This window comes from Camelus dromedarius, chromosome X (assembly GCF_036321535.1).
Source record: "Camelus dromedarius isolate mCamDro1 chromosome X, mCamDro1.pat, whole genome shotgun sequence".
In the NCBI taxonomy this organism is placed as follows: domain Eukaryota; kingdom Metazoa; phylum Chordata; class Mammalia; order Artiodactyla; family Camelidae; genus Camelus; species Camelus dromedarius.
The window spans coordinates 12,972,724-13,044,812 of NC_087472.1; the positions used below are offsets into that span (position 1 = coordinate 12,972,724).

General features: G+C 43.2%; 1 protein-coding gene across 2 annotated transcripts; it reads right to left on the reverse strand.

The window, feature by feature from the left end:
- Positions 1-44,484: 44,484 nt before the first annotated feature.
- Positions 44,485-55,516, reverse strand: ZIC3 (Zic family member 3). Of its 2 annotated transcripts, none has more exons than XM_031445186.2 (3): positions 53,980-55,516; positions 52,686-52,849; positions 44,485-44,634 (listed from the first exon to the last, which is right to left on the reverse strand). In XM_031445186.2, exons 1-3 carry the CDS (start codon positions 55,025-55,027, stop codon positions 44,485-44,487), a joined length of 1,362 nt encoding a protein of 453 aa, XP_031301046.2. In that variant the 5' UTR covers positions 55,028-55,516. The 2 variants fall into 2 exon arrangements, with proteins under 2 accessions (XP_031301046.2, XP_010991759.3); XM_010993457.3 differs by lacking the exon at positions 44,485-44,634 and adding an exon at positions 50,905-51,863.
- Between the last annotated feature and the right edge of the window lie 16,573 nt (positions 55,517-72,089).

Here is a 72,089-nt window from a genome sequence, read left to right on the forward strand (position 1 = left end):
CTCTGAACTCCCTTAGCTCTTCGGTTGTGCCTCTCGTATGGCACTTTCCCCTTCTTTCTAGCTGGTGTTCTGTAGCGAGGCAGGCTGGTGTAACAGCGAATACTGAGCTCGGCAATCAGATGTTGCCTTAAATCCCAACTCCTCCATTTAAGCCACTGGGTAAGGTTGAATAAGTTATTTAACCTCCCTTGGCCTCAGTGTCTTCACCTTGAAAATGGGATTTACAATAACTATCTTACAGAACTGTTGGAAGGAGTCAATTGGAAAGATACTGTAAAATGCCTAGCACAGGACCTGGTGCATATTAGGTCTTCAATTTGGAGCATCAGTCATTATTCTTATGAACATGCCTTACCTCCTAGACTAGAGGTGAGTGCCTTACAGACCTTATTTGAATGTATTTTATGTCTGTGTCCCCAGAATATTGAGCACATGGCCTTGCATATAAGAGACTTTCAAAAATAGCTGTATTTTGTTTAAAGAATGAACAAATTATTATAGCTCTAGTATGATAATCTGTGATCAAAAGAATTACTAACAAAGTGCTTTAAGGATTCAAGGAAGGACAGCAACACATTTATTGAGGGCAGGAGAGAAAAAGAGGGGTCAAGAAAAGCTTTAAGGAAGAGATAGACGTTGGTAAGTAGAAGTGACATGGAAAAACCATTCGTTTCTAAAGGAGTTTGAATCCACATCTATCTGGCTTCAGTGCCTCACTCTTTCCAAGCTGATTCCAGACCGTAACTGACATTATGGTCCCTCCTAGAGCATAAGTGGAAAGTCATGGTGTAGTATAAAGCTAAGAAACCCAAGTGTTAGTCAGCCAAAGATTTACGTTGTATTCTTAGGCCTGGCACTTCATCTCTCTAAGCCTCGGGTTCCTCATCTATAAAATGGGAACTTAAAAACAAAGATATCTATTTCACAGAGTTGTTGAGAGTCACATGCTCAACAAATGGCAGCCGCAGTGTCTTCCCACTGCTGCCAATGAATCTGCTCACATACTCTTCAAATTTGGCAAAAACAAGCCCGACGTACAGATATGCTCAGCTGGCCAGGCATCCCAGTTGCCTGGACTATTAGATTTTGTGTAAAGCTTTGTATATCACTTTTTACTCCTAGTTTTAATAAGCACTATAAGAGCTGGGACATCCCAACTCTTTTTAGCATGATTGAAACTTCATACAGCATATGACAGTTTTGGAAAAATGGGATTGCTAGATAATTTTGTAAGACTTTAGGAGCCTTAAGAAACTTTGGGGAACATTGCCTCCAAAGGGAAAGAAAATGAACGAAAATCTGGCTGAAACATTGATGTGGCACGCTGATAGGAGTAGTTCTGAAGAAGAAAGTGAGAATGTTGCTATTACAAAGACAACAAGGAGCCAGGCACAGAAGGCGATGACACAGGGGCACCAATGGGGAGCTTTGCCTGCACAATTTTATATCCAACATTTTTGGTTTAAATAAAGCTATAGACTGTATCAGACAAAAAGGAGGGAACTTCCAGAACCATGATGATATATTAAATTCCATCCCAGGCTCAATAAACTATGACTTATAAGGCTTGTAAAATCTTTACAGGGCTCCTGACAGCTCCACATGTGCTGATGGCCAGAAGAATGGAACTTTTGCAAAACATCTGCTAAATCATGCATCTTGGCTAGAATTTCTCTGTCTGCCCATGATGACAAAATACAGAGGGAGTGGAGTGCATTGAGGTCTGAGGGAGTGGATGTGGGTGTTTTTGCACAATATAGGGGCTGCTTATTTAAAGTGGCATTTCGTCATAGCTTCCATCTGTAAGATGCATTTCTGACCATATTGGATGAAAGCTGCTCTCTCCTAATTTTAACCATGCCTGAGCAACAAGACTTTGTTCGTCACATATTGAATTACATTGAGGGTCCACTAGAAGACACAAAGCTCCTAGTAACTTCTGACAAACATGAGCTTGAATAGATTATGCTCAGCAGGCTAAAAGAGTTTCCTAATAATTTTAACTGGAGTTCATGTACAGATGGAAAAAAACGGACTTTCATAGACAAGCAAATGGTTTTCCATTGTCCAGGAAAGTTGCAAATCAAGTGATTGGAACTTTTTCGTATCATGCTGAGTTTTGCTTCAGGAACTCAAGTGCTTGAGGAGTGAGAACATGGAGAAACAGGCTGATAAAGGCGGCTTTCATCTTTCACCTTCTCAGTGTTGCTTGGGATTTTGAAGGTTTTAAATAGTGTATTGCTCAGATGATGGGAATCTGGGGAAGGAAACAAAGGGAACTGGAGTAGTGTTCTTCTTCCTCTTCATTCGCCTCTCAGCTTTTACTCGCTGCTTCTCTTGCTGTCCTCAAAGGACTGTACAGTGTCGGGGAACACCTGGAACTGAAGTCAAGAGCCTTTGCAACTCGGATCTCTAGCCAAACCCTTGGGCTTGAAACCAACCAGGTAAAGATGGTGCCACCTTTCCAGTGTCTACTGAATTTGGTTAGTTGCTTATTTTTGAAAAATACTGGGACAGGAGATGGTTTTTACTATGTCTGATTACAACTACATGAGACAACCTTCACCAACCTCTATCTCAGGTAGTTGCATTTCAGTGAGAAACAACCAAATCCTAACAGCCACTGGCCGTTTATTGAGCATCTGCCATTTGCCGGGTACCATGCTCGGTGTGAGCACACAGGTACAGCAGTAAAGAAGATAGGTAGGTGTGTGTCCTCATGGAGTTCAGTAGAGCAGATTGGCAGGTGACCAGGCGAGGGCAAGGCAGAGGGATAACTACTGCGGCAGAGAGCACAGAGGTGAAGCTAATACAGTCTGTGCCCATAGGAAACTCGGGGTCTAGTGGGAGGACGCAATAGCAAAGAAGTAATTCCAACACTCAGGGATAGTCTATGGGAGAAGGGAGCTCAGGGACTATGGGACTGCAGAAGAAGGAACTCATTCCTTTGCCTGGGAAAGATGGGAAGGGGCTTCACATAAGAGGTGCCATTAAACTAGGTCCTGAAGGATGCGATGGCTGAGGACTTACGTGGTCTAGGGCTCTAGTACACTAGCGGTCACAATTTTCTACCTTCCAGTGACTATGACCTTTGAGTCAAGACTGATGTAATCCTCACACAGTGAGCAATAAAGAGTTAAACCTCACTTCTGCCAGTCCTTTTAAGGTTCTTGAAATCCCAGGGGAGGAAGAACTCGAATCCTGCCTCATGGTAGTAGGAATGCTTTAAAGGGAGGAAACTAGGAAACATCAAAGACAGGGTGTGTTTCTGGGTGAGTGGAAAGAGCCCTGGGTTTGAGTCCTGGTTCCACCACTAACTAACTAACTGACTGGCTGACTAACTAAATAAATAACTCTTTGATCTTCAAGGAAATTTTAAATTTTCTCTCATACTCAGTTTCTTTATCTATAAAATGGTAGTCAGCACGTCTGCCTTCAGGATGGTTATGAGGATCAAGTGCAGTGATGAAAGGACGGGCCTTTGTAAACCAGAAAGCCTGATGCAAATGTCAGCTATTGTTTCCTGGAAGGGGAGTGATGGCAGAGCTTGGGGGAGCAGTCGGGGTTTATTCCTGGTGTCCTCTGCCAGGAAGCCAGTCCTTTCCCGATGAAACAAGCAGGCTTCCTGAGGGAGATGCACAGCGCTTGCCATCAGCCCTGTGGAGACTAAGAGGGAAAACAGTGACCTGTTTGGCCAGGCCTCCCGGGGTGGGAAGGTAGCGGTGACTTCATGATCTAAGGCATGCAGTGTGGCCTGCAATTGTGATCTGGAGGAGAACAGATAATACCAGGACATCCACCCAGCCTGGTGAAGATTGAGACCTTGGTAAGTGCAACTCAGAGGAAAAGGAGTTCTTGGATGGGAGAGCTGCAGCAGACAGTAGCTGGGCAGGTAACAAAGAGCACTGTCAAGAGAGGGTGATTTGCAGCAACATGGATGGAGCTAGAGATTATCATAGTAAGTGAAGTAAGTCAGACAGAGAAAGACAAATATCACATGGTATCACTTATATGTGGAACCAAAAAAAATTCTATTTACAAACCAAAAAACGGACTCACAAACACAGAAAACAAACTACGGTTACCAAAGGGGAAAGGGTGGAGAGGGTTAATTAGGGGTTGGAGATTGACAGACTCACATTACTATATATAAAATAGATAAACAAGGACCTACTCTATAGCACAGGGAACTACATTCGATTTCTTGTAAAAAATGTAATGGAAAAGAATCTGAAAAAGAAATGTATTTGTGTAGTATATGTATATGTGTAACTGAATCACTCTGCTGTACACCTGAAGCTAACATAGTAAATCAACTACATTTCAATAAAATTTTTTTTAAAAAAAAGAGAGAGGGTGAGGGGAGCAAAGTCCCTCCAAGTGGAGGCAGCAGAGCAGAGTGGTTAAAAGCACAGGCTTTGGAGCAAGGCACCCTAGACCTCAAGTACCGTCATGCAATCTTACATAAAATGGCAAACTGTTTTGCTGGTTCACTAGTTTACAATGATACATTCCCTTCCTGAACAAGGCTTCCCTAAAGGTAGAATCTACTCTCCTGCCCCATTGACTTTGGACTTGGCCACGTAACCTGCTTTGGCAAATGGCACATGAGTGGACATGACATATGTTACGTATAAGCACAAGCAGACTTTTAATGGGTTTGTATAATTTGGCTCAGCCCCTCGTGCTCCTATCCTGTGAGAACAGCACATCCCACACAATGGCTCCTCTTTCACTCGGGTTCCAGAATGAGAACTGTGATGCTGAGCACAGCCAAGCTGGAGAGAACCCCTCAGGGCCACAGCTGACCTGCAGCCTCCACATGATGTGAACAGAAAATAAATAGGTGTTTAAGTCAAGGGACCACAAACTACAACCCATGGGTAAAGCATGGCCCGCTACCTGTTTTTGTAGAGCCATGAGCTAAGAATGTTTTTTCACATTTTTAAATGGTTACAAACATATCAGAAGAATATTTCACGACATGTGAAAGTTATATGAAATTCAGATTTCTGTGTCTATCAACAAAGTTTTATTGGAACACAGCCGTGTTTATATGCTGACACAGTGTGTAGGTCTATCTTTGTGCTACAAGGGCAGAGTAGAGTAGCTGTGACAGAGACCATATGGCCCACAGCGCCTTAACTATTTACCATCTGGCCCTTTACAGAAACTTTTTGCCAAACTCTGGTTTAAGCCCCAAGATGCTGGAGTTATTTGTTTATAACCTCATCAAAAGATGACTAGCATATTCATAAAGCACCTAAGTTCACCAAGCCTCAGTTTCCCCATCTGCTAAACAGAAAGGAAAATAGGACCACATTCACTGGGTTTTTAGATAATTAAATCCTGTGGGCACCTAAAGCATTCAGAGTGCAGCCTGGCACATAACAAGCATCCACAATGATCATGAAGGGGCCATCAGATTCCTGCAGCAAGCCCAAGAAGGAGGGAGGACAAAGGAAAGGAAAACTGAAGATAAGGACCAGACAAAATGCAGCAGAACTGAGACACTGGTCTAACTACGTGTGGCTAGATAGTGCCCTGGATAAAGCAGTCACACAAGACTGGCTCAGGTACAACATGGTTATAGTAGATTGGAAAGTTGATATTAACTGCTGGGTAAATCTGTTTCAAAGTCATCTACAAGATTTGGTTTGTTGAGTGAATATCTTTGGGGCATAAGTCACAACTTAAGAAACCCCAAAGGGGCATTGTTAATATCAGAAAATCTCCTCATTGACCATTCTTCTGGTGTCTGGACTGGTATCCAGACAGTAGCTACCTGGGCCCCTTCTACTTGGTAGTTGAGGAGCTAGGTGAATAATACCCTGCAAAACAATGGCCACATTGAGCCACATTCCACACCGACTGAGAGTTGATGGAGCATCTGAATCCTAGCGGTTAGCAAATTGCATATACGGTTTTTCAATATAGTTTTCTTCCTTGACTCCCATGCCTGTCTATATCAATATAGAGTCATCAGCATAAAGCATTTGTGCTCCATGCTTATTCTGCTGCAGTCTTCATTCCCTGGATGCCCAGAAGAAGAAAGAAGCAAAAGGTAAGATTCAATGGGTGGTTTAAAAAGGGGCTTCAGAAGGCATTTCCAGAGGCCATTGGATGCTCAGAAGAGCAAAGAAATTAACATCCTTCAGAAAAGAACAAAAATGCTGATCCCTTCTGCTCTACTCCTTCTGGAGCCCTGGGAGGTTTTCCTAAAATTAAATTAATTCCCTTTCTCTCCAAAAGGAGATTCAGTGGCAAGCTTATGTGACTGAGTCACCTGATTCAACTCTGCATTTTCCCCGATGTAATCTATACTAGGCAGAATATTGAAAAGTATTCCCAGAGTACTTAGAGTTTGAATTAATTACTTACTTTATTTAACTTCTACAGTTCTAAAACTGGTGTCTCATTGGTGATCTTTCGAAGGCTAGATGATGTGGAAATATTTTAGTCATTGGCCAAATATTTTGTTCTTTTCTCCCTTTCCAGATGTAAAATCCATTAGTTGCTAAGGCTGCCTCTGTGTTGCTGTAAAATGGAACCAGAATGCTTTTCTCAGAAATATTAGATACTCCAAAAGTTTCTTTGGAAGCTCACCATTCAGAGCATCTGTAACATAAGGCTGGAAACTCAAAGGTACCTCTCCCTTGATACTTGCTATGAGGAATTTATCAGGCTCTTCTGAATCTGCTAAATCATCCTGACGGCTTGCTGCAGCGTTTTCAAAAACACATGCACCATTTTGTCATGGAGATCACCTTTTTATTTTTTTAAGAGTCCAAACAAGCCAAAAAGCTTCCAAGTAATTTGGGACTAAAGAGAAACACATTTCAGAAAAGCCCCAGAGTAGTCCCTCTGCTGACACCCCAGAACTGGCTTCCCCAGGCTGGGCAGGCAGCTGGACCACTTAGGCTGGTCCCAGACCTCCAACTCCCCTCTGCAGTTCCGTCGTACACTCTGTCCCAGGCTCCCTGATCCTCAATTTCCTTTTCTGTCAGCAGCGGCTTGCTAGAACCCCCAAGACTTTCCAATTTTTTTCCTACTTTTCTCTATGAATAAATCGTGCAAAAATCTGCCACCATTCCTCACTTTTCCTGTCATTTCATCTGAGCTCATCTGTTCTTGTCCATGTGCATTTTCCTTTCATTTCCCTGCAGTGCTCAGGCGAGGCAAAGAGTTCACATTCTCATGGGCCGTGTGACAAGAGCCATTCTCACAGAAGTTCTCCCTCACTGTTCCCACCAGAGAACCAGGGCGCACTTTTGTGCCTTGTATTGTCATCATCTATTCACTTATCTGTGTCCCACTGGACTAGGAGCCCTTTAAGGACAGAGACCACATCTTATTCCTTTCTGTATCCCTAGGGCATCAGACTGCCTGGCACATGACAAATGCTTAATATATATATACTTGTGAAATGAAGGAATGGGTAAATGAACCAGTCAATGAATCAGTCAAGCAGTCAATGAATTCATTTACTCCAAAAGTATAATGAGACATCAGTTATCTAGAATCTATAGGAGAAGTGACTGAGTAGTTGTTACAGCAATTTGTGGGCTCTTCCGGGGCTTCTCCGAGTCTTTTTGTTAAATTCCTGGTTCTCTGTGATCATCTTGTCAGGGAGGGTTGTTATGCAGTGAGTGAGTAACATTACGGGTATGTAACCTATGTATTTACTGAGCAACTTTCAATTCTATTATATACATTGCAGTGTTCTGTGGCTGGAGGAATATTTGGAATGCGTTCTTGCTTGCATTAGGATTATGAAAACATGTCTTTCTACCCTCCTTGTGCTGACTCTGAAAAAGACTCACACTCATCTCTGTCACTAGGAAACCTAATTACATCACTTTCTTGCTCTCTCTCTCTCTCACCCTCTTGTCTTCCCCTGTGCTGTATCAGAGCAGAAGGTGATCGTCATAGTGGTGGTGACCATGTTGGTAGATGGGTGACAAGGAAATGAAGAGTTCTCAGTGGTCTCAATTGATTTCTTGATGGAAATTTAATCATGCTCAAGTTTCTACCCAGATCTCACAATATTTATGTACATTAAAGTGGCCCTTCCTTTTTATAGAAAATCTCTCTCTTATGGATGACCTCAGTCCTAACCTATTGTATTAAATTAGGATTTTACTTAGTGTCAATTCCAAATGTAGATCATTCAAACAATGGATTATCTACAGAGAGTTTGAAACTCTAAACAAGCTTTCTGTTTCCTCCCTCAACCTTCCTCCCACCTCCACCTCAATACACGCACACACAAATACACATCTTACCTGCTTTCTCTTAATTGGTATGGCCTTAAGCAACACAAATCAATTTTACCATTAACCAAATGAAAAAAAGAAAAACTAGATGTCAAATCTGTTGCCCCAAAACTTGTATAATCCAATCAAACATTTGGCTCTGGACTGTTTTGCTTGTATATGAGGTGATGAAAACAAAATGAGTATGTCAGGCACTTTGGGAGTTGTTTTAAATTTCTGAAGCCAATAATGTATCGCTCTGTAAATTACTATTGCAGGACACTAAACAGAGCCCCAGTAGCCTTAATGAAGCAGGGTTTCTCTGAGAGTGCCAGTTTACTCAGAGGAATAGCTTCCCCATAGTTAGCATGCAAGCACTTCTGCAGGTGGGAATATTTTATACTATAGAAGGTCCACTGATGAACTGGCTGGATATTATTGTGAAGCTGTTGAAAAGAAATCAATTTGCCATTTTTGTTAACTATCCGTCTGAATGATTTACGTTCATAACTTGGGCTTGACTCCACACTCAACTGTAACAGTGAGAGCAAAGTATCTGTGCAGCAGGTGAGGTTCAGTATTCAAGAAAGAACATGTATTTAAAGGACAAGAGAGCTGGAAGTGATTAATCAGAGTAGATAATAATATGAACTCCTTCCAGATTTAAATAAGTGGTTCGAACACACCCCCTAATCTATTAGGAAATTATTTACATGTAGTAATTTTAAAATGAATCATCTTTCTCCATGGGAATCCTATCTGTCTGTCAAATCCCAGCTCAAATGCTGACTTTATAAAGCCTTCCTGGATCTCCCAAGAGAACCATCTAGGAAGAAAGAATAGAGCAGACAAATGCCCAACTATGGGAAAGAGTATATCTTGTTCTAGGAACTGAAAGGAGGTCACTATTGCTGGAAAACAGGAAGCAAGGGGGAGAATGGGAGCAAATGGGACTGGCATAATGATGGAGGCATTCTTTATTCTAGGAGTATTAGAAAGTGATTGAAAAAGAGTACATTGGAGGTATAGATAGGGGTGGAATGAAGTGGGCAAAATGATCTTATTTGCTTTCCCAAAAGATCATTCCTTTTAGAGTTTAGAGTACACGTAAGAGGGAGATAAGAGTGGAAACAAATGTACATGTATAACTGAATCACTTTGCTATACATCCGAAATTAACACAACATTGTAAATTAATTACACTTCAATTTTAAAAAACGGTTAACAAAAAAGTAGAAACAAGACTAGTGCATTAGCTTATTGAGGTGTCCAGGTGAAAGATGATGGTAGCTTAGACTGTGTTGTGGCAATGGAGGTGATGAAAAGTAAACAGATTCACTACATTTTAGAGGTAAAGATGTCAGGACTTGTTGATGAACAGGATGCAAGGAGTGAAGTTTGAGAAAGAAGTATGAAGGATCTCTTCCAGGGTATGGTCTGGAGTAGCTATTTGAGTGGGGAGCCCTGCAGATTCAAAATAGCACTTTGGGATACTTTTCAATTAAGAGATGCTTGTAGACTAAAGGGTTATCAAATATCTTCTCTGTGCTGAAGCATCTAGGATTAATTTCAGTCCAGTTATCTTAGCTCACCCTTCTTAGGCAATGTTTAACCAGTGAATTCATCAAGAAATATTGATGGAAGGTCTACTCTGTGATCAGTGCTGCCCATGATCAATGTGGGGGCAAAAGAACCTTGAAAAAGTAAATCAGAGCTTTTCTAATGACCATTTTACTAACTAGCATTTCTATTGGCAATATGCAACTTGAAAAAAACAAGTCACTCTCCAGTTACAAGTGATATTCTGGATCAAGTAACATAGTTCTTGATGAGAAAAAATCTTTTAAAAATAATATATAAATTAGACAAAAACTTCAGTAGATGTAAAACTAAGTTAGATGTGGGGCTGAACATCAGGAATCAGGGAAAAGGTGAAATAACATGTAAAATAAACAAGGTATAGTTATGTTTCAAGCACTAAATTAAGAGTCAGTTACAGTCCTGATCCTGCCATAATTTCACTTTTTGGCCTTAAGCAAAAGTCTCTTTGTTTTCTGGGCCATAGTTTCTCCAATGACAAGATGAGGGGGTTGGATTAAATGATCTCTTAAGATTTTGTTCGACTCCAACACTGTGAGTCTAGATTAGAAAAAGTCTAACTGGGAGTTTCAAGGCTACTAGTTAGGTTACTATATAACAAGCTTTTCCTAAGACAATAAGGAGATGAAATGCGCTAAACATAAAATGATTTCTCAAAATTATATATTGTCAAGGCACAGAAGAGTTAGAAACATGGAAATTAAAAGTTGTAGAGTCAACATGTAATCCAGAAAAAAGAAATGTCTAGCAGAAGAGAATAAAAATTTCTCAGTGTTTCTACACCTTAATCAGAGTTGTCTGTTCTAGGCAGCAATTTTAGTTGTTTAGACAGAAATGTACCAAGAATGAAGAACATGGAGTCTTTAGGACCCCAGAGCTTGATGGAAACATCCTAGAAACCCAATTTTGCTTTCCTTATGCTGTGATTCTCTGCCTTGGAAGGTTCTGAGTGGTGAATGACTTTACTAAGCGGGGTGCCTCTCAGACAACTGGTCTCATTTATCAGCCTAGGGGCCACTCTCATAGTAAACTAATTAACCAACTCTCTGATTTACATTTAGTCCCTTGTGAGTTTTTCTTTTAAGAGTGAATTCATTCACTGGAACCAGAACACCCCTTGGTAAAAAGGACAAAATGTGTTTCTGCGCCCACAAGGACGAAAACCAGTTCCTACAACCAAAGTGGTCTCAAAAGTATGGGAACCATAAAGCCCCAAAGGGGAAGTAAGTACACCGCATGTGTCTGAGTTGTTATCTTCTGGTTGAATGCAGTGTGTTATGGTGTTGATTGCTCTTGTAGCTACATATACTGACCCACTTTGGTTTCTCCAGTTTCCAGGTGCTCATGAACAGCAAACCAAGATCTAGCAAAGGCTGGTCTCAGCCTGTTTTTTTCTCCCCACTTTAGTCTACACATTCCTATGGCACTGAGTTTCCATAACCCTTCAAATTGTGAGAAAAGCACAGTATATAATAGTAAAAATCAACAGGCAATTTTATCCTCTAACTGGAGAAAGCACTTGGCAGACATCATTAATTCATCCTCACCACATTCCTATGAGGTGAGCATCATCGTCATTTTCTAGATGATAAACCAGAGCTTGTCTTACAAGAGTAGGAAAGTCTTAATGCATTAAATTGATCTCAAATAGAGCCTTCTTTCTTACTTAAATATCATACCTCTTATTAGAAAGCACCTAAACTCTCAGAAGCCTTTCCACGTTTACAAGTAGTTTCCATGTTGTAAAGTGATTTCCCCCATTTGTCACATATGCAGAGTGATCATTAAACGATGCAAATAGGAGGAGCACTTTGGTGTGCAGCCTCCGTAAGTTAAAAATTCTAAAAATATTTGGAATGCAACATTGGGAATTATTCTATATTATCAGTAACCTGACTGTGAAAATATAGAAAGGGAATTCAGGAATATAGCTTCAGTATGTCTTTTGGTGAGGGGCTTCAAAATTACATCTTAACATAATGTTTTATTATCAGCAAGGAGTTAGTTCACTCACAGCAAAAAGTGACAAAATGAAAACCAATTAAATAATGTGGGGGAGGGGCTGTCTGGAAACATCTTGTTTAAATTGTGCAGTAAACATGTGGTTTCTAATTCTCTTGGTTACTGTGTTTCCTCTAAAAGGATGGAGAAGCCCTTGTTCTCCAGTTCCCTTGTCCTGTACACGGTTTTTGTTCCATTGCTGGAGTCAGCTGGAGCCTGGATTCCTTTACAGAAAGAAAAAAATAAAAACAAAGAAATGTCAAATTCTTTAGATTGGTTTGCTTTTCCTTTTTTAAAATTTGAATGCAGAAAATTACACACAAAGGAAAATAAACTATCTGATAACTTGATGTCTGAGCTCTGGGACCAAGAGTTTTAAATTGGGTCAGCTTGCCTGAAAGTCCACGAGCTAATGAAAGGTGGCCAATCCCAGAAAAAGCCAAACCAGAAGTTGAGCCCTGGGGAGTCATTAAACTGGGAAAAGACTGAAACTACTTCTCCTAGAAAGAAACAGAAACACAAAAGTATAATCTCTCTCCAAACAGACTGATCAATACTCTTGACTAGTGACTGCCCTGCATGATAATTCAGTTTCTCAATCTTTGCACTTTTCCTCAGTTCATTTTAAAGGAAAAGTTCAAAGTCTACATTCTGTTGCTGTCAGACATACTTTTCACACCTTGAAGGAAGGGAATTCAAAATTGGTTTTGAAGTGTCTTGCAGACCAAGGCCTTTTTTTTTTTTTTTTTTAACCATTTTAGTCCATTCCTTTTAACAATTAGCTACTTATTTAGGAGTGTGTTGGGGAAAGGAGAACAGTACCCCCCACAGAAAATAAAATTGTGCTTCCACTTTTGAGGCTTTTAAGCTACATTGGACTCTACTTCAAAACACATGTCAAAAGACTTATTTGAAAGAATAGATTTTCTGTGTCCCAGGCCAAATCCATAACAAAATACAATTGATCCATCTTCAGGAACTGTTCTAAGTCTACGAAAAGAAAAGGCTACAGCTACTCTAGCAATTAAATAAACTCTGGATTGTAAATACATAATTATAAATACATGTAAAATTATCAGATTATATAGTTCTTAATGATTTCCTACAAAGAATCAGTTTCATCAAAATGTGTTTCCAGACAATGAAATAAAGGAGACAAGGTAGAATAGTTTCAGACTTAGGCATTAGCCTCAGAATTTCAGTAGAACCCTGGAAGTTGTCACACAAACAGAACGGCTTTGTGTGTCTGGTAGGTGTCTCTTCCGCCTCCACCTTCACACTTCTCCATTTACACTAACTGAAGCAATGATGTCTGTGCCTTATGAGTGTCCCAGATCACATGATACATGTATGCAGAAAGACACTAAAGGCAGAATGGATTCTTAAATATCTAGACATACCTAGGGAAAACCTAATTGAAAATACACACTTCATTCTGAAATGTTTTTTTTTTTTTAAAGATTTCCATTTCCTTAAACCAAGAGTCTCTTGAATTTAACCCTTAGAGGGGCGACTGTCAAGTTAAGCATTGTAAAACTTTCAAACATTAGTCTTTAATTCCTTCAACACTTGCTCTTAGAGAAAAAATAAAATGTCATAATCCTTCTCTTTAGTCATCACAAAATTACCTAGTTAATTAAAAACTCACTGATGGTTCCCCAACTCATGAATGGATAAATAAACTGTGGTATATCCATAAAAGGGAATACTACTTACCAATAAAAGGAAAGCAATATAGATGAGCCTCACTCGAAGCATTATGCTAAGCGAAAGAATTTAGATTCAAATGGCAAAGCAAGACTACAGGGTGAAAAACAGATCAGTAGTCGCCTGGGGTTGGTGAAGACCAAGTGCTTGACTACATAGGGATATGGGGCAGTTCTGGGGCAGGAGGTGATGAAACTGCTTTGTATCTTGATTTGAAAGGTAATTAGGCATTTGTCAAAACTCTTAGAACTATACACTAAATAGGGTGAATTTTACAGTATACAGATTATGTGGCAATAAACCTGATCTTAAAAAAAAACTTATTTTTTTTCCTTCCTCTAGAAAAACTCACACTAGTGGTAATTTAGGTTTAGTATAAAAGTTCTCAGTATAGCCATACAACAAATCACACATAACATCATTATATAAAACAAACTCATAGACAGGAATTATTCCAATACAAGGGGCTCTGAAGCAACACTTCATTGTAATAATCTTTATAATAATGTTACTCATCAAAGCATGCTTCAAAGTCCCAGTGTAAACACTGTAACACTTAAAGTTTCACTTATACACATCAAGTAAAAATGACCCAAGTTTATCTCCAAATGAACCATAAAGAGGTAGTTCTCTTATAATATGGTATTTATATATCTCTCCAAATCTAGATTAAGTTTTCCTACTTATGGTATACTGAGCCATCAATAAAGAGACATTTAGAAACTTTTTACAATCTGATTATGATATACTTCCGATAAAATAAAGTCTTCTGGTTTTTATGAGTATTCTGATTATTATACTGAGAATTTTTTTTAATTACACTAATACAGAGAGTTAACATAAAAGAGACAGCTACTTATATTACATCCACTATCTTTCAGGCACTGTACTAGCTCTTTGTTATCACCTTTAGTTTAAAAAACAACTTTGTGAAGTACATGTGACTATCTTTGTTTTATAGATAAGAAAAGAAAGGTTGAGAGAGATTAAGTGACTTGTCTCAAGCCACCCAGCCAGTTTATTGTACAACCTGGAATCCAATCCAAGTCTGGAGGCTCAAAAGCTTAAAGGCTGCCACTTTAAGGTGACTGAGCAATGATTAGGCTTTTGGAGGGTCCACTGGGTGATGACATAGGCCTGGGACTATTAAAAGTTTACACTATAAAGCTGGAACACCAGTATTTGATTCAAAATATGGCCAAAGTGCTTTTCATTAGCTCAAGACATCGTATTTAAGGATTTTTCTTGGGTTTGACTGTCCTAACTTCATCAATTTTTTCCCCTCCATCTCAAATTGATTTCCTACATCTCACAGGGTCTTAGAAAAGATCTTTAATCTTCCAAGCCTACAGACACAGTCAGGCATTTGAATGTTACTTAACGATGTGTTTGTAAGGGAAAAAGCCAGGACACTGATTGAAAGACACCCTTATAGTGCTCAGTGTTATACCTAGTGTCACACTTCAAGCAGAGAACTAACAAAGATAAATGGGGAGAAGGCAGCATTGGCACAAAGTCCCAAGCGTACATGTTCTTAAACAAAGTGGCCACACAGCAAACATGCATTACTGTATGAAAAAGTCCACACTATCTCAAATTGTTTCCCTTCTTTTCCACAGATGATTAAAGGATTAAAGAGAACATCACTGCCTTTTTCCTGTGCTAAGAACTCTACTTGTGCAGAGAAGTGTAGCTCAGCTAACTTTTTCAATTATCCAGTGGTCTTAAATGATAAAATCCCTCCACGGTGAAGGATTTTTTTTTATCTCATCTGTGTATTCCTAGAATCTTAAGGTATTTTATTTCAGGGTAGTAACGAAAATCCCCAGCATTTTAAAATCAAGTCAAATTCCCAAATTTGTCATTAAAGAAGTAAATACCTCTCCAAACAAAATTCTATATTTTATCTGACAAACGCCAGTTTGAAACGTGCCAGAGGACAACCCACAAGAACCTATTTACCTAAAGCCTAGCACATATGAAACCCAAAGTTGCTAAACAAAATGTTAAATTCTGATCAGAACTAATTACTCTTCTGTGGACGAAATGCTGAGGCCAAAGGGGATGAAAAATCCAGAATGAATTTCTTGGAAGTAAAACAGAAGCATCATGTATGGTTACATACACTCTTTGATTTTTCACACAAGGATATGTAGGAGCAGTATTTCAGCTTCATAATTATATTCAGCATGTAGATCTATTTCAAAGCAACCGCATTTTCAGCTCTGCAACCCAGTCTACGTGGCAGTTTGCATATTATTTTTTTAACAGCTAAAACTCTGAGATAAGAAAACAGCCAAGTTCACACTATGTTTTGAAACTTCCTGACTTTTAAGTGTTTTGAATCCTCATTTAACACTGTTTTGAACCCATTTTTAGTTCATTTGCCCTCACAGGTGTTTTGTTTTTTTCAATTTGAAAAGAAAAATTTAAAAGCCAGTTAGCTGTGAAGTCCCTCCCACAGGCAGCTTTAATTACCTGCCAAATGTTTCCCATACTTATCACACTGCTTAAAGAGCAAGGGCTCCTTGAGAAGGGTGACTAAGTCCATTTCTGTGAGTGTGTGTGCTGCTGGGGGTTTAAGTCAAGGGAAAACCACTTCCTTGGGTGTAGACAACCAACGTAATGCACACAACGAGAAATCTGTTTAGCTTGGTCAGATACTAAATTCCTATTATTGGTGTTTTCGGCACTTTGTATTTTAAAGGATCTAAGTCAAATGCTCATTTTTTTTCAGAATATTTTTGTAGGCCAAAGCTGTCTCTGGTAACCAGATGTCATATTCCATTCTTTTAAAATCTCATTAGGTGGCGTGTCCTCATCTCCACTGCACTGTCTTCCTTGGATATTTAGGAGACGGCCAGATGCTCACAGAAGATCCAGCAGATGAGGTAATGAGACTTGTTTCTTACAAAACAGTACTGGGCAGTTAGCTTACTAAAAATGTGGTTTAAAAAACTCTAGTGATCACAAAAGCACATTCAGTAAAAAAATAGACAAATACACACATACTAAACTAGAATAGATAGCAAAATGCTAAGATTGGGAATTGAAAGATGAATATTTTTCTCTTTCACCTTTCCTTTTCTTCTTTTCTTTAATGAGTATGCATTTTCTTTAAATGGAGAGTGAAATTCTAAAAAGACTGTTTCTTTCTATCATGGAGAAAACAGCTCTGTATTTACAGCTAGGTCACTTTTTTGACAAACAGTTGCTACAAGTGCGTCCATGTACGTACACCCTTTGGTTTTGCTGACAGGTACTAATGATTTCCAGCTTCAAGTCTCTTTAAAGATTTAGAGCCTATTTATTCCAAAACTATAATTCCTTGCTCACAGCAATTTGGAGCCTATACATTTATTTTATTAATAGAGATAAAATTATTTCCATTATCAAAAACACATTTTCACAGGGGGCCTCCAAGGTAGAGATCTGTAGCCTCTCCCTCCTTTGCATTTCTATGGAACTTATTGTCTGTAAAGCTTATTTGCCATTTAGCATTATTACTGATTCATATTTTATTATTTTTTCATGTACATGTTTAATCTACCAATGAAATAAACTTCTTGAGAGGGCAATGATGTTTCTCATCCAAACCTGCACAATATGGTGCCTTTGAAATGAGGTTCACTCAATGTTTGTATCAGCCTTATGTATGTACCTAGACCAGTTGATGGAGAGGGGGATGGAATGACCGTGATAGGTTAGAACTGGTCACCAGTCACCCACTTATGGCTGAGAAAGGGGTCGTTCTTCCTGAGCATATGGGAAAGAGAACACCAAAACAAAACAGGGGACCCACCAACAAGGAGAAAGGGCCTGCGCTTGTCAGAAACGGCTATGCCTGCAGCAGTGATAGGAGTGATTGATTAGCTCTACGATCTAACGCCTGGAGGGAAAAAAATGGACAAATATGATTAAGAAGAGATCATTCAGTATAATTTCTAGCACTATATATAGATAACATAGAATATATGAACATATATTGGTATCTACAATAAACACCCACAATATAGGAAATATAGAGTCAGTTATGTGCCCTGAGTGGTTTAATTATGCTGTGCTATTAAAAGTGCCTATGCCAGAAACTTATTTGTTTTGGACAATTCTTTTATTATTTCTCACGTGTAGAATACATAAGCAACAGATACAGTAAGGAAGACTCTTGCTGTTAAGTTTGACAATTATGATTTGATAAGCCCAAGAATATAAATTGATTTATAATATAGATTCGATCGATGTGTTGCAGTACATTCGAGTCTATTTAAAAATATGGATTGTTTGTTTTTTGTCTTGTGTATTTTTGCATCTTCCTTAGAGCCTTCACAGGCCCTTGCACATAATAAATACCAAACAAATACCTGATGAATGAATGGGTGAATGAATGAGTGAATAAATTAACAATTTGTGGAAAGCAGAGAATATAATTCTCATTCTATCTTAGCCTTAGCATTATGCTCCTGACGACACAATATTATTTTGCCATTGTTTCAATCTATGAAAAGTGCACCAAGATTCAGGGAAGATGTTAGACTGCACAGTTATATGGGAGCCAAACCAAAGTCTAGTCAGCATATTTCTTTCCTTTTCCAAATAAAAGGCAGAGTAATTGAAAAGCATTTACTTCTGAAAACTATTTTTGAATGTAGGGAAGCTTTTTCCAACTGGCTCTAAATAATCTAAAAAGAGAGATCATTTTTCATTTACTGTGTTGGATAAACAAAACAGCAGCATGATAGCAACATCCAGGTTAAGTAACTAATCAGTGAACAGCTCATTCACAGAAAACACACACATGCACATGCACACACACACACACACACACACACACAAAGTAAAGCTATTTCAGATAAACATTTATCTTACTCCTCTGTACATTGGCAGGACAAGGGAGAGGATGGGAAAAAGGATTAAGGAAATTTCAGTGGGACAGATACACACAAAGATAATTACTCTAGTAATTTTACTGAAAAATATCAATTACTCAGGAAGGAAAGACCTGGCATCTCCAGAACTGTACAGGACTATTCAATAAAAAACAGAAAAGTAATTGAAAATGCACATGCAGCTATGTGAATTCTCAAAAGAATAAGTAATGAAACATTTTTCTCTGGAACAACTAGGGAACAGCATGTTTCCTTGAAATTGACACTGAACAGAAACAAGGTTTCTGATAACAATGTGTAGATGAGAATGCTTTCATTCAGCAAGTAGCATCATGTCAGAGATAGTAATGCTCTGTGTGATATGGAAAATGACAACAGATATGATATGACCAGCAGGTAACGACACTACCTCCCTTAAGCTACGTTTATAGATGCATCTTGGGACTTTATGGTTATAACCCATCTAGTCAAGTCTTAAGGGAATTCACAACTGGGCTTTTGGAAAGCAACAGCGGAAGAGTGTGTCAGGAATGTTATCAATTAGCCATGGAGGCCATTCATCTAACAAACTCTTGGCAAACTTTTCCTAAGCATGAAATGAAAATGAAGAAATATCTCAATGGAAAAGATGGGAATCAATGAAATAATAAAAATGAAAGGCTTAAGCCTTTAAGATATATGAACAGTAGAAACAGAGGACAGGAGTGTGCTGTCATAAAGAAGCAGCATTCCAGAGGCAGATGCCCAGGTTCAAATGATGTCTCTACCATTTCCTACGTGGGCAAGTTCCTTGAACTCTGAGACTCAGTCTCTTCACCTCTAAAATGAGAGATAAAGGAAACACTTCAGAGAGTTGTGAGAATTAAATGAAAACACCGAGCCCAGTGCATGGCACATAGTAGTACTCAATAAATATTAAGTTCTTCTTTCTACTACCACATTCATGAGTATAAAAATATTGTTGAAGGACTGCTGTATTATATGCTGTATAAGTACATAGCCCTCCTTCCCACATATTAAAATCAACCTCTTTCAGATGTGAATAAACTCATCCAAATTATTCCATATGTTTCAGCAGAATAAAGGAAATGGCTTCTCGTGAAGTAGCATTTCAATTGAATTTGGTAATCGCTCTACAACAAATTAATCTCTATGGCTTAGTGAGTTGTTTCGTATGGAATTCCCTTTGTATCAATGACAACATACCAGTATTTCCATTTTAAAATATTTTATTGGCCCATGTTCTTTAATCAAAAATCATAGATCGTGTGCTATAGCAACAGAAGGTGATTCTGACTTTGAAGGTGACCTGAACAGAATTCACAGAAACGAACAGAATGGTATCAGCATCCAGAGCTTTTGTTCAGGTCCTTCATGAGACTCTAACAATAACACTATTTAAGAGAAGAGACAGAGAAGAGCAATAGAAAAACCAGATGTAAGGACATGAGGAGAAGGAGAAATAATAATGAGTAAAAATAAATTTCTTGCATGGGGATATTTGTCAAATACTGTTCTTCCCCGACCCTGCAATATACATGTGCAAGCACTCACACACATACACGGGTGCACACACACGTTCACCACTCTTCTCCAAACTCAGATGATAGACAAATTTTTTGTGAGATATAGCTACCTCCACCCAACATTCTTTCATTTCATTTATGTCAAATCTTGTGCCTGCAAGATAAAAAACAATTAGATAATTGTTCCTGGAAATGAGAAAGGGTAGTCAGAAAAAAGTGCCATCTGTTAGTTATCTCATTCCCCTCGACATTGTGATCTTTTTTGTAGATGACTTGACTCAGAAAATCTTCAGTAAGATAAAAATAGAGCAAATGAAGAGATAATAAGGCACAGTGGTTAATGTGGAGATAATAAAGCATAGTGTTTAAATTAGATACAGCCAGTGCTGTGCCAGTATATGGTGGGGGACAAGCAGGAGTCCCAGTTTATATCATTTGTGAATTTCCATGGTGTAAATACACCTACCATGCCAACTTCAAGTTCCAAAAATATATCAACCATCTCACAAAATTCTTGAAAATTTAACAATTGGCTCTCACAAGCTAGTACAAACTGTCTCTACTGACTGTACTTACATAAGCATATGCCAAGTCACTTAATCTCCCCAAGCTTCACTTTCCTTTTCTGTAAATCAAAATCACCATACTTATTAGTGTAGTATAGTATAATATGTTTATTACAATCATGGTCATGATGATCATCATCATCATCACTATTATTTCTATTATTTCAATCCCAGTAACAGCCATAGGTTCTATTCTTATGCCAATGGCATCCTAAATCACATACAAAAGTCTAAGAAGTGCTATGGCTTTCCACCTCATGATTAGCAAAGTTAGCATGGTCCGATGTCAAAATCCAAGACTATAGTGCCTATAGCAGAGCATCTCCCAAAATGCCCCTCATTAATATGGTTTATCGCTAACTAAAGAGAAGGGAGGAATAGAGAAGAAAGAAGGAAAAGAGACACATAGATCAATGGAATGAAATAGAGAGCCCAGAAATGAATCCACACTTATATGGGCAATTAATTTACAACAAAGGGAGCAAGAATATACGTGGGGAAAAGGCAGTCTCTTCAACACGCAATGTTGGAAACACTGGACAGTTACGTGCAAAACAATCACACTGGACTAATTTCTCACACCATATACAAAAATAAACTCAAAATGTATTAAAGACTTAAATGTAAAACTTGAAACCATAAAAATTCTGGAAGAAAACGTGGCGGTACGCTTTTTGACATTAGTCTTAGCAAAGTTTTTTGGATCCGTTAGTTTGGATCTGTTATAATTTTCTTGGTTAATCCGGTTAGGTTCACCCCTTGTCTTGTATTGGCACGATTGAAATCTAGTTGCTCTAGAGTACACACGTGCTTGGTGATTGGGAGCATGGTGTGATTTTATAACCCAAAGTTTCCTTCTCCGTTCTCCCAGCTTGAAAGGGTAGCGGCTCCAGCCATATGCTACTCTGGCCATAATAACGCCTCCAGCCAGTTCAGACCACTCCAGTGCTAGAGGAGAGGTGAAAAAAAAGTAATTTAAGACCTTCTGTTCTAGAACTTTTGGAAACAACTCTTTTACACTGTTAATTCACAATGTACTACAGTATTTTTAAAAGTACAATGAGAAAAGAAAAACATTTTCTATATATAGCTTTAGAGGCAAAAAAAACCCTGGAAATACTACACTGCAGGAATAAGTCACATACCAAAGTATTCAATCAGCTCAGTTTATTTTGTGTTAGGGCTATTCATCCATATTCTGAATTACAGTGAAGTCCTTCAAAGGACAGAACTTGTTTGGGATGTATACACATCTTTGTAGGATAAAATTAATAGCTGGCTTTGACCTATATATGCAGAAATTAAAGCTGTGCTGACAAAAAGTGCCATGTTTAGCTTCTGACTAAAAGTCAAATATACCATTGAGGATAGGCTTTTAAATCACTTTATTAAGAAGCATGAAGCTAGTCAAAAATGATAAACATAAACACAACATTGGGAATGAATTTCTTCTTCAATAGTGCAACCACCATGGCCTCAAATTTAACTCTTTCTCTTCCCCTATACTGAGTCTTGCCCAGGCACCTTCAGAAATGATTCCTTTACAATTCCCTCTCCTTCTTTCAACTCTCTCCATCCTCCCCAGCTTTGTCTATGTCTTTTCACCTTAGCCTCTGTTACTGAAACAGTCTTTTAGCAGGCATTTATTTCTTCTGGGCAGCCCTTTCTTCCCATCTATGATTTTTTTTAAGACCAGGTTAACCTTCCAAAACACTCTGTTCCAGGTGTTACCCTACTTATTGGTCCATACATGCATTCATTCTTATAATCAACATTTATTGAACTTTTACTATACACAGGTAGTGTGATAAACTCTAGAGACAGAGAGATTAAAAAGCCAAAATCGCCAATTAAACACATTCACTACATGGTTGGGGTAAACCCTGTGGCTACAATCTCAACATCATGATAAAAGTACTTGGTCAAAAAAATCAACATGACTGAGGAATGATCTAACCACCAACCACTCACTATGTTTCTAAATAAATGAGCTATAACTGAACTACGAGGAGTGAAAGAAGTTCAAGATTACAAAGATAGACCTAGAGATTATTAAATTAAATGAAGTAAGTCAGACAGAGAAAGACAAATATCATGATATCACTTATATATGGAATCTAAAAAATGATACAAATGAACTTATTTACAGAACAGAAACAGACTAACAGACATAGAGAACAAATTTATGGTTACCAAAGGGGAAACGGCAGGGGAGGAGAAAATTAGGAGTTTGGGATTAACAGATACACATTACTCTTTATAAAATAGATAAACAACAAGGACCTACTGTATAGCACTGGGAACTAACCACATTCAATTTCTTGCAATAACATATAATGGAAAAGAATCTGAAAAAATATATGTATGTATATGTATAACTGAATTGCTCTGCTGTACACCTAAAACTATCATTGTAAATCAACTACACATCTATGAGAAACAAAATTTAAAAAAAAGAAAGATTACAGAACTAGAGAATTTCCCGTTGTATATATTTTAAAACTATCTATGTCTAAGATCTAGCTTAAGTATAAGAAAAGTTTTGGATATTTCTCCATGAACATTGGCTAGTGGCAGATAGGCTATGGGAACATTAAGAAATCCCTTCTGGAACTTTATGATACTGAAACTCTTAAACAAAGCAAAGACAAATCAAAGGCTGATTTGGACAGCTATTAGCGTTTTATTAAATAACCTTGAAGCTTTCTAGATTGCAGAAAGGGGAACCAGGCTGTATTTCTGAACAAACTATTAAAATCCCCATAAAAATGTAAAGTAATCCATTTCTGAATAAAATGTTTCCAAGCATTGTCCCAAGGCATTAAGTAGTGTTACTCTTAAAGAAACCAGTATGACAAAAGTAATATTGTAAAACTAATATCCAAAGAATTATGGTGCTCATCTAGGTTCTTCTAGGTCAACATTTCCGTCCAAGGAATTAATGGCCTGACCTGCTTCGTGTTGTAAGTATTTAGTTTCACATTTATTTTCTGGTTGCCTGCTTATGTGTTCTAAAGACACGTGATCAAATTCCAATCCTAATAGAAGCAGAGCTTATATCTTCCTGACACATCTCCATAAAATCATTACATGGCTAACTTAATTGGATATTCAAGCAGTGCACAGTTTGGGTGTATGGATAAAATGGGAATGGTCATCTCTTACAATGAAACTAGAATTTTGAGAGTAGGATGTGAAAACCCTTTGACACAAAAGAACAAGCCAAGTGTGTGAGCTAAACCAGAATTTCACTGCCTCAAATATTTCCAGAAATAAGTGGATTGATCATTGGCTGGGACCTGGATGTTTTTTAAAGTACTATTATACAAAGAATTCTGTTGGAAAGACATTTTTTGTAATGGGATTTAATGACAAGACTAAAATTGATACATGCTCAGTCAAATATTTAAAGCTAACATATTTCTCACTATATTTGTTACCTGAGTCATTCAATAAGATAATATAAGAACATCTTTGGTTCCATATGCCTGAATTATGTTAGAATTTTGCACTTTAAGAGCACTTCAAATATATAGTAGCTGCCCAAACTTAATTATAGTGGTGTTTCTTAAACCCAGTGAGGAATTCTATACAGCCTGTTTTCCAGGGTTAGAATTTAGATATACACTCTGAAACTTTTCATATAAAATCTAAGCTTGTAAAGATTTTTGTGTATATGTGAGTATTAAATTTCTTTAAAATTGCTACCTATAATTTTAGATTAGAGAGCCCTAAAAGTTAAAATTCTTTTTTAAACTACTCCAATTCATGTCAGGATGGGGAAAGAGAGAATTTACATTGACATAAAATAGTCCGTATTGAAAGTATATTTTTCATCAATATTTATTGATTTGATTTTTACTCTTCATTACAATATAAGATAAACTTGGAAACTTTTGCCTGGCAGCAATTTTAATCATTAGAAAAATTTGAAGAATGTTTTTAAAAACTTATGGCAAAATTACAGATTTGTATATGCAATTTAGGGAGATAATAAAGAACAATATGTTGTTACTAGAGCATGCCTGATGGTGTGAGCATCAGTCAGTCATCCACAGCACAACCCAAAGTATTTCCCAAAGAAACACAATAATCAAGCAAGTCACAGGTTCTGAATTTGTAACTTAAGATTTTCTCATAAATCAATTCTGAGGTTTGTTTTTCTTATTCAATAATCACTTATAACAGTGATATTAAAGCTGTCTTCCCAGTTCCTGCCATGAGGGAGAACTTGCACAGGTTGAGGGTTCTTTCTCCTGAGCCTAACCCTGGGAATGATCCAGAAGTGTGTCTGCGTTGAGGCAAGGGGGATTGTAAGATCCCAGAATCCAAAATGAATATTGTGAGGAATTCCTAGGGGCAGAGAAAGTGGTTGGATCCTACTTACTTACAAGGGTGGAGGGGGCGAGGGTTGAGTCTAGAGCCACCTACCACAGAGAGAGGAATGGATGGATGTAGCTTTCCAGTTATACTTTTCAGTCTCACCAACATTTTGCTGGGAAGCTCTTTTTTGCTGCTGGCATCACTGCAGGACAAGAAACAATAGGAAAAGCACCAGTCAGAGGATGCAGGGTAACATCTGTAGCATTCAAGCTCAGCTGTCAACAAGAGCAGGTAACCATACCTTTGGGAATAGGCATTCCACTCCACTTCACCCTCATGGGTTAATTGTTCAAAACCCAGGGAAAAGAGCCATTCCCAGGATATAGGTATAGATTGAGAGGTTTCTTGAGAGTCAAGGTCAGTTGAGAGGGGTAGGCACAGCTAACAGAGATAGTTCAGATTATAACCCAGAGGTTATTATTTATAAACTCAAAGGTTCCTCCAAGCTCGCTCTCTCTCTCTCTTTCTCTCCTTCTCTCTCTCTCTCACACACACACAGATACACACACTCACACATTAATGGATAGTGGATGGTGGGGGTCAAGTGGTGAGGGAAGTCACAGATAAACAAAAAAAGGCAGCTAACAACTATCCAGGTGGTAATGGATTAGAATTGGAGACATCAGTGTAAACTCATGTTTACCTTAATAGTTACAGATAGAAATATTTAGAGATACGTTGGTTAGTATCCATAAATACATTTCCTTGCCCTATCAGCTGAGAGGCTCTAGAAGCAATGACACCCCAATAGCAACGAGTATACCTAGACTCCAGCCCTTGGTTTCTAGTATCATTCTCCAGTAAAAGGAACCAGAACTCCTTGGAAAACTGGCTCATCTGAGGGCTGGGGCAGGGACTATAAAAGATAAGCCTGGAGCATCTTGTAGTAACAAAAAGTAAGGAAGTGGGCAAAAAGTAACTTAGCACTGTCTACGTAGAATCGATATTTTACCACTTTAAGTGAAATGTAGAAATGTTACCACTATATGAGTTCCTTTACCCTCCTTGCTTCCTGTTGTACCCGTCTTACACATTTTATTTACATACTTAAAGAACATAAGAGAAGAATCATTTATTATATTTATCCATATATTTATCACTTCTGTTGCTTGTCTTCCACTCCTAATATTCCAAATTTTCCTCTGGTATCATTTTCCTTCCATCTGAACATTTTCCTTTAGCATTTCTTTTGAAGCAGGTATTCTGGTGATGAATTCTCTCAGTTTTCCTTCATCTGAGAATATCTTTATGTTAACTTCATTCCAAAAGAATATTTTCATTGGATATAAAATTCTGTGTTAACAATTCATCTGTATAGGCATTTTTCAAATGTTGTGACATGTTTTTCTTGCCTCCATGTTTTATGAGGAGAAATCCACTGTCATTGCACCATGATAGGTAAGGTGGTGTTTTTCTGGCTGCTTTCAATATTTTTCCTCATATTTAGTTTCAAGTAGTGTGATTATGATGTGTCTATATCTGAATTTCCTTGAGTTTATCCTGGGTAGTGTTCCCTGAGCTTCTTGAACATGTAAATTCATGTCCTTTACTAAATTTGGAAAGTTCTCATCCACTATTTCTTCAAGTATTCTTTCTGTACCACACTCTTTTTCTCTCTTCTGGGACTCTGATGAAACAAATGTTAAACTTGTTTATATTGTTTTATTGATCCCTGAGTCTCTATTCATTCTTTTTCAATCATTTTTCTTTATTTTGCAATTTTGTTTATTTTAGATAATTTTTATTGACCTACGTTCAAGTACTCTGAATTCTTCCTCTTAAAACTCCATTCTATTATTGACCACATCCAATGAATTTTTGTCTCAACTATTGTATTTTTCAGTTCTAAAATTTCCATTTAGTTCCTTATATTTGGGGGGGGGTAATTAGGTTTACTTACTTATTTTTAGAGGAGGTACTGGGGATTGAACCCAGGACCTTGTGTATGCTAAGCATGCACTCTGCCACTGAGCTATACCCTTCCCCACCCAGTTCCTTATATTTTCTATTTCTTTGCTGAAACTTTCTATCTTTCCATTTGTTTCAAGAGTATTGAACTTTCTCAGGCAAAAAAAATTGAGGGAATTTGTCACCAGTAGCACATATTACAAGAAATTATAAAAGAAGTTCTTCAGAGAAAAGGAAAATTATATAGGTCAGAACGCAGATCTATATAAAGAAAGGAAGAGTGTTAAAGAAGGAATAAATAAAGGTAAAAATTCTTTGATTTTTCCCATTATTAATTGATAAAACAGGTTGTTAAAATAAGTGTAGCAACAACGCATTTGATGATTATAGCTTATTACAGATAAATGAAATGAATGACAACAATGTTATAAGGGCCAGGAAGGAGGAATTGGGAATATTTTATAAGGTGCCAGCACTACCTATGAAGTGGTATAGCGTTATGTGAAGCTGATGTAGTCATAAATATACATTGCAAACTCTAGGGCAACCACTGGAAAAAAAGGTTTTAAAAAAAGAAGTATAATTAATATGTTAAGAGAGAAGAAAAAATGGAATCACATAAAATGCTTAAAATAAAATGCTTAATTAAAACCAGGGAAGGCAGAAAAAGAGGAAGACAAAGAGTATTTGCCCTTATTTATTGAACCATGATTCTAATAGATGCTTCAAAGTATTGTCATAATTCCAACATCTGTGTCATCTTAGAGTTGGAATCTGATGAGCATTTTGTTTTTTCCCTTGCACATTGAGGTTCCTGATTTTTCATATGCTGAGTAATTTTGGATTGCATCCTGCACATTTTGAATATTATGTTATGAGACTCTGGGTCTTGTATGATTTCTAAGGAAAATGTTGTGGTTTTGTGAGGTTTCTTTTGTTTTGTGTTGTTTAGTTTTTGCTTTAGAAGGTACTAGGTTAGATTCAGGCTGTAAGTTCCAACCCAACTTCTCTGGGGTGTGGTTCCAGTGTCATTTCAGTTTTCAGAGCATTTGCAGTGTTACTTGGACCTGTCTTGCATATACACCACTGAGTGGCCACTCTGAGACGAGGCAGCAGTCTACTGGTGTTTGGTATACAACTCAGAGGTGTGCCCACACCACTTTAGAGGCTCTCTCTTCCTTGACAAGTTTCCGCCTTTCTGGGGCCCTCCTTCATAGCTCTCTGGCCAGAAAGCTGGCTCAGAAATGTAGACAGAGCACAGCAGACATGACTGATCTCTGCTCCACAATGTCAGGGACCTCAGCTGGGAAGTCTTGAATGGCTGGGGTGATTCAGTGGCTAGGGGCAAGAAATGTCCAGGGGCGTATTCATTCACCAGAAATTTCACTCACATCTGGCATCTGGGCTGGATTGACTGAAAAATTCCTCTCAACTGGGCTGTTGACAGAAGTACCTGTACATGTACTCCCCATGTGACCTTGGCTTCCCACAGCATGGTAGCCTTGAGGTTCCAAAAGCCAGTGTGTCGGCAAAAGAAGTCCTACCCATTCTGGAAAGCGCCTCTCAAATGCATCTCCCCCAGATGAATGAAGCCTTTCCTTATTTCCCTTTTAACCAGATGTGTTTGCTCTCTTTTGAATTTTCATAGTAGTTTCTTTGTGCCTTTTCTTAAGCACTTTTTTTTTCATTCTGCCTTGGTTTTAGAGCCATTTTAATACTTATTTGTATTTTTTGATGGGGGAGGTAATTAGGCTTATTTATTTATTTAATGGTAGTACTGGGGATTGAACCCAGGACCTCCGCATACTAAGCACATGCTCTATCACTGAGTTATACCCTACCCCGCTTAATATTTATTTTTATATTCACCCTATGTGCCTGCCTGTTTCCTATGAAACAGGGCAAGAACCGGGGTTTACTCATCTATGTATTCTCTAGAGCAATTAATAAGGTACCTTCTTGGTGTATTGTACCCGCTGAACAAGTATCTGTTCAATCAAAAAGGAAAGAAAAGCTAGTTTCCTAATCCTCCATTGAGTATGTCAATTTCTTCAATGTCCACTTTTAAAAAACCCACGCTTTTACTTGACATACGTATCTATGTTTGGGAGTACCATGAGTTAGGTAGAACTGCAGTAATCAAACAAATAGGAATACCATTTGGCAGTTGGCAAAGAGGAATCGGGTAACCACTGTGAAGTGGTTATTTCCAATCAACCATGCATCCATGGATGGTTTGTGAACCATGGTTAATTTAATATCCACACATGCTTATTAGAAGTATTCAGCCTCTTGCTATAATCAACTTGTTTATATATTTACAAGTAATGACTTTCTGGTTATTTTAATTAAGAAACCCTTCATTCATTAGGATTCTGTTGACTAATATAATCCCTTCCAATGGGGTAAACTAGTATTTATTGCAGTTGTAGGAAGAGTAGGTTGACAAATTGCCACAGACATCCAAGAAGAGGTCTTGATTAACCTGTTAATGAAAGAATTAAAATCAGATAAATGTTCTGGAGAGCAATTTTGCAATATGTATCAACTGATGTAAAATGGTGCATATCCTTGGCCCCGGTCATTTCTCTTCTGGAAATTTATCCTCAACACTTGCCCAAGTATATGCACATGATACTAATTGAAGCATTGGTTATAAGAATCTGTATTTGGAAGCAACACAAAAGTGGATCCATGGAGCACTGGTGAAATAAATGATGGTGCAGCCATACAGTGAGCTGTTACGTAGCTGTTAGAATGACTGAGGAAAACCTGTATGCAATAACACTGGAAGATATACATGATGTATTGTTACTCAAAGCAAGTTGCAGGACAGTATGTCTATCATGCTACTGTTTGTGTTAAAAAGAAAAAACAACACCAATATGTGTTTATAAATTGTAGAAATTTAACCAGGACCACAGTCTTGGTGTTAAGCGGGGAGGGGGAGAAAAAGGAAGGTGGAAGAGAAGGCTGGCCTCTATTTAGGAGTTCCAAGAACCAAAATATGTGTTGTCCATCTTACTCAAAAAGATGCTTCTAATGTCAAGGAGCTCATCCCTTTTTCTGTCACTCTGTCTGCCAGTTGTTCAGGCCCAAATCTCCACTTTCTGAGCTCTCCGTTGGGGGCCAGTCCAGAGCCAGTTCCCAGGCTGCCAGCTCCCAGTCCTGTCAACTCTATCTCCCCATCTCTCTTGAGTTTCTCTTCCTTTCTTTTCCTTTCCACTTCCTCTTCCTGGTAGTCTAGGCCTTTATCAACTCACCCCTCAATGACTGCAGTTCCTCCCAGCCTGTAGTCTCTCTTCCCAGCCCACAAACCTTCCCTCTGTCCTCTACAGGGTCCTCCTAATCCCCAGCAGTGTGGCAGTATGCCAGCCCACAGCCTTCAGTGCTTTCTATGTTCTATGTTCAACTCCAGAGGAAGGTGGGCAGTGGGCACCTCCCACAGCCTGGCCTGGCCTACAGGTCCACGCGGAGCTCCCAGGACCCCACACGATACTGGGCTGACCTCCTCTGGTCACAAGGGTCTTCCTGCCTTTCCAGCTCTCTGAATATTTTGTATTCTTCAGTACCCTCCTGTACCACTATGAGAGCCCGCATATTTTGGGGGCCCCCAGCAATGTCTTCCCCATCATTTTTTTATATTTCTTTTATTGCCATGTGTGTAAGTAAGTCCCTAAGGTGTGTGTGGAGGGTCCTTAAGAGCGGAAAATTACACTGATGGATTGATGATGCAACATGAATTTCCCTAGGCTTTGCCAGCCTGTGGGTACAATAGGGTCACAAGAATCTATCCTTCCCCAACTTTTATCCCTATCTGCTCATGCAGGACCCTGTCCTCCTGCAAAGTACCCTTCAGGTATTTCTGGGAGTCTCCAAGCAGCACCCCACCTTTGCTCATGATCGAGCCCCCATCAGCTGTCTGGGTCTGCTTCCTCGGGGCCCATGCCGTTCCTTCCCTCATTTCCTGCTCTCGACCCCTACCAGGCACCGATGCTCCCCGCTGGGCACCACTGCTGCTTCCGCTGGATACCACCGTGTTCACTAGGCACCAGCCTCCTGCAGACACTACTACAATTATATTTTTCTGTGCCTGCCACACTGCTGTGAACCTAACAGTCTCTCACAAACATTAGCTGTGGGATGAAGGATGATATTCAGGAGGACGTGCTTTGATTTGCTTTTCCAGCGGTGGAGATAGGTTGCACTGATCTATCCTCATGCTCTCTCCAGTCACCACTGGGACCGGTCCTCAGACATTTGCGAGGTGGTTTTCCAGGCCTCAGGGTACATCGTTCTGAGCCGCCAAGCAAAGTAATTCTACCTGCTAAGGTTGCCAGCCCAAATCAATGGGTCCCGCTCTGATGTGTTTTGATCCTTATTTGGAAACTTCCTATCTCTGGGTCTTCAAAGTTCAAATCCAAGTAGGAGTTGATCTCAAATTTCAAGAAAGGTCAGCTCACACCTCAGACAAAGTTTCTTTGTGCCCATCTGCTAGGCCAAAGAGAGTTTCCTACTGCAGTTCTCACTAGGGGAGAATTGGGGAAGTAAAACAATCAAAGAAATGCTTTCTCCACAAGGAGTGGCACCGGGCAGGGCAGCAAGGAATGAACGGACAAATGCGCTGCATGCAAGTGTGGTGGAAGGATGCTCAGAAGACACTTTATGAGTGTTTGTTGCTTAGTGCTTAACGGTATTACCATTCAAATGGTCCTCCGAGGCTTTGAAGTTAAAGCTCCTGGGAAAGGGAAGTGTTCACACTTGGGGTTTCAATGCACTAGACCCAAGGTCAAGTAAACCTGGTGGTGTGAAAGGCACACAATAGAGGCTCAAATGGTAGGAAATCTATCTGCGGTTTCTTTTAAAATACCTGAAAGAATATGGAAATACTCCATCCTTATAGAAGGCGAAAGGGAACGCTGCATATTCTTCAGTAGTCTTGGTAAAAGAAACACTTTCAAGTCATACAATAAGGGTAATAATTTCCTATGACATCGAGTCATGGGTAAGATGTGACATGTGTAAAGAAAAAAGAAAAAGCTACTGGTCTGAAAGGCATGGTGCTTTAGTGGCAAATATAACATTAGAAGTTTTCAAACTTTCTGTAGTAGGTGTCAAATTTTCTCAAACTCCTTTCATATAAACATTTTTGGAATTTCTAGGACATTCTCTGTTATATGGGTCTCACTCGAGGAAAATACCATAAATAACTCTGTACCTATACAAAAGAGAAACAAAGAATAATTATTTGCCCAACAAAAGGGTCTTCATCCCCTCTGGAGTAATATGAGATTTAATTTACACAAATATATGTTCTCTGAACTTTTCTTTTTGCTGGTTTTAATTTTTAAAAATCCTACTTTCATAGATTCTTTTTGGATTAAAAAAAAAGTAATGCTCTCCCAGACACAGAAAACAAACTTATGGTTACCAAAGGAGAAAATGAGGGGAGGGATATATCAGCAATTCAGGATTAACAGACACACACTACTGTATATAAAATAGATAAACAACAAGGACCTACTACATAGCACAGGGAACTATATTCAATATCTTATAATAAACTATAATGGAAAAGAATCTGGAAAAGGAATATGTGTGTGTGTGTGTGTGTAACTGAATCACTTTGCTGTACACGTGAATACACAATGTTGCAAATCAACTATATTTCAATTTTTTAAAAAAAGTAATGCTCATCACTTAAGAGCACTTGAGATTTCTTTGACAGTTTGTGCTGTTCAAGTGTTGCCCCTCTCCCATCCACTTCTCATTTGGCCCTATGAGGGAGGTAGTAGAGCAGAATTTCCCACCTCCATTTTGTTTCATCTTTACTCTGTGTGTGTGTGTGTGTGTGTGTGTGTGTGTGTGTGTGTGTGTGTGTGTAATACACCATGAACATGTTCTTGTTGTAAAATATCAAAATGACTCCAAGTCTAACTTATAAAAGTCTCCTTATCCTGCACATCACTTTCATAACTTCTCTCCATCAACTTAAAAGTATTCTAACACTTCACAGAAAAATACTCACTCAGGAGCAGTAGTAATATTTTCAGCCTAGTGAAGTGGATCCCAAACCTGACTGTGCATCAGAATCACCTGAGTTTGCTAAAACTACAGATCCCAGAACCCCACCCCAAATGTACTGAGTCAGGATCTCTGGCAGTAAGAAATCTTGGGAAAGCCTGTGTCAGATGGCACCCCTACTCCTACCCCAAGGAGGGAGTCTGCTCTCCCTAATTCCTTCAGTCCAGACTCTAATTTTTAACAGAACTTTACTGAATGCTTGGAGGGTGGCGTAGACATAACTGAGGTAATAGCTTATAACTACTAGCTTATAATTTACAATCCACATTCAATTTCTAGCCTACTGCCTGGCAGTATCCTCAGAGCAGGTGCCGGCTTAAAATCCACACCAACAGAAACCTTTAGGAATGCCCATGCCTAAGATTCCAGATCCAGTCCTCCTTGGCTTCAGGAAAAGGAGAAACTCCCCCTTCCCGGCCATCTAAGATCACAGGCCCACTTTCCCACCTCAGACTGATTGACTCTGAGAATCTCACTTTCCTCTTGGGGAAATCCCAGTCCTCAGCTCCAGATAGCATGACCCAGATAGATAATCCAGAGCCCACAGTCCATTTCCCAAAGGCTGGCATAAACATGTCTCAGATGGTACCAAGTAAGGCCATATTTCATTCATTCCAGCCCAGGCTCAGCTCCTTGTCACAGCCTTTCCTCCAATTGAAGGCTAAAGGAAAATCAAATCTGCACACCTCCCTTGCTTCAAACTAATCTCAAATCTATTGTGAGAAAAAAATCCCAGGGCAAAAAGCCACACCCATCTCCAGGGGAAAAATAATCCAAGCTTAATCCATCTTTAGAAAAAGGGAAATTCTCGAACTCTATTGGCGAGTAGTTTGTTTAAACCCAATTTACATCACCAAATAGATTGATTAGCATCTCACTCTGAAGGTTCCTCCTAAACAAAGACTGAAGGCTTTTATGACAAAAGGAGCTCATCGAGGGAGGCGGAGCTCCCCCAAACAAAGCCAGGACCTGCTACTCTTGGAGAGTGTCCTTCTACCCGCCTTGCACTTTTCCTCCCATCCAGCTAAAACCTATCCAGCTCAAATCCCTCTTCCTCCTGGAAGCCTTCCATGAGCATCCTGGACCACCAGGATGTCTCTTCCCAATGAATCACAAGGGTTGCTATCTAGCTCGTTCACCTGGCAATTGCTCATAAATGGTCTTGAGACTCTTCCTGTATTATTGCCCTGAACTTTTGAATTATTTTATTATTTAACTTCAGGTGTAAATATCTGTCCCCACCACCACCACCACCAACCCCCATTTGATCCTGAGCTACTTAAGGAGTGCCAGTGAGAGCACTGCTCAGGCTGCTTTAGATGACCTCAGAGCCGGCTCCGTGTTTCCCTTCAGGACTAGCTCTATCCGGACGTAACACACAAGTAACCATTGAGTGGCTGATAGAAATAATCTAAAATATCCCGCTGCTCCCCCAAACGTCTGAAGTTTGTATCATTTGTTCAGTCCTCACAACAAGCCTCTATGGCAGGTGTTGGTATCTTCCCCATAACATCAACGAGGACACGGAGATTCAGAAAGGTAAGCAGATGCACTGAAGTCACACAGCTGGGTTGCACAGAAGCAATTCTGATCTGACTCCCAAAGAATGTTCTCTTATCTATTATTTTAAACTACTGCCCAAGGAGTCTATTTTGATTGGACCATAGGATGTGTGGAAAGGTATCCTGCAAAATAAGGTCGGGCCTAAGTGAGAAGAGCCTTATGTATCAAGCTAGGAAATTTGTACTTAATTTGACGAGCAATGGGGTGCTATTGAAGGCTCTTGAGCACAGAAATGACAGGATCGGTGTTAGGTGTTAGGAAGATTAATCTGACAGTAGGGTGTAAACAAAGAGTGGTGAGAGCCTGAAGGGGCAGGGGAGGAGGGAGTTCAGTCAGCACAGACAACAGTCCAGGGGAAACGGTCCTTAGAACTTGAAGGGAGGGGGTGGATGTGCAAGAAAGAAGAGGGGACTGATTCTTCAAAAAACCTTCAGAAGGAAGGTCAACACAAGCCTCCCAAGTCAATGTCTGGAGCCAAAGAAGTGAAGAAAAGGGTAATCTCTCGATACTGTACGAAATGAACATAGCTTTAATTGGCCTCCTTTTTCTCTTGTCTCCCTTCTCCCCGTGTGACTGAGCTGCACTTACCTTACACGGGACTCCACTGTGAGGTGTTTCATTTTTCCCTAAAGAACACAAACATTTAAAAGGTTGAATTGTGATTATTCCAACTTGGAGCAGAGCCAAAGTAGTATATCTTCACGGCTGAAATATAGTAAAACATGCCCAGTGTTCCTGCCTGGTGCAGACACTTCAGTTTGAATAATGCCTAAGACAAAGATTTTGAAATTAAAGATGACAGAGTGTGAATCGGGAACCTCTTTTGAAACCAGCGTGGTACAAAACAGAAGACATATTTACCTTGTGTTCAAGTCAGGAATTTGGACCAAACCTAGAAGTTTAAACAAAAAGAAGGAGAATTGCATATGTGGTTTTTTCTTAATGAGGACCTAATCACTAATTTTAAAGATATCTAAACACCCAAATTAAAATTTTTTGAAACATGATGCAAATGTGAGTATTTTCTCTCCTATTCATTCTCTAGCCTTTCCTATCAGCCCTCCTCCAACTGGATTTTTCTAGATCTCTTTTGGTTAGTTTTATTTTTATATCTCTGCAGAAAAAGTGCATGGTTAGATTCTACTCAGACAAATATTTTCCTATGACCCCCAGCGAGGAAGACCCACTATGTACCATGTTTTACACATCAAATGCGTTTCCACAGCTTCAGATACTTGGAATTACTGATGTTCCAGTAATGCGGTAGGCACACTGTGGCGGTACTGAAGCCACAAGAAAGGAATATTACTTTATTAATACAGGGCTGAAGATGGGCTCTTTCATTGAGGGAAGGAAACACCGCAGTGCAAAGTACACATGCTCCGCTTCTCCGCTTCTCCGATACCGAGGACCCCAGAGGCAACCTCCTCACACAAAATTAGCATAGAGCCTGCTCCACAGGGCGCGCTTCTGACTCTTCCCTCCATCCTTTCCCGTTTCAGTAGTGGAAGAGTTAGTACCAAAAAGATTTGCACCGAAATGGGAACTTCCCCTATTTACTGCCTTCTGAGAGCCTCACTGTAACCGTGCCTCTATTTGGTGTGCATCGTATAATAAAACCCATGTGTAAAAGCTGATATTTTAAAGATGTTGTGTTCCAATATGTTCTGAGTTAGGGCTTTGGAGAACACTGCAGAGATTCAACACAATGCTAACTGAAAGGCTAATCTTCCCATTGTTACACTTTAATTAGTGAGACCTGTCATTACAACTTTTTATGATGAAAAGTATCAGGCCTTTTATCTTACTTTTAAGCCCTATTCTGAAAACAGCAGAAAAGGAACTGAAAAGACAAAGGAAACTGCATTTTATGGAACAATAAGGAGAGTCTTTAAAAATCCAGGGAAGTTCACAAACTGCCAATGAAAACTATTTGGAGGCAGAACCACTAAGAAGGGGGCCGTCTACTGAGTATACAATATTGGCAGTCAGCTAGCTACCTCCCTAATCCTCTCCAGAATCCAAGGGACAAGAAAGAATAAGAAGGACATTTCATAACAGCAGCCTGTAAGGGGGGCCTTTCAGTTGCCTCTCTCAATATGTAGGAATTTAGAGATGAGTTCTAAAGCTATTAGAAGGGTCCTGGGTTGTCATACCTGGGGTCTCATTAACATCAGGTTGGAGTCAAATGACAAACATTTATTGCAACTTATTGCAAATTTATTATAACGATTTCATTATTTGTTTCACTTTATTGTGAACACCCTTAGTAGAAAAATTTGACATTGAAAACCACACAAATCAGTACCAAAAAAAGTATAAGAAATTGGAAGGTTTACAGAATTAGCCTAAAATTAGGAAGTTCACAACTAAAAATGTTACAGGTTGAGCTACTTTTATGAGATGAGCTGGATTTGGCAAACTTGACATTTAAGTAAATAATGCCCTCAAAAAAAGTTCTCAGGAAATGGTAGCTTAGGAAAAAAAACACTTAAGCCAGAAGCCACTGACAAAAATAGAGCTTTCTTTCTGATTTTGTGCGATTCTTTTCTGCAAACACTATTTATGTAAACATTATTGTAGTTCGTTCTCAAGATAGTAGAGGCTTGATATGAATTAACGCGCTGTTTTAAGGAAATGTTCATGTTTTGAAGGTACATGGGACAAAACTATAAAATTGAGAATGCACTTTTTGTGTTTTGGAATGAAACATACTTTGTTACTGCTAAAAAAATACGAAAATTAAATCAAGGATACAGTTCCTTTTGTGAAGCGAAAAATAACTGATTACTACTGAAATACTTTTCCTTCACTCTTCCATTATTATTGACCCTGGGGTTGATTCAGTTGGTTTACTTTGTATCTGACTTGGAAACCAAAGCTTAAAATGAGGTAAGGGAGAGGTTTTCAAAGCAGAATAGGAGAAAGAGCAGTGGGGCGGTTCTGAAAAGAGGGAAGATGGTGCCTTACAAACTCCAACACTCATGCCAGTTTATTCCCTTTATCCGCTCCTACCTGCTGTTAAAAGCTGGATCCTACTTCGGAAACCCAGTTCAACTCACACCCCAATTCTAGATCTCTCAGGCCCCACCCAAACCCCAAGGGGATGAGAAAAGAGGGTGATGCACAAGAGGAGGTGGTCTCCTCTCTTCCTGCCTCCACCATTACTGCCCCTATTTGGTCTGGGCAGCTGGGGAAGGAGAGCCAAGTTGTGCCCATGGCATCTGTACTTGTTCACCAAACACTATTATGGTCTCATCACCTGACAACACTATGAAATCAAATAGAAGAATTACAAAAAAAAAAAAAAACAACCCAAAAAACTTTCTGTGAGGTAATCTAAGGATTCTCACTGATCCTGCAGAGAAATAAATTGTGAATTTAAAATAACCTAACACTTCAAAAGTAAATTTTGGGACATACTTATTTCCAACTCATTTGTTGCAACTGCCTGTATTGAAGTCTCCACAGAGAGAACTTGATGACTTAGAAAATGCAGATAAACGAAATGTCTCTGCTTGTTGCATTCAAGCAGGAATTTTCTGTAAAACAATCATAATGCTAAAAGTTAACTTTAGAGTTGGTTTTTCCTTCCAACTAAAGCTTTGTAATGTCTGTCTAATAGAAGTAGAAGGAAGGTGAAAGAATTATTGTTCTTACTCATTACAGAAAAAAGCAAGGGCATTATTTTCCGATTCAGGAAGTGCTAAATTCTTCAGACAGCACCGTATTTATAATGTTACCATTTTTAATATGTCATGATCATTGACACAGAAAGCTGCAGAAACCTGGAGGAGGACTTCTGGCATAATGAATGGGAAATGATAGGAAATACAAAAAGGCTTGGGTTTTGCATTTAAGTTCAATGTGAAATCAAACAAACACACGCTGAGGAATCTACCCCCTGCTTGTAGATACCAATTTGTCCTCAGATCTACGTCTATGTTTCTCTGAATGGTTGGCAGTTCAACGTTGGCAAAATGAAGTAGAGAGAATTGAGACAATTGTCCACACTGGGGAAAAAAAATTGGCCTCAAACAACAGTCAGTGTGGAGTTTATTAATTGAGCAGGTCATTCTGATGTACTCAGTCTTAAAAGACCACTGGTAAACAAGCAGATAAATTGGTAGGAAACAGCTTCAAGAGTTTGGATTTTTGCCATTCTCTATAAAACAGCAGTCCTAAAACATTCATATATATAAAACGTCCAGATTCTGCTGGAACCCCTTGTTTAAAAGACACATCCCCAGGCCCTGACATGAGAACTTTGATTTTGTTTATCTGAGCTAGGTCAAGAAATTTTGATCCAGGTGACCTACAAGCTACATAGCAGGCAGCCCCTTGACCCACATAATTCTGTGGAAATATCTAAATAAGCACAAATAAAATGTCAGTTAAGTTACAAAGTCTATTCCATGCAAAACAACTTTGAGTTATTCATCCACTTATTCAACACTCATTTATTGGTGGACATTGTGCCAAGCCAGGCACATAGTAGGTGCAAAACTCAGTTTCTTTAACCTCCAGCTATCTGTATCATTTCCTGATTCCCCACTTCAATTGTCCCTATAAACACAGCTGTTCCTGCACAATACCAGAACATCCAATTCATTTAATGAATTAACCAGTTTAAATATACACAATAACTTCACCAGTAGTATTGAATGTTTTCTGAAATGACTGAAGTTTTGGCTTCAATTAGATATAGCCACTCTTTCAGTTTTAGAAGGTCTAATGTGGTGAAAGTGTTGCCCAAGAACATTCTTCAAAGAAGTAGGACGGAAGAAACCGTGACTATCTTTTGAGAGGGAAACGGGGACTGAGAGTTGTAGGTGGGCAAAGAACGTTCTTTTCACTGGGTACACTTTTGAATTGCTAATTGTGTACATGTATTACCTATTCAAAAATAAACAGAATTTTTACATTAAAAAAGCTTAAAATAGAGAAGTTTCTGGAATGGTCCTTAGATTGTGCCCTGAATTTAATCATTTAAGAGGCAGAGGAAAAGCCCATGACACACTACACGTGCTGGAGGCTAATGCTCAGCCTGAGGATCAATGAGGTTCCCCACTTCCTCCATTCTAAATGATATATTTAAAAATCAAACATAATTATTTGAGCCATTCAATTTACACTTAGCACGGCAACTGTAAAGTTTTTCTAGCACTGAAGAAATGGGTTTTGTCACCTATTTTAGCTAAAGATGCTCTCTCCTGATTCTACCAGGAACTTTGAACAACACACTACGGTAAACACATAATTTTAACATTCATTTTAATCTAAATGAATGTTATACGTGTGCGCACACAAGCCACAATTCCTTTATTGAACAACACATATGCACCAAATAAGTTTCAATTAGAGCAGGCTATGGAATCAATCCTCCCCCAGCCCAATAAAAAATGCCCCTGGCCATACATTTAAAGAAATGAATGCAAATTGAAAACAAATGCACAATTACCTTTTCAAAATGATTTAATTTTAATTAACATATTTATATTGCATGTGGATGCTCAATTTAAAACACTTAAAAGAAGCAAGTGTAGAAGATGTGATAAAATATTGTGTACGAAGATTTTCCATTTATCAATTACTGAATCATTTTCTGATTTAATATTTGCCCAATAGAAAACCATACTGGTTAATTTATAAATTCAAAGTTGTTTCTAGATTTTTCTTCTTTTAAAATAGGGAAGTGGTTATTGTCCTGCGTTCTGATTTTCAAGTAGTATATTCCAACTATTCACTTATCCAAAGTGATTACAGTGTTAATAGAAGCATTTGGGTTTAAATTCAGTGTTCAAATAGCTGTATTATGCAATTAGTCAATATGCAATTACAGGGACTCTAATGGAGCCAGATGCATGCAGTCCAGACACATGCAAACTAAAGATTAAGACTTCCTCAGTTTTATGCATATAAGGAAATTATGCAGTTAAACAGGGCTCACTAAAGAATGAACTGCATCCATGAATTTTTGTTTCACCAGTTCAGAGAGATGCCTTAAAACTCTGAAGCTTTTCAACACTGTAACAGTGGCGTGAAGTTTCAAGAACCCATAGCAAAGACAACAAAAAAAGATGTCCTTAATGTTTTTCCTAAAGTAGGGCTTCTTTCCCCTCCCCCACTCAATTTATTTCACAACAATGTCTTATCAGAAAGTCTTGTGAGAACGCTTCCTGCCCTCTCTTTCACAAGATTAAATCTAGTGCCTTGAACATAAACACTGTGTTTCAGTATTCAACAACATAGCATTCAATGGAAGAAGCTTCATTTCACATCCTTCATATACCCGCAAATCAGGCTCAAAAATCATGGAAGACGCCTAAGTGATCAAGGAATAGATGCCTGATGGAACAGATGCACAGATGCCGTGCTGGAAGAAAAGACAAATGCTGAAGTGCATAATGATTTTGAAAAGATTTCTTTATCAAACATGTCATTTGTTTGAAAGACCAGAGTTGTTGGCATCAGATGTGGGATATCAGCTTGTTAGCAAAGTGAAACATGATGGCTGCTAGATACTGGCGATTGATGAATCAATTGAAATCACTGATGTTGCTCCACTGAACATCTTCATTTAATACGTCAATGGTCAAAAGCTAACGGAACACCTTCTGTATTGGGTTATCACCACAACCAATAGGATGTCACATTTCAGTGGATACCCTGGCTAAATATTTTTTGTAAAGAATAGTGAAGTCTCCAAAGAAATGTTATCAGCTCGCCAACCAATTATAAACTCTGTTGGTGATTAGCTGCAAAAATAGACTATGAGTGTAGCTTTTCCATGTCAGTTCTGCCTGGGTAAAATTAGTGAATCATTTGTAAGCAATTTCTATGAGCTGGATTTATATCAAGATGTGAAAATGCACTTATTTATCTGTACTACAAATAGCCTGTTATTGACTCTGGGACATTTACAGAGGGAATCACTGGCAATAACAATTTTCTCATTTCATCAATGAAGTTTCTGATGACCTAATTTTTAAAAAATGGACTCCCCCCCAACCTCCGCCAAAAGTGCATTAAAAAAAAAAACAGAAGCAGGAATTGAGATTCTTCACTAATAATCTAAGCGGGTGTTCTCCTGCCCCCACACCCACCCTTCCCTGTTCTATAGGAAAAATCTGTGCCGACTGACTTGATCTTTTGGATTCTGATCACACCTACAGGAGGGTCCGGCCACAGGAGGCACTACAGCACTGCACTAGACAGTTTTCAATTGGTCATTTAATATAAACTTGCTCTTACTCGGTAACAAACGACCAACACTCAAAATAAGTTTAACAAGGCGGACCCCGGCTTCTAATAGGGCAGAGTCAGGAAGAAAGGGATAGACAAAGGTGACAAACCAGTGAAGAAAGGAATCATGAAAAGCCTCTATACAAAAGCCATTATCATTCGGCAGTACCGCCTCTCTGGGAAGCTCCAAGCCCTCAAAATCAGTGAGAAGGAAAGAAATACTTCCCACTCAGACAGTTCATCTGGGGAGAGCTTAGTGTGTTAGTATTTTTGTTTTGCTTTACTGCATAGAGAGACCTATAACTGAAAAAACATACATTTCATAACACCATAATACAGCATTCCTACACTTTCATTCGAGCCTCAATTTCATCAACATAAAATAATCAGGGTATTCTTTTAAAACATAATACAAACCAAAAGTATGGCTTTAAAGTAGTAAGACTGGTGGCTGATGTTTGTTTTTTATCTGAAGCGAGGCCATCACCCTAGGGAGTCCATAAACTTATTCTAAGGATGCTGACATTGGTCAAAACATTTCGGGGACTCCTCTTTGGGAATTGCCTTCAGAGCTAGCTTTCAAGCCCCACAAGAAAATCAGTCTCATTACTCTGTAGTCACACCCGCATAATACTAACATAAATTTAGTAGGGGAAAACTGAATAATTTAAGACATCATAAGATTTAATCTTTTCGTTAAATGTGAATGACAATTTTCACATCGTAAAATTGTCATTTAATTTAAATATAGCAAGAAATTAAGCTGTTGACTAAAGTAAAAATTCGGTCAAATTAAAACCATTAAATGACTATGTTTACAGATTTTAAGTACACAACTTATTTTTATCTAAGAATAAGTGTATTCATTGGAAGATAATGAACAACAGGCATTTAATAACATTTTAATTTTATCTGTTTAAATATTCATAGCTACGTTCATAAACCCACATGCCTGATCTAGTGATTATGCTTATGAAATGCAGTATTTCTTAAGATGCCCTAAGTCTCCATCTATTTTCTGAAAACTGCATTAATTTGCACCCCCGTACAAATCACTGTATGTTTTTAGTAAAATATCTCATAATATTAAACATAGGAAACTACCCAAAAGCAATGAAACAATAGCTACCTGCAAGAGGAAAAGGAGGGAATTACCATTTGTTCAGGGCCTACTCTGTGCCAGGCTCTTTATGGACATTTTCTTGGTTAATCCTTAGGCTAACCCGAGGAGGTATTATCACAGTGCAGCTGGCTCATGCACAACTTGGTAGTTTACCTTTCCAAGGGCTTTTTAAAATAATCCCATTATAACACTCCACTGCCTGTCTGAAAGAACACAGTTCTTATTCTTAAAAACAAAAACAAAACAAAAAATTCTACCAACATCTTTCTAGGGGGATATAAGAATGTCAAGTTCTAGGGAATTAAGAATCAAAGAATCATAGTTTTTCTAGACTGGCAGGTACTCCTACTCTCAATGTAAATGAACAACAAAAATCAGACAGAGATGAGCTGTCTTTCCTCCTACTTAAAAAATTATAGTAGCATCAGTCTACTTAGCAGAAATTTTAATAAAACTGATCTAAAGAACCAATAGCAATATACTCTATCACGCTGCAATTTTACAATACCTCATCATGGCATAATCATATCAAATAAATAGAATGATGGCCACTCACAGATTACATTAGATTACAGATGTTAAATTTAAAATGAGAAATCAAGTATCTGGAGTTCGAAGAATTTCTCTGAAGTGTCTTCATCTTCTCTAACACTAGTTAATTAACAACAACTTGGGCTTTAATAACACCTATATTCCATGATTCTGTAAGTGTTCTAATCAATGGCTGACAAGTTGTCTGCCCCAAGAACCACTTTGAGGTTCCTGAATAATATACATGTAATGTGCTATGCTGCAGCGTCCCCTCTCCAGAGACCCTCCTTTCTCCTTTAAGGTTATTTTCAGCTTTGTCTTTCCCTCTCCTTCTCACCCAAAAGTGGTGTTCAAATGCTTTTTTCTCCAAATTCTCCTACCTCCATTCCTTCCTTCTAACCAACCCAATCAATCCTTGCCTCTGAATTCTTCCCCTGACCTCCCCAGCACCTGGCCCTGAGTCCCTCCTGGAACACAATGTGAGCTCAAAACAGTTGGTTGGGGCTTGTTCAGTCGGTTGTTTTTTTTTCCCCCAAGTTTATTGCTCAGTGAAAGCCAAGCTATATCATGAAACATGTGAACAGAATATAAACTGTCCCAATTCAACAGGTTAATCAAGGTTATTTAAGGGCTATAGTTGCCACTGTAATAAAACAATAATCACAAAAAAATAATTTAAATGGTTTTATTTAAGTCAAGCAACAATTGCAGAGATCCTGGGAATCGCTTTTTGAACACAAACATGAAATTAACAAAACAAGTATTTATAGTTCTAGTTTTAAACACTTGAGTTCTACATGTGGAATGCACATATTTGAAAAAGATTTTCAACAAGGTCAACACAATGCATGAGATAATACACTCTGGGTTATGAATTAGGCCAGTCTTCACCTCCATCTTCCCATTTACGATCCTAAATTGGTAGGGAGGGGGACATGGGGGGTGCTTTGTTGCTTTTTCATTTCACAAATGATTGCTCAACACAGAATGAAATACACCAAAAGAAGAAAATAGTCTTTTTATACCTAGGGAAGAAGCTACTACTCTTAAAATGATCACTTCAAGGTAACAGACATCCAAATTGATGTGGTTTTCTTTGAAACCTCATCAGTAAATCATTTCTTGCACAGTAGGTTCGGCATTAACCCTGCATTTTGGATAGGTAGTGTTATGGAGGGCTGGCTGCTGCATACCAACGTCAGTATCAAGTTCTTCGTCAGGAATTAGAGACTGTCCCGGATACCAAGCAGGACAACACTGGCAAAAAAACAAAAAATGAACTGCAGATGGGTCAAAACAGGCTACATCGACTCTTATAAAAATTTCATAAAATGTTACTGAATATGTTATTTTAAATGCTAGTTTATAATAAAACACGATGAAATCTTTTATTTTTAACACCTTATGTTCAAATGGCCTTTTACATGGGTTGTCTTTTAATAAAACACATTAGACAACACACACATCCTAGTAGAGAACAAACACTATAAACTTGCCATCTGGTGAAGGCTAATATTATAGTTACTATAGAGCTCACATTTCTCTACTCCTCAGATTAGTAAACAGTTTGAACTGTTATCACATTAAAAATATACAAAATTGTTTGCTGTTAACGATTTTTAAAGAAACATATTTTCTTTAGCTTTAACAGACTTTTTGAAACAGAAATCTTATTCAAAGAAGTTTTGCTCCTCTGTTAGTTCCTATTAGTCCAAGTCCTCTGAACACCCCCCTTTTAAATGCTTCTTGCAAACTTAGTGTTTTTCAAGCTGTAAATTTCAATAGTTATGGTAGAAACCAAACCTCAGTGGGAAAAGAAGTGCTCTTTAGAGTTGTCATTCAAACAAATATGAGTTCTACCAATTTTTCATTCGTCCAGTTTTACAGACATTCCATTCACATAACTCCAATGAAAATCAACCACAGTTTTGCCATATCAAATGACCCAAAGAACACCGCAGGTATCCGGGGGACATAGTTCACCAGTGCATCTTTAGCTTGATTTTAAAGTCTACTTAGAGACAACGTGGGCTCTGCAGTTCTCAAAGAGATAAACTGCCTACCCATTGGCTAAAGATTTTTCAAGTTAATGAACTTTTCATTTTCCACACTTTTGCTACCAAGAGATTTAACCAGGGAAAAGTTCAAACCTCAGGGTTCAAACAACAGCATGAAAAAATAAAGTATACAGCAAGCACCATCTACTTCCTTTGATCTCTCAAAGATGTCAATACTCTATTCCAGTGAGGGGGTGGAGTGAAGTGGCTGAGCCCTGGAAGGAAACTTCACCCAAGGGGGGTAAAAATCTGTTTGGTGGTAATTTCAAAACAAGTTTCCAAACTGCAGAAGAGACTCCAGCCCCTTTGACTTGCAGGAACCACACATAAGAAAAGGACAGAAAATACAAGGCATTTATTTTAATTGCCCAGGGGTTTTCAATGCAAAGCACGACAACTTAAATGCATATTCCAAATTCTTGCTCCAAAGCCGTCTTCTTTGTGCACTGAAAAGGAGGAAAGACAACCCCATCAATTGTTCTCTGCAGATAAAGGCACTGTTTTGCAGATTTCCCCCCAAATCTGGGCTGGCTTTGCTAATGACCTGCCCACCCACCTGGGGCCCTTCCCAAGGTGGCCCACGGGAACTGCCCCCACACCTTCGGGAGCCTGAATGTTCGACAGTGGGCTTCCCCAGAAGGCTCTTTTCGTTCAGCCGTTGGCTTCCACGAAGAAGAAACCTGAAAGAATTCTTGCCGCTTATTCTCCTAGAGGAGGGTCAATAACTACACATTAAAACAAAACAAAAATAAACCCACATTGTTTTTTCCTCACGAAAGAAATCTAAAGGCGAATCTGCAGCATTTTTCTGCAGAGAAAACACGAACTCGTGATCCCAGAGCTACCAGGGGGTTCTTTCACACACCAGCATTAAGGCAGTTAAGCAAAAGCTGAAAGTTTTCGGGATTGTGGCCTTTTTTTTTTCTTTTCCCATAAGACCACCAGCTGTTAGAGCACACACAAAAGCGCACAGACTGCCATTTTTCATAGGCCCACATTTAAATGAGATATACAGAAAACGGGGCCTAATAACGTGTAGGGTCCGACTCGCAATGGCATATCCGTGCTGCTAAGCCAGTGCATTTTATTTGGAAACGGTGCCTATGTGTTCCGCTCGTGGGCCCAGCCATTGTCCTGGAAGACAACTGTCCACTCCTTGGCATTTTTCGAGACTCGAAGGTGCTGTGGCATCCCGACCCGGGCACGAAGCTCAAAATGGTATCCCCACCCCAAAGGGCGCAGGGGAAACGATTTAAGTCGGGACTAGGGGGCGGGGCGGCCTCTGGTGGGTTTCAGGTCCAAGCCCCCGCCCGGGACCCCCACCCCTCAGAAGGCTCGCCAACTTCCCACGCCCGGGATGCCCTGGAAGAACTTCTTCGCTTCCGTCTTTTTTTTTTTTTTTAACGATTTTGCGCTCGGCCCCCACGACCTACATTCCCCCGCGAGGCGCTCGGAGCTGAGGAATAACAAGGGAGTTGAAACCACACAACAGTTCGGCAGCCCGCAGTCAGCGCTTTGCTGCGCTCTGCGGGGGTTCGCATCCGGCCGCCATGTTCCCGACCCGAGAGCCGCCCCAAAATCAGCCCCCCTTCCCCACAGTCCTCCCCTCCGCCCCGCTCCCGCTCGACCGAGGCCGCCGCGCCGCAAAACCGCTTTCAACTCTCCCCCGCCGCCCCCTCGCCGCAAAATCCGACTCGACGGCTGCGGGCTGTGCGCCTGCGCGCGGCGCGGGCGTGGGGGCGGCAGGGGGAGGCCGGCAGGGCGAGGCCGGCAGGGCCCCGACCGCGGCTTGAAAAGGCCGGAGCGACGGGGAGCGGGGGAGGGGTTGGGGCCCGGGCCGGAGCTTACTCTTTCCTCCCAGCGGGTCCCCGCTCGGCCCGGCGCGGCTCTCACACGTGCGCGCTAAAAACCCACTTCAAAGTCTGTTCTTGGCTCAGAGGCGGCCCCCTCTGGACCGGCCCCTGGGCCCTCGCGCGGACCGCCAACCAGGCCCTGGGCCTCGCCACCCCCTCCAAACCCTGGCGCGGCGAAGAGATAGGGAGTGCTGAGCGCGAGGATGCTCGCTTAAAGAGCTCCGGGCGCCGGGATCGGCCTTCGGGCGTTCGAGTACCTCCCTCCTTCCCCTACCCCCACCGCCGCCACCGCCTTAAGAAAATGAATGGAACACAAAGTTTGCGGCCAGCGCTGCGCTGTGGCCTTCGGAGCTCACCATTGTTTGGGCTCGTATTGACCCCAGGTCCGGATTAGGCAGCGGCTGATTCCTGCTTTACAGCCCCGCGGGCCTAATGAGGCCGAGAGGCGATGGGGCGCGAAGCGTCCTCGGAGCCCGGGCGACCGCCGGCTTACGGCCGCCAAGGGCCCTGTAGGTGGAGGTCAAAGGGTCAGCGGGCTGAGACCGCGAGAGAATTGACCCTAGGAAATGAGGTCCTCTACCCCCCGGCCCCAGCTTCGATCGTGCCTTTCAAGAACTTGGTGTGTGGACAGGTACCCTGGACACCCCGATGAGGGGCCTGAGAACCCCGAGCCCGAGCCCTGACTTCCGGAAACGCCTGGCCTCGTCCCGGGGCAAAGCCCAGCTAGTGGTCTCGAGGGTCAGACAGCCCGAGAGAAAACCAGCCTAGCTGCCAGGCGGAGATCCCGCGCTTCAGGGGATGGACAAGCCGGTGGAGATTCTTTCAGAAACTTAAGGGCTAGACTTCGTTCGTTTGGAGGGGTGGAGATGGATATAGGGGGAGGAGAGGGAGCCCGGGGCGAAGAGACAAGGAGACAGCCGGCGGCGAGAAGGGGGGAGGGGCGAGGAAGTCCTGAACACAACTTTCCTGGGAGGCTTTGTGAGCGGAGGCGGTCCCTGCTAGCTCTCCAACCTTTGCAGTAGCTAAGACCGACTGCCCTGCTTTAGCCCGGACGCTGATCTTTAACCTTCCAAACTGGATGAAGTCCAGACTTATGTCTGCGTTAAAACAGACATCTCCCCTTTTCCCACCCAACAGTGGAAATATTAAAGCTAAACTACCCATTTTGGAAAAGATAATGGACTTTTAACAAAAGTCTTACCAGGTGCAAGAATAACAGGTAGATCACTAAGAATCCAGCTGACATTCATGGTTTCCAGCTGATCTATCTTTAGGGTTGCAAAGTTTTTTGTTGGGAGAGGGAGAGCCTTATTCTTTAAGGTATTTACTGAAAATTCAGGAATGTAAGTGTGCGTTCCCAGAGTCAGACTATGGGTAAAAAAATGTGAGAAAAGTTTTCTACTAAAACTTTTCTTTGCAACAAACGACAAGGGCAGAGGGCATAGACTGAGAAATATGATACTACACCCAGATTAGAGGAAATCATGTAGAGGGGCAAAGCTTTTACATTATCTTAATGTTGGTTATCTTTGTTATGGGCATCTTCCACTCTTAGGACACAATACTCTACTGTAAAATTTTATGGTAGAATAATTTCAAGCCTACTAAGGAAAGATCAAACTCTATGTCTCCAAAAATGTTTAATCTATTTAATTGGGAGGTGATGAGAGAAGCAAGTTTTCTGAAATAATCTTGCAATCAACCCATCCCTCTACTCCCATTTAAGGTTAAGTTGGGAGTGGAAAGGGAATTCATGGAGAAAACAGTAAACTGGAAGTTCAATGCATATTTCAGAAGAAAAACATTATTTAGACTTTGGTTGGAACACATTTAGAGCCAATCATATGAATACACACTTTCTGAAAACTTGCTGAACATTTTAAATGGTCTCTGGTTTGAAGTGAAGGAAAAATCCTGAAATACGAATCTGGTCCAGCACCCTCAACGTCAAGGTCAAGACTGGAATGTCTGGGGTAGGAATGGTAGACTGGCCAGGTTACCTGCTCATCACTTGTGAAGTCATCCCAATTGGCTCATGGCATTCAGGCCCCTTGCCTTGTCTATTGGTAGAGGAAAGTGCAATAACCCCCATTCTCCACAAACAATAAAAAAAAAAAATCGCATCCAAAGCAATTTGCAGTTAGAAACTGTCAATTAATTGTCTGTTGACAAAGATCAGTAGGTAACTTAGACTGCTTCAACTGTATCCAAGAAATCAAAGTTTCTTTTAATCATCAGAAGTTCTCTGAGCATTTCAATTTAAGGTTGATTTATTTGAACATGGAAAAAATCAGGCACCAAATACAAAAATGTTATAACATAAATAGATGTGCCAAGACTTTATTTCTTCAAAAAGAACAATAAACAAAATTCTAGAATTCAAAATGATTATGTATAATACCAAACTGACTGCCACCAAAAAACCTAGAGCATTACCCCTTCTAAAGAAGGAATACTTAAGCCTATTTCATTACATTTCTAAATTCTTTACAATTCCTTATCTCCACCATTCTATTTGCTGATTTGCAAGTTGGTTATTCATGCAGAGATTGGGCTCTCAATATTAAACAGCACCCTAAATTAGTAAAAAAAAGAAAGTCTCAATACTCTACCCACTCCAACCCCCCAAAATAGTAATCAGTTTCTTTTTCATATAACAACTGTAAAAGAACTGTTTGTCCAAATGAGTTGCTTCGCTGAAGATTAAATGGATTGTTAATATTTTATCACAAAGCAAACAACCATTTTTCATTGTTATTGATTTTAATGGAAACAATGCTCTTAACATCTTTGCCTACAAACCATGAACTTTAAAAATACATATTTTGCAAATGTTTTTCTTTCCATAATATCATTTCAGAACCGCTGCAGTTATTACACCGCTATAAAAATGTTATGAATAATTGTGATAATTACGAATTGAACTATATACAGCAAAACAAATCAGCCTTTGCCTTCCAAAATTGTAAATGGACTATGGTTCTTTTAAGAAGCACTTTAATCATAAGTAAGCATGGCTCAACTGGCCTTACTCATCACCACTCTTTCAGACATATGCTTACTTTTGAAAATATATAGATGGCTAGATAGATTTGATAGGCAGATTAGATAAGTCATAGATACAAACATATATAGGTATATGGGTGATCTTTCGATAGAATAGACAGACATGCATCCTGCCGCAATGTTCATTTTTATGTAAGGTAATAAAAAAAAAAAAACTAAGGGACATAAAACTCATTAGGTTACCTTATGTTTATATATGTAGGGCAGGGATGATTAAATCCAGCTTCTCAGTCTTTGAAGTACAAGATTGAGATGTCATGGCCACTAACTGAATTGGTCAGTAATATCTGATTTGCATGCTGAAAATCCAGGACAAACACATTTAAACTCGCAGTTAAACAACTATCTGAGCTAGAGATAAAGAAAGGAGAGTCTTCCCAGATGGAAACTGACACTGTAAGGAATCTATACTGCAATAGAAAAATAATTTAACAATTAAAAAAGGGATCTGAGTGAGTTATAAATACCAACAAACAAGATTCATTTGCTCACGTCTCCTCTATGTAGGAGGCTGTTACAAAATAAGAGAAAGGAGTCAGTGGTTCAAAAATTGTAAATTGTGTTCTTTCAAAACAATAAAATTTAATGCTAAAGAGGTTATAATCAAAAGCTGTACAGAATTTTGTTAGAAAACATTTATCCATAAATATTGTTCAGTTCCCGGCACTTGTAGCAATAATTAAATTACAAACGATAAATATGGCATCAATGGATATGTATTTACAAAAAAAAAAGTTATTACAAAAGGCAACTGTATACTAAACATCACAATCTTGTGTAGAGTAACATCACATCCTCAGCCTGAAAAAATACTGAACAACAGTTTCAACCCCATTAGACAAAAATACATTCACAAGTGTAATGCTTTGAGGAAAAGTTCAAGACATAACAGGACTTTGGCACGGTTGAAGACTGTGAGAGTTTAAACAATCACCACTAAGGCGAAGATTTTCCATCAGTTTTAACATCACCACCACCACCAAGCCTTCTATAACTTCCTCTCAAGAAACAGGACGAGTTAAAATGAGCTGAAGGCGTTTAGGGATGGGGTGAGCAGAGAGCAAGAGAAAGGGGAGGAAAAAGCAGTGAAAAGATTTTTTTTTAATCCTTCAAACGCCAAAACATATTTTCTAATCCTGAGAAAAGGGCATGTCTACTTTTGGATCTTGCCCCCAAAAAAACCTTCCTGGACAATTGCAATTAACAGGATGTAGCCCTACATATGGCCTCTTGCCTTAAAACTCCATTTCCATCTGATTGGTCTCAGTTTTCTTTTTAAAATGCATTTGGTCCATTCTATGGTTTACAGGGTTTGTGTTTGTGTTTGTCCTCAGACGTACCATTCGTTAAAATTGGGAGGAAGTCCAGGGTTGTGGCTGGTGCTAGTTTGAACTGCAGAAGGGGTTTTAGTGGTATCTTTACTGTTTGCAGAAGCTATAGCGGGTGGAGTGGAAGATTCATAGCCTGAACTGGCAGCAGGGGAGGAATCTGACCCTTGAGATTCATGAACCTAAAATTAACATGTATATATTATAATGAATATAATTCCAACTGGCATTGTGCAAGCAAAAACAAGAGCAGAATTCAAGCACTTTAAGAGCAAGACCGCCCAGTGACCCACTTAAAAGAGAAATGCTGCTGATTCTGGTTTTGTGTTTTTAATTTCCACGTTACCGAGGTCTAGAAAACCCGAAGATGTTCGCCAAAACAGTTTGAGTCCTAAGACTGGCATTACGGAAAAGGAATAAAGCACTCTGGTTTATTAATGCCCCTTCAAAAAGGCTTTCTCCGCGGATGGAGCGGGGTAAGCACTTAGTCTTTGGGGCCCTATAAAATACTCACGCCGGGCCCAGGTTTCGCCAAGCCCGCTTTGGCTTGGGAAAGCAGGTACAAAGAAAGGTGGCACGGGCGCCCTAGACGCTGCGAGGGCTCAGACAAATGCGTGGGAATCGCACCGCGCTCCTCGGCCCTATTGTTTTATCGGAAGCCGAAGAGCCAATGAACCACCCACTCCCGGGTACGGCGCGGGCGCTCTCGGCTCTCACCGCGGGCTGAGCCGGCAAGAGGCGGCCACTGCAACCTCCAAGCCCTGGCGAGCTCGGTTAGAGCTTCCCAGTAAACAACCGACTGTTCCCTCTGCTCCCTCCTCCTCCCCACTGAGCTCTCCCCCGCCCCCCTCTGGGTCCCCGAAATGGGTTCAAGGTGTCACCGCTGGAGCAAATCGGATTTAACGTGGAGGATACGGGGTTGGCAGCGCGGGCGCTTCCGTTCCTAAGCCCGCTGTCGGACCGAGTGTTTATAAACCGCCGACCGCTAATAAAGAGGTAATTACCTTCATGTGCTTGCGCAGGGAGCTCGGGTGCGTGTAGGACTTGTCGCACACTTTGCAGATATAGGGCTTGTCCGAGGTGTGCACATGCATGTGCTTCTTGCGGTCGCTGCTGTTGGCAAAACGTCTGTCACAGCCTTCAAATTCACATTTGAATGGTTTCTCACCTGCAAAAGGCAGAAACGCAAAGGAGGGGAAATATGGTCAGGACCCGGGAGCTTCCTTGGGCCAAGCAGCGGGAGGCAGAGCGCCCGGCGGTCTTCCCGGAGAGGGAGCGCCGACTGGGGGCGGCTGCGGCATCTCTTTCCCCTGGAGGAAAAATGGAGAGGGCTGGTTGAGCCTGCTGGAGTGGGGAGTGGTGGTCGGGGGCGGGGGTAGGGCAGGGCCGGCCCAGAACTTGCCAGTCCCTTTGTTCTCGCGCAGAATGCGTAAGCCCATGGCTCCTCCAAAGTTTCCCGTAAGTTGTGGTACCAACCTACCCGGCCCAGGGCTTCCAACGCGCGGCCACGTTCCGCGGATACATCGGCGTTGTAACCAAGGCCGGGCGGGACAATGGACTGGGAACGGGACAATCCCTTTTAGTTCCTCCTTTGTACCTTTTAATTTGCCTCTTTCAAATGCAGCGGTTTTTGCTAAGCCCCGTGTTAAAACGCTTGGGTCTGCGTACTTAGCGTTCGAAAAGAGAAAACTATATAAATCCAGGGGCTCCAGACAGTTTTACAAGATGTTCTGAACAAGCCACGAAACTGTGGTGCCTTTCCTACTTTAGCTTTCCTCCCGGAGGACTGAATTGAACCTGGAACTCCAAATAAAAATAGTTTGACAAAAGTATCAGTCATTTAATTAGGAGATGTGCCAATCAAGGGTAAAAAAGAGCGGAAGTAACCAAAAGTTAGTTTTCATTAGCATTTCTATGGTTGCCTCCCCAGAATGTGTACCGAGAGCGAAGTCGCTTGTAAGCAATTCCTCTCCACACGTTCGGAGTCCCTTCACAGTAACCCAGAAAGAGACAAAAAGAGGCGGCGCCAGTTGGTTCCTGGGCGCGAGAAGATTCCAATTAGTTTCTGAGACCGCAGAGCCGTCTGCCCGGAAAGTTAGAACTGGGCAAAAGCGCCGCGGGGCGGGGAGGGCGAGAGGTGGAGGGACACTGACAGCGCTACTTTTTTCGAACAGCCCTGGAGGGGCGCCGCCCCTCTCTTTGGCCGCCAACACTCTGCCTCGCGCTGAAAAAGTCGACTTCGTGGCGCGGTGCCGCGGCGCCGCGGCGAATCCCGCGCCCGCCCGCCTTCCCCCTTACCTGTGTGGGTCCTCTTGTGGATCTTGAGGTTCTCGGAGCGGGCAAAGATCTTCCCGCAGCCCGGGAAGGGGCACGGGAAGGGCTTCTCGCCCGTGTGCACCCGAATGTGATTGACCAGTTTGTACTTCGCCTTGAATGACTTGCCCTCGCGGGGGCACTCCTCCCAGTAGCAGACGTGGTTGTTCTGCTCCGGGCCCCCCACATGCTCCATGGTGACATGTGTCACCAACTCGTGCATGGTGCTGAAGGTCCGGTCGCAGCTTTTCTTGGGCCGGCTCAGCTGAGCCTCGTCGATCCACTTGCACGACAGCTCCTGTTTGATGGGCTGACGCATATAACGGAAGAAGGCGCCAGGCCCGTGGTGGGCCGCCACGTTCACGCCCATGTTCATGTTCATGGGGCTGTAGTTGGGGAACTGCGCGCCGGCCGTGTAGGGGTCCGTGCGCGGACTGGCCACTGGGCGGTACGGGTCGGCGCGGCCGAACAGCTCTCCGCGCAGCCCCAAGTGGACCTGGTTGTTGTCCACGTGCCCTGTGGGCGACGGGTGTCCGGCACCTTGCTCGTGCAGCCCGGGGAAAAGCAGGTAGCCGGGGGGCTCAGGAATACCAGCTGGAGCGTGCAGGCTGCTCGCCGAGCTGGCGAAGAGCCCGTGCTGCCCGCCACCCGAGGCCGCCTCGCCGAGCCCGGAGCCACGCTGGCGGAACAGAAAGTCGCGCGTGGAGTTGAAGGCGGCAGAGGCGGCACCGCCGTAGCTGGGCACCTGGCCGGCGTGGTGATGGTGGTGGTGGTGGTGGTGATGATGGCCCAGGGCGTTGGCGTAACCCGAACCCTGTGGCGTGAACGCCGAGCTCTGGCCCGAAGATAGATCGTGCGCCGCGGCGGGGCTCAGCTTGAAGGCGGCGGCGGCGGCGGCGTGGGGCGAGTCCCCGAAGGGATTCAGCCCCATGCCTGCCGGCTCGCGGTTGGGCATCTCGTGGTGGCGCGGCGCGCCGAAGCTACCCACTCCCAGCCCAGGGAACTGCGGGCCTCCGTCCAGGAGCATCGTCATGGGTGGGGTGTTCTGGGCACCAGCGATCCGGCTGAAATGAGCGAGAGTGCGGGCGAAGGAGATCTCCGAAGTGTCGCAGTCGGAGAGGGGTGGCGGCGGTTGGACACTGTCGGGAGACCCCCAAGGCGGTATCAGGGGCTGCAACTTTCCGTCGCTGCGAGAGTCTCCTGCAGAGGGATAGGAAGGAGGAGGGGAAGTAGAAGGACCTGGAAGGGGGAGGAGGGGGGAGAAGGAGGGGGGAGAAGGGAGGAGAAAAGACTCTGGGACTAGATCTGGTTTAACAAACTAACAGGCGCGCACAAAGAAAAATAAGCAAAATAATAAGTGGAGGGCGGAGTTTGCCAATCCTGTCCCGGGCACCCCTCCTCTCCCCGAGAGCGCAGAACCGCGGGGCCAGGAGGCTCCCTCGGCACGGGCCTCCCGGCTAGACTGCGCTGAGGAGCAGAGCCGGCTCGCGGCCGGCGGGCAGGAGGCAGGCTCGGTCCTCGCCGCTCGCCGCTCGCCGCGCCAGTCCCAGCCTCTTCGCCTCCAGAGTAATGTCCTTGGACTGATAAAGTCAATCACTCACTCCTCTCACATAAACCAAGCGGGAGGCCGCGCGGCGCGCGCCAATGAGGAGCCAGCTGGCCCGCGGTCACCTGACCCCCGGCCCCGCAGCCCATTGGCCGTTGCCGCACTGATTGGCAGCGCGGAGCGGGGAACATGGCAGCCGCGGCCGAGCGACCGCCGCTGATTGGGCCGTGGCCGGGCCCCTGGCAGGTGAGGCGGTGGCGGCCGGGCGTCCGCGAGTGGGCTCCGCGGGGCTGGCGCTGCGCTCGGGAACTGGACCCAGGCTCGAGCCGGCGACCGGCGGGGCGGAGCCGGGCGTCTCCCCGGCTTCCCTCCGGCCCGAAGCGTGCAAGCACCCCTCGCGACGCGCGCGCTTTACCCGCTTTGGCCAAATGAACTCTGCCCCGCAAGAATCGTTCCCACCGTCGGCGCGGCGCTGGACATCCAGCCCCGCTTGGGCCCCCACCGCCTCACCACCCCGAGAATGCCTCTCCTCGGCGGCCGCAAGGCTCTGACCCTGGGGCGAGAGCAGCAGTTCCATTCTCACGGCCCATTAGCAGCGTCCTCCCCACGCGCCACTGTGGGCCCTGATGGCCAGGAGAGCCCGGACCCAGGCTGGCCAAGTTGCCGTCTGTTACCCGAGTTGCTGCTGGCCGGCCGAGGCCCAAACGAGGAGAAACGATTACAATTAGAGCCATCTCCCTTACTTCCGTCTGAGCCAAGCACTGACTCTTTAGTTTGTAAGTAGTGGCTACCCTGCCACCCCCATCCCCCACATGACACACCAGACACAACACAGCAAACACAGGTAACACAGTAAACTCGCGCACACCACACTAAACACGCACACAACTAAACACAATCGTAAGTTCACACAACCCAGTAACACAACAAACTGCACACAAAACAGTAAACATACGCACACAACAAATTAAACAGACAATAGTGTAAATACACGCACAAAACACAGCAAACACACGCAGAAGCACAAATACTAAACATGCACCGAGTACACTTAGCCTGTGTATACAACACAAGCACACAACACACTACATAGCAAACTCACTAGACACACAGGATCGGTTTTCAAAACCCCGGAGCTAATCAGCTTCTAATTCTCAACATTTTCAAATGCAAAAGTGGGGAGCGGGATTGGGGATCCTGCGGTGGAATTTTCTTCCCTCTGAACTGCCAAGGTTTTGCCCTATTCTACTCCTACCTGGAGGCGCACGTAGTGACCTCGGGGACTTCTTTCCCCTTAAGGATTGACTTTCCGGGGTTGTGTGTGGGATCACCGCTCCCTCTCCTGTCTGGTGCAAGGTCTTTCTGGGCGTAATGACCAGGTTCAGACAGGGCTATAAATCCACTCATTTTTTGTCCGGCAGGACATTTGTGAAGAATGCAGGAGAGTAAAAGTGGAAAGAAAAGGCAGAGAGAGATGGCTGTGATTGTCACATACCGATGAGAGCCGAGCCCCAAAGTCTGAGCCTTGAGGCAGCCTCAGAGCCTGGCCGCCATCTCTCTGTAGGAAACAGAACATCTGATCAAGTTCAGAGACGCTTGGAGAGACTGCCTCAAGCAGCGCTTTATAACTACAGCCTTTCACTTCCTGCCCCCCAATCCGCCTGGCCTGGTCAGGACTTCACCTTTCTCTGCCAGTTTGCTGAGGGGAAACCCTGCCGGTAGCACACTTACCATAGTCACCCCCTCCTTTCAAACTCGCCCCAATTCTCCCTCTACATCAGAACTCTCTCCCCAGGTTGGAAGGTGAGTTCACTGCTGACTTAAATTATTACATCTACTGAAAATAGGCTCTCTAAGACTGGTTTCAGTGTCGCTCAGCAGAGGGTTTCTTTGCGGGGAGGGTAGAGGTGGGGGGAGCGTTCAGAGAAGAACAAATACGGCTAAATCATGCAAATGAATTCCCTGGAGTCAGGTTTACCAAAAGGGAGGACTGCTTTTCTTTCTTTTTCCCCTTTCTTCTCCCTTCCCCCATTATATTCTTCCTTCCTTCTACCTCTCTTCACCTCCCACCAACCCCCACGGACCCTGGGTGCGTAGTTGGTTTAAAAAGTTTGGATTTCTTCCCGGCGCCGGTCCAGAGGAGAGCGGGGCTCAGGGCTCGGGGGTGGGGAAGAGGTGGCTGTCGAGCCCTAGCCCGGCCAGCGCGGATGCGAGGGTTTCCGGGGAGCCCCGCCAGGTACCCGGAGAAGATGGGGCCTTGCGCGTTTGGAAGTCCGGGCCAGCAGCCGGGCTAGGAGCCGAGGCAGGAGGGCGGCGGAGGGAGCCTCGGCTGTCCCTTTGTGGGGAGGGGTCCCGAGCGCGGGGCAGGGGATGTTGCCGCCGCTGACCTACCCGGTGCCCAGTGTCCGTTTTGATATGGCCACATTCCGATAATTAATTGCCTCCAGCACGTGCTCTGTAGTCCCTGGAACAAAAAGGCATAATTCAATTAGATCATCAACCGAGAAGTGGGGAGGGGTGATGCTTGTTAAGGGGCCGACCTGAGGCGGTTTAGCCAGGCCAAAACTCCGGGCGGTGGAGCCCTTCCTGGGGCAGCCCGGCCCAGCCCAAGCGTGCGACTCTGAGGGGGTGTCGTTGCCCAGTGGGGCGCAGGGACCCCAGATGCCCCTAAAGAGGACGACGCTGGGGACTTTGTGAGCAGCAGGGCAGAAGGCAGGCAATTTCCAATTCTATTTCTGTTGTTTTGGGTGGAGGTTTCCTTTTCGGGGAGGGGGAACCCTGCCCCTGGAAACACGATAGAAAGCGACCTATCTCCAGTTATAGCAAGACAGCGCAGGAGAGAACCCCCCCCCCAAGCAAATTACTCCCGTTGGGCAATAGTAATAAGCGAAGTTCTCCTGGTTACCTGCAGCCCCCACCCTCAACTCACGTTTTGGAGGAGACCCTGGGAACAACTTCGGGGGACAGGGGGCTTTAGGGAGCTGAGTCTGAGAGCAGAGTGGTGGCCGGAAGAGGAAAGCAAAAAAAAAAAAAGTTTTTTTCTGCACACAGGCTGGGGCAAGGCAGAAGAGAGCTCTCGTTTCTCCACTTCTCAGGTGGAGAAAGGAGTCACTGGACTGGGCAGGGCAGGGCGACTGGAACCGAGGGGTCGTGGTTCTTATTTTATGCCAGAACCAAGGCTCCCTCGGCAGCTTTGGCTTACTAGGGTTTACATGTGTATTAGACGACGTCAATTAACCAATAAATCTCTTTTATGCGTCCCCCAGTTGTATGTGGTCTGGTCTAAATATCCACATGTCCGTATGGATAGGAAATATAATGGGATCCTTTCCCTCACACTGAGTTCAAACAGTAAATAGGAAAAAGATTTATTTTCATGCTCAAATCTGAAGCAATAAATAAAATTAGAGAAACTGATCACTGCCAAAGGAGCAGAGCTTTTGAGCCAGAATTTTAGGATCCATCTAGGAGAAGGAAGAGGGAAACAGAACGTCCAGAGGGGCAGTAGGGACGAACTAGTTTCTCCATCCAACCCAGAGCCCCACTCTGCAGCACTTTTCTCTCCCGCTGCCTAAAAAACAAAACATGTACAACAGTTGTGCTATCGGGCAGAATTTCTTCCTAAACACATTTTCTGTGGTGGACATGAAATTAGCCTAAGTTGGAGAACTAGCAATTTTCTTTAAGTCCAAGGAAAACACTGTGGTCTTTTCTTCTGTTTTGTATTTAGAAAAGACTTGCAATCTAACACTCGCAACATTTTAAAGACCCTTTAAACCCAGCAAGCGGATTTCCGTTCTGCCAATGCTTCCTGATTTATTTCAATAAATGAATCTTTGAATCCAGGAAGGGAATTATTCCAAGACACTGAATTTCGTGCCCTTGCCTCTTCCTAGTGAAGCACAAAGTGTTTCTCGTTGAAACGTGTCCTTGAAACTCACCATTATTCACATTTTCCCCCCTGGTAAACGACACTTTCTTTATACAAATCCCCACCCTCTCTTCAGAGTCCCAGATCTTTTTAAAAGAAAAACAGCAAATCACAATAAAAAATAAAGGGGGAAGAAAGCTGAAAAAGGAATGCGTTTTTAACTCTTTATTTTTATGCTAAGATAAAGCTCTTAACTGGCTTTGGAGGCCGAGCTAAAGTATCGATCTTCTGAGCTCCGGGACCTACGGACACTCTTGCTGACCGCTCACTTGGGCTTCAGATTTTATTGGCTACATCAGAGTACTCACTACACTCTCATCATACGACAAAAATTTTATAAGCCCTAAAAACCTTTAAAATTCAATATAGAATGACCAAATGGATATTGTTAACCAACCCTTTAAAAAAATCTGTTTTGCCTTTGTCCTCTGCGGTCCAAAGCATATCACTACTCAATGTAATGAAATGCAAACCAGACAGGAATGAGACATTTTCATTCATCGTACTTGTCAATCAAGGCTGTGCAGATAGATAAACAGATAGATAGATAGTTGTTTGAACTTCAGAGACACAAGCTGAAGTAAATAGGGTTGAACTTGGAGGAAGGCAAGGAGTTGAACGAGAGCTATCAGATTCCAGTTTGAGATCCTGAAGCGAGCCCTGGAAATACAGGAAATGGAGTGAAACCCTCTGCCACCAGCCAAGTCTGGTGCAAGGCTCATGGTGAGCTGTGGTCCTGACCCACCAGGTCCTGACACCAATGAATACCTTTCTTGCCCTGGGAGTGCATAGACGCTGGCCTCCAGGCTCTAAGGTACACTGGCAGTGGCTCTGGGTGCCAGAGGACAAACCACATGGGAAGGCTTTCCCTCCACTTGGGATCAGAACCCCTTGTAGGTGGGAAGTGCTCAGGCAAGGGGAGAGGAAGACCCAGGCAGGGGCAGAGATACACAGTGATGCCCTTGATTTATGTTTACAAGTCCTTCCCTAAAGACCTGAAGAGATGGAGGAAGGAGACTGGATTTGGGGTGCAAAGCTTGCGTGACACTTTGGAGCTCTCATTTATCCAGGACCTCAAGTTCCTTCTAGCTGCTAAATGCTCCTCTAGTTCTAATGTAAATGATCTCAGCTCCAAAACAAGTGGAAAGAAGCCTTTGACTATCCTGAGGTATTTACTTATTTCTCTGCTTGGAGACAGGATCCTGCACCCAAGGTGACAGGAAGGGTACCTCTGGTCCGCATCGTGGTTTCTGGCAGTGAGTCTCATCCCTGGTGCCTGGGTCTGGGGCCCCCAGCATCCCAGCTCCATTTACCTGGTCCAGGCCTGTTCCAACATTCCCCCCTCCCCTTCTCCAGGGGGGCAGGTGCTGCATTACGTGAATTCTCTTCCCTTTTGCCCAAACTGAGAGCAGGCATTCCTGCCACCTGAAAGAATGCTGTCCCCAGCTCATTCAGCTACCAAGAAACTTTATATAGTTCAGGGACGGCATTTTGTAAAATCAGATTGCCTGTGGTTTTTGTATTTGATTTGGAGTCACTCATCTAGTCCTTTCCTAGCGAGGGGATGGGAGGAAAGGGCTTTGATATTAAAACAAAGCATGGGGGGTCTCCCTTCTCCCCTTTTCCTCCCCCACCCCTAAACAAGGCAGAGTAGGGATGAATTAGACTAACTTCTAACTTAAATGTGATTTGGCGACTTGGAAGCAAAATCTGGCCCAAAGCCTGTTGTGTTTGTATGGCCCCAGGAGCCAAGAATTTTTTTTTTCAATCTTTGAAGGGTTAGAAGTAGAAAAAGGAGGAGGAGGAGAAGGAAGGGGGTGGAGAAATTATGCTACAGAGCCTGAATGTGACTTGCAAAGCCTAAAATACTTTCTATATGACCCTTTACAGAAAACACTTGCTGACCCCTGGACTGGAGGTTGGACGGCAGCCTCAGGGGAAGCTAGCTATCTTAACTGGTCGGTTTGATCCACCATCACTTTCCTACTTTTCAAGCTTCATTTTGCATGACACGATTTTTTTTCAGCCTCACACCTCAATTATTTCCAGGATAACTTTGGCTTTGGAGAAAGGCGAAAAGTAAAGAGTCAAGGGAGGACGAGGCCGAGGGAGAAAGAGGGGACAAGAAGAGAGGGGAGAGGAAAAAGAGTTGTGAATATCTCAATCCGTGACTGGGCGACCTCTTTGACCCTGAGGGTGGTTTTATTGTCTTTCTTCTTTGGCTAAAGATACATAGTTTATTGACCCTTTCTGCATGACTGAGCCCTGAGGGGCAACTGCAGCCACCAGACCCAGGGAGGCATGTGAGTCCAGGCTAAGGCCGATGAGCAGCCTGCCTTCAGGAGGCCCGAGGGAAGCGACCCCAGTTCCCCAGGCCTGAGGGGTTCCGAGGAAGAGAGCCCTACTCTTCCCCAATTTAAACCCCTGCCCACTCAGGGAGGGCTTGGACTCCATCCACCTCCTCTTTCTCTCCGAGAAACACTCCCTCCCTTTCTCCCACAGACAAATGCCATTAGTCAGTACACTTGGGTAAGGATTTCAGGCCCCGCCCCTGAATGTATCTCCTTCAAACTACAAAGGTAGGTTAATATAAAGATTCTAAGGTGTTCCCAACAACCCAGTTGGCCAGCTCGTGCCTTAGCTGGTCCTCTTAGGTATGTCTCCCGCCTCCTTCCCTCCCAAACCCTGACCCCAACAGGAACTTGTCATTTGTCTACAAGGTTGCAATTCCTCTTCTTCCCTTAACCTTTGTCCCCTCAGACTCAGTTTTGGTAGATTACACTTCACCTTTTGAACCTGGCCCAGGCTGGCAAATAGAGACAGTTCCTCCAGGCACAAGTAGTCACTCCACTCTGGTAGGGCCACCAGATTTAGTGTATAAATCTGGGCTGCTCAGTTAAATTTGAATTTCAAATAAATAACAATTTTTTAAAAAAAATAGAAGTATATCCCAAATATGGCATGGGAGATACTTATACTAAAAGATTACCCCATCTTTATCAGGTTTGAATTTAACTGGATGACCTGTATCTTATCTGGTAACATCCAATTCAAGTGTCTGGCCTAGATGGGCCTAGATGAACTAAATTGTTTCCACACTGAGACGTGGCCTGATCAGGTAACATGTGTTTAGGGGAGTGGGGAAGGAGGGACTTCCTGCACCTAGGGTTTTCCACAGGCACCATTTGTGGCAAATGAGCTTGGAGACGCTGTGACCCCAGCAAGCCCAAAAAAGAAAAGCAAGCCTACGAAAGGCCAGAGTAGCACTCTCATTCCAGTTCAGTGAGAGTGCCGTTTCTCTTCAGGAGGGCCAGGAGCCATCTTGGTGAGACTGTGTGGAGGACAGGATATTTTAAGCGAACCCCCTCATGGCCCTGCCAAGAGAAACCCTGAGCTCTCATAAAGCGGGCGCACCTTCCCAAGCTGTCTGTCCCAGACCGCGCCCCCTAGGGCTCAAGCCTCTCTGCTCAGAGCAGGTCCTTAACCCCTTAAGGGAAACCCCGTGTGCTACTGAGTACAAGGCCTGATTCACTGCAGATGCTACAGAAGGACCTGTGCACTGCAGGCCTTGTGGTCCCATGCATTGACCTCTTGCCGCCCCTGTGGGACTGGAGGCTGAGGTCTGCCCTGCTTGTCCTTTCCTAACTTGCTCCGCTCATGTGCACCCGGGGCCCCCTCCCCAGGGTCCAAGTTCTACACGAACCCGGCCCGCAAAGACCTTTGTGCTTTGCCTTCTTTCCCTCTTCACTGTCGATTTGAGCAAGAATGTCCGATGGGCTCTTGAGGGGGTCAACAGGAGTGCTTCCCAGAGCCTGTGGTTCCTCTGCGCAGCCCTGTCCTTCCTCCAACCTCCACACACCCTTTAGACAACACCGATCATGCAGAAGCCTATCTGTAGCCTTTCAGGGCTAAAGGTCAAGTTTTCCTCAGGACCAAGGCCTTTTAGAATTATGTTTTATCAGCAGACATCCGTTTCCTCCTCTCCTGCTTCTCCACCCCATCCCACATTTCTCTACCTATAAAATGAAAGGGAAAAAAACACGGCCTAGAACATTCTTTTCCTCACTCCATCAGTACTAGCTCCACAGGCCAAATCTGTCCTCAGCTCAGTGGCCTCAAGAACACTCCAGAAGACCCCTCTACCCTCATCACCTAAATACTAACTTCCCACTTAACAAAAAATTCAGTAATTCTTATTTCTCACCTTTTCCTTCTTCCTGAAGTGGTTTGGGCCTCTAAGCCCAAGGGCGCCTCTACTGCCTACTGATGCAAACTAGCCTTCTTGGTGGTTTATATAGCACTTTACCACTGTGAACATTGATACAAACTTGCCTGACCTCTCCAGTGTCTCATACATCCCCTAGGAGTGGAGGGGGACCCATTCCCTTTATGCACACACTTAAAAGCTCCAGCCTGATCTGTTATTTTTGTGGTTCTCAAAGAGTTAAACTGCAACATCCAGTTTTCTTTTCAGACATCATAGCTCCTCAAATTTGGAAGAGGGAGGAGTTGCCTACCTTCTGCCCCAGAAGCAGTAGAACGGAGCCAGGTTCCCAGGGTTAGAAACCCTGGCCCACTTTGGAATCTCCTGGGGATCTTTGAAATATTCAGATGCCCAGACCCACCCCAGAACTTCTGACTCTCTTGGTCTAGGGAGGGGTGCCACAGTACTCTGTTTTAAAGCTCCCCAGGTGATTCTAATGAGGGGACCACTGAGCTAGAGTAGGTCAATATTTGGAGCCTCTTTACTCCCAGGCGCATTCTTGGCCCTGGCGTCACTACCCAGGTCTAAGATACACACGCTTGGTGTGCTCTGAGAGTAAACTTGGAGTCCCCGCTCCAGACTGCTATCCCTACCTGTTGCCACAAAGAAGAACCTCACCTTCACTCTGCTTTCCAGAAATGCGCCCTCGCTGTGCCCTGGTCTGAGGTGGGAGAAACCAAGAGTTTCTGGTCAAGAAATGGTTTGCTCTCGAGCCTGGTCCCATTGATTATATTTCAGTTAAAGAATTACACTTCTGATGTTACAGAACAAAATTCCCACGGGAAGACAGTGAGGGATGGAACCATTTGAACAAAGGGGCTGTTTTGATGCCACTTCCCTCCATCTTACCCAGTCCAGTCTTGACCTCCTTCCAGAAGAAAGAAGTGGACGAGAATGGGGAGGCATTTCCTCTCACTTGGAATTGTTCTTCAGGAATACTTTCTTTGCTTCAACCCCCAACCCTGCTTTAGGTGGACTCCCCACAAATGGTGAGGAGAGCCTTACGCCTCTCAGGTTCTAGATAATTGTAAGGAACAGAGCTGTCTAGGGACTGTGCAGTTTGGTTCAGGCTCCAGGGATCTCTCCCTGCAGCTGTGGAAGGCAGAGAGAGATGGAGGCAAGTGCTTGCAGTTCAAGTTGTAGAGCAATTTGAAACTTACCTTCTTTTTCTTAGAAAACTTTTTAAAAAAAATTCACATGAGCAATACATCAGCTGGCTTCACTCTATTCAAAAAATGTTTATAGCTTGCCTGCTAGATGCAAAACACTGTCCTAGGTGTTGCAGGGGAGATAAGAGTAAATGATGTCATGACTCAGTCTTGCATATGGACCAGCAAAGCATTTTAATACCCTAAAAACAAATGCTGGGCTTTGAGGTTTTAGAATAAGTGTATCTAGGATACTATATTGATTACTTGAAAGTTTGGGGCAACTATTAGAGATTCTTTATCATTTTTTAAAACATGCCTCTCTTAGTTATGTCTCTTCTAACCCAGATATGTTACTGGAGCTTGCTGGGATAAATACCCAAATGGAACTTTTAAAGAAGGGTTTATCTTTTTGTGAGAAAAAAAGAAATCAGTTTGAGCTTATTAATTTTCTCATTTGGGGAGTGGCTTCTTCCATTATATTCTTTTGTCCTCTTCTGCAATATAAAGTCTTCAAGTTCAAGGACTCCATTTATTTTTATTACTGTTTACATTTTGGCCCCTTTAAAAAATTTTAAAGATCACTTGGTGCCAATTGGGGTTTATTTATTTTTATTATTATTAATTTTCTAACTCCATAACTCCCTGAAATACAGAGAAGGAGAGAGAGAGAGCAAGGAAGACTAGCTACAGGGAATGCTTTACAGCTCAGTTCTATACATGAGCCTCCTTTCTTGAGCTATGTTGTTATCCTACAGCTCTGGTAGGTTCGAATCATTATTTTGAGTATAATGCTCAGAAAAGTTGGGAGGCAGACTGCTTTGAAAGTGACCTTGGCACTATTTCATCATCACACATGTCAGTTAATTTTAGTTGATTATTTTTATATTGTCAATCCATCACAAATAATTTAATTAAAGAAGAGCCTTTAGAAGGCAATATAATGGAGGGAGCATATTGTGCAGATGCTCTGTAATATCAAATTTTCTGATTCATAGAAACTACATATTAAGTGAATTATTTTGATTATTATCAAATGGTCTTTGAAGTTGTTTTAAAATTTCCATCCGACCATAACATATGCTGCTTATGTGTGCTATTACATAGAGAGTGTACATGATTTTAAAAGGAGTCCTTGATATTGAAGATTATAAATTTCAGATATTTACACAAAGCCCAATATTTAAACTCCAATACTTGAAAAAAAATTTGGTGGGAGAAGTAATGAGTCTTCCCCTTTCCCAAAGAGAAGCAACACTGCAGACCTACTTGCATATTTAAACAGGCTACAGAGGTATCCAGCAGCTCATCCTGCTTTCTGTCTCATTTCCTTGAGTTGAAAGATGTTAGAAGGAAATCTTCCTCTGAGCGAAAGGTGGAAAAGAGGCATCCCAGCCCTGTGGTAGGTCTCCTCACTCTCATCCCTGCTCCCAGGCTGAAAACCTTGACTTCCATTCCCAGTTTCAGTAGAAGGAACACATTTGGACAGGAGAGGAGGTCTTAACATCAATTTGCGAGGTTATGTTTTGAGTTTGTCTAGAAAGCCATATCGCACCTCTTAATCCCTCCTTCCCTCTCACCACAGGTTTATATTTTGAGTTTTCTGGTCTCACCAGCAGAATGAACAAGCAATGCCCTCTGAGTTTAAGGCTACAACATGCCCACCATCACTAGCTACCGCCCTGAGTGGCAAATACAGTTGAGAGCGTGCTGCCTGCGCCTGCTCTGTGTTAGGCTCAAGGGCTGGGCTGAGACTGAAGCCAGGCCACTGCGTGTGTGGGAGGGAGACGGTGGTTATTGGTGATCTCAAGTCTGCAGAGCTTCCCAAGAAGTAAGCTTATTGTGTGTGTGTGTGTCTCTGTGTGTTTATGTGTGTGTAAGAATTCGCCTTGCTTAGGCTCACAACACATCCTACCAACAGCTTCTCCCTGCCTTTCTCGAGTCGCCGCTTATAACAGCGCCTGCGGCACCCGCGCTTTCAGTGAGCGGATGCTTGCGAAGTCTCCTCTTCCTGTTGGTCGGGACGGAGGATCCGCTACTTTGGGACCCAAAGAAGGTGAAGTAGCCGGAAGTCCGAGTGGGTAGAGACCCCTGAGCTTATCCTGGCCTATCGCTCCCCGACACCCGCCCAAACCTGAAGACTGGAGAGCTCCTGGGGAGGAGGGACGATGGCTGCTGGTGGGGGCGCGAGGGGGCACTCTGGGATGGGGGGGGGGGGACTCCGGGAGTTAGAAGGGAGGGGTCGGAGGTTGGCGCAGAGCCCGACCTACTCCGACGGCCTTCGTTCCATTCTGTTCCCTGGAGAGGGAAACCTCCTCCCCTTCCTCTCCTCTTCTTCCCCTCCCTCTCCTATGCCTCCGTGCGGCGCTCAGGTCCCGCCGCTTCCCGAAGCCCCAAAGCCTCAGCCTGCTGATCCAGGCCCAGAGGGCACAAGGGCCTGCGAGCCTAGCTCTGGGGCCGGCCAGCCCCTCCGTTTTTCCTAAAGGGAACGAAGGGGCGCAGCGCCTCGCCTCCCTTCCTTGCCCGCCACCGCTTGAGAGGGGCTGTTTAATTAAAGGGGAACCCGCAATGTATACGTCAGATAAAAGCAACGCGCAGAATAAACTAATTAAAACATTGTGTTTGCAACACATTTTATTTCTCTCTCTCCCTTTTTTGATCTTCACTGTGTTTTAAAGAAATGTCATCGCACCATAAAGCAAGCCGTGAAACGCTATTTCCTTATAGTGTGCGGCGCTTTTCAAAGGCTAGTGTGATATATTTTAGAAAAGGGATCCCGCTGTGAAAGCTTGCGTGTCTTCCCTTTACCAAACTAAGCTCTTGTCAATCACACCGAGCCCGGTCCAATCACTGAGATCCTTTTTGGAAAGCAGCTCATCCCGCTGTGCTTTTATACCGCACTCCGCAGCCTGTTTTGATGCATTTTTACCAGCACGTCCAGGGAAATGAATGATGAGGCCACGGACAGTGCAGGCCTGGCTCCCTGAGCGCCCGCCCGGCCCTAACGAGGCGCCGGCGCATTGTGCGCGGCTCAGGCTTTCTCACGTGGCGGTCACTTCGTGGGGGTATCCCGACGTCAACTCGGGTCAATGCTGGGGACCCAGCTTGTCATGGCCGCGCGACAGCTTCCACCCGGCAGCCACTGGCTTGAATCGGCGAGGTTCAGTTTCCTCCCTCCTGGCCCGTCTGCCCCGGGAAAGCAAGACCCAGCGCAGCCTGACGCTGTATCTCGACTACGGGGAGTCGTGGGGCCCTCGGGATGCGCCTCCTCTCCAGAGCCGTGGGACTCGCGAGTGTGGGGCAGGAGTCAGGGCCGGCCGTCCCCAAGACAGAGAGCTCTCTGTCTCTCTTTTCCCAGGCTTTGGCTAGGGCATTGGGTCCCAGCAAGCCTCAGCTTTCTCCTCTCTGTCGCCCTCTCCCTGCCCAATCATACCCAGATTTTCGGGGGACTTCCCCAGCCTTCTGGGAAAGGCCATTCCCGCCCTGGAGGGGCCACAAAATTACCCAGGCCCCAGCAGCGCTTGCGGAACCCTGTCCCTAGAGATACCACCGCTAGGACCAACTGGTGGCCTCGGATAGGGCAGAGCCTATAGTTCCCCAGTCGGGACGCTTACTGGCCTGATGGACTTACGGAGCCGCGGGTCAGGCCCGGGTGGCCCTGAAAGGCCAAATATAAACTCGTAAACCGCTGCCCAGAACCCGCGAGGGGAAGGGCCTACGCCAGCGCCTTCTCTGGATGGGAGGAAGGGTTGGCAGGAGCCGCCCAGCTCCAGAGTCCCACAGATTTCCCCCCCTCCCCCACCCCGTCCCCTCAGTCCGCTTGTGTCAGGCCTGGGGGCGCGCCCCGCCAGGGTGATGTGGAAGCTTTTGATCTTCACATTGGCTTCCCGGCTCCGGGAGGGGAGACGCGGGAGGAGGCTTTGTGGTCCTCCTTTCCGGCAGCGCCGGAATCGTTGCCTGCTTTTGTTTCCAGTTCCACTTCGAACTTGAACCAAGAGAATACGGTTTGGCTAGGTCTCAGGGGATGAACAAGTGAAAACTGTGTGACATTTATGCATTTATAGAATAGACCAAACTCGGCATTTCGAAATAGTCCAATGTGATCCATCTGTCCATTCTGCCTCTCTGTCTCTTATTTCTCTGTCTCAGTCTCACACTCAACACACTGATGCATACGTGCCCTCCGAATCCTATTCTCCGATTACCTGCGCCCTCCGTGCACATGTTCGACTTCCTCGGGACTAGGACATTCTTCCCTCCAGAGCCCTGGCGCAACTCTTTCCCCCACCTGCCAGTATCTTTCTTTAGCAAAGGACTTAGTTGGTAGTGGTCTGGATCAACCCAGGAGCCGAGGGAGAGGAGAGGGAAGTGCCCAGCTTCCTCGAATTTTTGCCCCCCCCCCCCATCCCTGGGTCTCTCTCGTTGGGGGCAAATTGCTACTCACTTCAGTCCCTTCCCAGGGGTCTCCTCTGTAACGAACAGATCCTCAGGCTAACTCTAAAACAAGGGAAGAAAAGGCCCTCAACGCCCCCTCCCCTTTTTAGACTGGCCTCTATTTCCACGCAGTGGCTGGGATGCTGATCAGCTGAAACCCTTGCCCAACCCTGCTCAGTGCTCCGCGGTTCCCAGTGGCTCCCTCTCATTTTCTGCCCCCCAGCACTGCCCCGTGGAGAGCAGGCCCTGCCGGTTAGTAGCTTCTTTAGAGTCCCCTTCCTGGACTCCCACACCTGGCGCCGCGGGACAGAAGAGGAACTCCCCCGCCCTCTCCCCCCAACACAAGGAAGAAAATTGCTGCTGCCTAGAGCCCCTAGAGAGGCCTTTGGAGCCTGCTGGGAAGTTGCATAGGGGCAGTGCTCCCCTTCCGAGCTTTGTAAGACAAAGGGTGGGGTGTTGCCACAGCCTTTCGCAAAGTTTGCAAGTGCGAAAGTGGCCCCAATGCAAGTGCCGGGGATCGCCAAAGCCTGTGGACAGGGAGGGATGCAGGCGCGAGAATTTCACCTGCCTCGGTTTAGCAAGTTGACAGGGGCTGGGATTTTGCTGTGACTCCCGGGCCACACCAGTGTCTGTCTCTGAGCAGAAGATCACATGGAAATTTCTGAAATGCTGGATGCAATGGGTATGCATGTATGTATAAAAAAAACCCCTGAAAATAATGGGTCCTTTTGATGTGGGGACTTCCTTGTCTCCAGCGGACACGTTATGATCCTTCTTTTATGTTGCATCATGGCTCCAGGGATCCAGAGTGAGTGTTTAGATTTCTACTTCCAGGCCTAAAGCAGTTCAAGCGTGAACTCGACGGCAGCAAGAGGCAGTTTGCCAACAGCCGCGACAGGCAGACGGGCACTCCCGCGGACCCGGACGACAAGCCGCGGTCTGCTCGGAAGCCCGTGGCTCCTGGAACCCTGGCGGAGAAGCCTGAAGCAAAGCCAGCGCCGGGTCTGACCCGAGCCACTGCCGCCCGCCATCCTGGGCCGTGACCGAGCGCCCCGCGCGCGTTCCTCCCAGGCTCTCTCCATGGCTTGGGTACTCGACCAGTCCTTGTGGAGGGTCCCAGGACCAAATCAAGAAGCCCAGACCAAACCCAGGACTCTGCCTTTAGTGTGTACCTCCGGCAGCCGCGCTCTCCCCGGCTCGCAGAGCCCGCCTGTGTCCCCTTCTCCGGGGAGCCGGCTGCCGTCTTAGGCCACACTCGGAGAAGCGGCTGGCAATCAAGGCCGGAAGCCAGGGAGCTCCGAAGATTTACTGTCGCCCAGTCAAGCGAGGTGGCTTCCGCCCTTTGGTCTAGGTCTTCGCTTGGAGGGTGGGGAAGATGTGGGTGTGACACAGTGTGTGATGTCTACCTTTGAGAGAAGGAACAGGGTCACACGTCATTCAAATTGGAATTAGGAGCTGGTTTCCAGTCTCAGCTAGGCTCCTACAAGTTCACTGACGTTGGGCCAATCCTGGCTCCTGTCCAGGCCTCGGTGTCTTCCCTGTAAAAGGAAGGGTCCTTCTAGGGCATCCGGCACAGGGCCTGGTCTCTTGCGGTAGACATGGGCTCACCATACGTTTGCTGGGCAAACAGATGGACTCCTGCCTCTTCCCTTTACCCTCTTCTCACAAAATCTTCTAAAAACTTCCTTTGGGCCCATCTGTTCTCTGAACAGACTTAATCTTCTACCACCTTCTCTGTCCCCAGAGCCCTGCCCACGGGAAGTTTTTCAGTATAGCAGCCAGAGGTTCCTGGGGTCTTGGCGGTGCAGTGCCCCTCACCCCCGTCCCTGAGGCAGACGATCCCAAGGACACGGACAGCCATTAGCAGCAGCAGCAGAGGTGGGGTGGGGGCTCATCGGGCCATCTGCCCTGCCTTCCTTGGACTTCCACCTAAAGGGGCTGACCGTGCCCCTTTTCTGGGGGACAGAGGGCCACTTTGCTCCTGGGCTGCCTCTTCAAAAGTCTAGGCTTTAAATGTTTAAGGATCATAAAAATAAGGCTATCTAAGCTCCTACTTAGAAGCCAAGGCCAATCCCAGGCTGGGCCCAACCAGCTCCGGCCCATCCCAGAGCGTACAGACGCAGCCCTCGGGCTCGCGCTCCAGTGCCGGGCTAAGATTGCTGTCTGGTTGTAAAACCTCACAGGTCGAGAACACCAGACACAAATAGCTCCTTTCCCGAGCCGTGTGACCATTTTCTCGGTGGGACCTTTTCTGCCTCACAGGCCGGAGAGAGGCGATAGGCGAAGATTCCAGCCGTTGGCTGAGCCCTCGCCCGGCGGGATGCTTGTCCGCAGGGCGATGCTCCCTCCCACTACTCGGCTGTTGGCCGCTGCCCAGGCCGCCGCTTTCCAGCCCGCGTCGTCTTCTCGTCTGGCTTTCCCCTGCCTCTGTGCTGCGCACTACATCCCCCGCCAAGAGGGAGGAACGCATCCCTTGCTCTCCCGGGGTTGAGGATTGGGAACCAGCACGCCTGGGGCAAACACTTACTGCTCTGCACAAGAGGCCTGACGACCCTTAAAGTTCCCGACGCGACCATCCCTCTTCCCACCGCCTCCAATCTGGCTCCTTTCTGCCCAAGTCTGGCCACAAAAAAGCTATCCACTGGCTCTGTCCTGTTTGCCCAGTGTACCGACTGGCCCTTCTGCTCTTTGCGCTGATTTTTTTTTGACTTTTATTCATGTCAGCTGCTTGTCCCCCAGTAACATCTGCTTCCAGCCAGATCAAAGTTGCCT

Bases quoted from the DNA above. Each gene is read 5' to 3' on its own strand.
- ZIC3 (XM_010993457.3), bottom strand. From the start codon at position 55,027: ATGACGATGCTCCTGGACGGAGGCCCGCAGTTCCCTGGGCTGGGAGTG. The intron at 52,850-53,979 runs GTAAGGGGGAAG...TGCCTTTTGCAG, and splicing joins CCACAAGAGGACCCACACAG to GTGAGAAACCATTCAAATGT. The intron at 51,864-52,685 runs GTAATTACCTCT...TGTTAATTTTAG, and splicing joins CCCTGCGCAAGCACATGAAG to GTTCATGAATCTCAAGGGTC.